The sequence below is a fragment of the Apium graveolens genome, chromosome 3 (genome assembly GCF_009905375.1).
Source record: "Apium graveolens cultivar Ventura chromosome 3, ASM990537v1, whole genome shotgun sequence".
NCBI classification, from domain to species: domain Eukaryota; kingdom Viridiplantae; phylum Streptophyta; class Magnoliopsida; order Apiales; family Apiaceae; genus Apium; species Apium graveolens.
The window spans coordinates 50224433-50296521 of NC_133649.1; the positions used below are offsets into that span (position 1 = coordinate 50224433).

Below are 72089 nucleotides of genomic sequence, written 5' to 3' on the forward strand. Positions count from 1 at the left end.
CTGCGAAGTGACCCCGAACCAACTTCCACGGGGACCATAGCTTCGTAGCCGTAAGTCAGCATAAATGGAGTTTCTCCCATTGTAGATCGTGGAGTAGTGTTGTAGGACCACATCACTTTCGGGAGTTCTTCAAGTCAATTCCCTTTACGCTCCTCCAGTTTGGTCTTAAGGGTGTGCTTTATTATTTTATTCATGGCCTCTGTCTGTCCATTATTTTGGGGATGATAGACCGCTGCAAACTCCTTCTTAATTTTCAGGTCCTCACACAATTGTCGTAATTCCTTGCTGTCGAACTGCTTCCCGTTGTCAGAGACAAGTTTGTAAGGAATACCAAACCTGCAAACAATGGAGTTGAAAATGAAATCTCTGATTTTATTTGCCGTGATGGTTGTCAACAACATAGCCTCTGCCCACTTAGTAAAGTAATCAACCGCGACCACCGCATATTTGACATCCCCTTTAGCCTTGGGCAACTCCCCAATAAGATCTATCCCCCACATGGAAAATGGCCATGAGCTTATCATAGACGTCAAGAGCGTTGCTGGCATAGATGAGTAGTTCGAAAAACGCTGGCAGCGATCACATGCCCTGACGAAATTTGCAGCATCCTCTTTCATTGTAGGCCAATAATATCCTTGGCGCAAAACTTTCATCGCCAACGAGCTACCCCCGAGTATTTACCACAGATTCCTTCATGCACTTCCCTTAAGATATAATTTCCTTCTTCTTCATCAACACATCTAAGCAGCGGCTGATTGAAGCCTCTCTTGTACAGAACTTCGTCGTACACCACATACCTTGCAGCCTGATAGCGGAGTCGACGAGCTTTGAACTTATCCCCGGGGAGCGTTTCCTTATGAATGTAAGCTAGAATGGGCGTCATCCATGTTTCCTTGGGAGCCTCATCCACTTGCATAATTTCTATCTCTGGGATACTAGGAATCTCCTAGATCTCAAGGGGTATGGATCCTAACAACACAGCCTCTTGTTGCGACCCCATTTTTGCTAGCGCATCCGCGTTACTGTTCTTCTCCCGTGACATACATTCCAACCTAACTTCTTTGAACATTCCAATCAGGCACTGTGTGCATCTCAAGTATAATTCTGTTTGTGGGCCTCGCGCTTGAAATCCCCCGTTCACCTGATTCACCACCAGCTCTGAGTCACTCATCGCAATTAGGTTTCGCACTCCCATTTCCAAAGCGATCTTTAGGCCATTAATCAACGCTTCATACTCCGCATCATTATTTGTTGCATAAAACTTGAAATGAATTGCGCTCATCAAATGATGTCCTTTTGGAGACACGAGTACTATACTCGCACCTGCTCCTCCATTATTAATTGCCCCATCCACATGCAAGATCCACCAGGGATGTGGAAATTCCTCCAAAGACTCCTCAACATGAGGTGGATGTAGCGTCACTAAAGCTTTGTCATCAACTTCAGAATCAAATTCCAACAAGAAATCAGCTAAGGCTTGCCCTTTAATCGCTGTCCGGGGCACATATTCCAAATCAAACTGTCCCAACTCCACAGCCCACTTCAGCATTCTTCCTGATGACTCTGGTTTTTGAAGGACTTGCCGTAGCGGGTATGCCGTACGGACTTCAATTCTATGGGCCTGGAAATATGGCCGTAATTTCCTTGATGCAAGGATCAGGGCATAAACCAGCTTTTCCATGCTTGTGTAGCGAGTTTTAACATCGTGCAACCGTTTGCTCACGTAGTACACTGGTGACTGCTGCCCATCTTCCTCTCTTACCAGAACTGCGCTGATTGAATACTCAGACACTGCAAGGTACAATACTAGAGCTTCTCCATCTAACGGTTTTGACAGCATGGGAGGGTTTCCCAGTTGCTCCTTGATCTTTCTGAAAGCCTCTTCACATTTTGGTGTCCATACAAAGTCTTTACCTGCCAACTTAATTGCCTTGAAGAATTCTTTGCATCTGTTAGAAGATTTGGAAACAAATCGATTCAGCGCGGCGATCCTCCTAGTTAAACTTTGCACTTGTTTCACATTGGTGGGCAATTTCATATCTAACAATGCCTTGATCTTTACGGGATTGGCCTCAATTCCCCTATGGTTGACGATGAACCCGAGAAACTTTCCCGACTCCACGCCGAACACACACTTTTGTGGGTTCAACTTCATGCAAAACCTCCTTAGAATGTTAAACATTTCCATCCGGTGTTTGATATAATCATTCCCCACCTTGGACTTTACCAGCATATCATCCACGTACACCTCCATGGTTCTCCCAATTTGGTTCTTGAACATCATGTTTACCAACCGCTGGTAGGTTGCGCCAGCGTTAATCAAACCAAATGACATTCCTATGTAACAGTATAACCCCCTGTTAGTGATGAAGGATGTATGCTCTTGATCAGGATCGTACATCAGAATTTGATTGTAACCAGAGTATGCATCCATAAAACTCAGCAGGGCATGCCCTGTTGTCGCGTCAACCAACTGATCAGTTCATGGGAACGGGAAGCTATCCTTTGGACATGCCTTATTGAGATCTGTGAAATTCACACACGTCCTCCACTTCCCGTTCGGTTTTTTCACAAGAACTGGATTTGCAAGCTATTCGGGGTAGAAGGATTCTTTGATTAGTTCCACCTCCAACAACCGGTCTACTTCTTCTTTTAATGCTATCGCTCTTTCCCCGCTCACCGGGCGGCATTTTTGACGTATGCCCGTACAATTCGAGAAGATATTCAACCGGTGACACATTACTCCTGGGTCAATTCCCACCATGTCTGAATGACTCCATGCGAAGACATCAAGATTTGCAATTAAGAAGCGGTTAAGACTTTCCCTCAATTCATCACCTAACTGGGATCCCACTTTCAAAACCTTGTTCGGGTCATCTTTGCCTACCAGAATAGATATTGTGTCTTCGGTCGGTCCCGTCTTTTCGGCGGGCATAGGGATCCTGGGATCCAAATCGAAATTAAAGTCTCGGGGTCCTCGACTTTATCTGAGGGCGTGTCCCCACAAGTGAGAGCATCTACCTCAGGACAAGGCATGATATTGTGCAACGCAGATGTGGAGGGCGCGTCCTCATTTGGAGGAGCATCAACCTCAATTTCATTTTTACTTTTCAAGGGCGCGTCCTCTTTTTCAGGAGCATCCACCTTGAGGTTATTTTTGAGACTTTGCAAAATCTCACTTCTTCCTTCCAATTTTTCCCCGTTAACCTCCTCCTACATGATCTCCTCTATATGGTTCACCACAACTTTTTCCATACTACGGATCCTCGAAACATTCCCCAACGTCAAAACAGAAGTCCCGGTGATACGGGTTTCCTCCTCCTCTGGGCCTTCCATGAAATAGTGGGCATGAACCTCTCCATTTGGTTTTGTATGAATGTCCTCCGTTCCTTCAAATGGAATGCCCTTCCCCTCATATCTTCTCCTGCGGAATTCCTTAACAGCCTTGTGATAGTAGTCGCGTGACTCGTATTGCGACCCTCTCAGACTGCCTACTCCGTTAGGTGTTGGGAACTTTATCATCAAGTGATGTATCGAGGTTATCACCCTGAACGCTCGTAACCAAGGTCTGCCGACCAACACGTTGTGCGCGGAATCCTGATCCAGCACTTTGAAATCTATCATTTGAGTGACCGACAAAGCTCCTTCTCCGAGTATGACGGGAAGCCTAACCGAACCCATAACTCTCACTACTTCTCCAGTAAAGCCATAGACGTGTGCATCTTCAAAATACATGTCGCTATCCGGGAAACCCAATTTTTTGTATGTGCTGTAATACAAGATGTTCGCAGAACTCCCGTTGTCCAAGAAGACTCGATGCACGTTCATTACTCCAATAAGCATAGTTATTACTAGTGCATCATTATGGGGATGATGTACCCATCTTGACTCTCTCTCCCTGAACGTAATATCAGCTGACTCTCCTTTGAATATTTTTGGAGGTCTATCTTCCAAACTATGAATGCTGGTGAACGGCGGATGTCGTGCCTCTCTCGCATTTCTTTCCAATGCTCGATTACTATCACCAACAAAAGGGTGTCCTCCAAAATTGCCCTGATACTGCCAGCCCTCTGAAACTTAACTTTCGCTATTTTTTCAACATCTTTCACCCGCATGGGCTGTCTTTCATCCTTACCATTGTCATCGCTTCCCCTGCGTCGTTTCACCTTGTCAATCCATTCTCCCAGGTATCCAGCCTTGATCAATTCCTCAATTTCATCTTTTAGGTGACGACACTCGTGGGTATCATGGCCGGTAGACTCATGGTAATCACAATACTTCTTCTTGTCTCTACTCTGCCATGAAGTTAGACGGTCTGGTTTCTTGAAGATTCCTCTATCCTTATTTACCTCGAAGATATGATCAATTGATGCTGCCAGTGGGGTATAATTGCTGACCCTTCTCTCGTAGTTTGATGGCGGGCTCCATTCTCTCCGCGTGTTCACGGTGTTCACCCTATTAGGGCTTCTGGCATTCCGCCGGTAATCTGGGCTCAAGGATCTATCTCTTCTCTTGGCTCGCCCCTTGGAGTTATGGGTGTTGTCATTCTTTTTTGTTTCTGCAAGCGACTACTCAATCGCTTTGAATGATTCCGCCTGCGCAAGCACATCTGCTATCGACACAGGGTCCTTCCCTTGCAGGTGCTTCCAGAAATCTGTTCCCACACGTATTCCATCTATAAGAAGTATTTTCAGCGTTTCATCAGTTGCGCCCCTTACCAAAATGGATTTTGTATTGAACCTTTTGAAGTATGAGGTCAAACTTTCTCCTTCCTTTTGTTTCACATTAGCCAGTGTGGTAACTGGTGGTGTGTACTTCACTGCAGCTTGAAATTCAGTCAAAAACAAAGTTTTCATCTGTTCCCAGGATGTGATCACACCTGGACCAAGTTTCTGGAACCACTACTGAGCGCCTTCTCTAAAAGTGGCCGCCAAGAGACGGCATCGAGCCAAATCAGGTACTTGATATACATCCATCTCAATGTTGAAATGCCCCAGAAATTCCACAGGGTCAGAGTTCCCATGAAAACACAAGTCATTGGTTGTGTTCCTGTATCCTGCAGACAATTGCGCCTCCCTCACGACAGCAACAAAAGGAGAAGGAGCTTGCGCAGTCGCCGTTACTCTTCCTCCTTCAAGATGGTTGAGCAACCTCTTGAGATCGTTCACATTAAACGTCCCTACTCCAGGAATGGTTTGAACATTAGGCTGTTGGGGTTGCTCCGTGACTTGTTGTGGTTCCCCTTGATTCCCTGATATCCCCGGTAGTGATTCCCGGGCCTTCCTCACTGAGGGGTACGCTCGTGCTCGCGGTGCCGCACTCTGTCATCCCTTTGGAATGTAGGGGGCACACGCGTTGTATCACGGGGCCTCACTTCTCCAGCGTTTCCTTCCTTTTGCCATTCTACCAGCAGCATCCTCAAATCGTCATCTTCCAACATTATGCCAAGCCTTCTTTTCAATGTTGAAAAATCTCTTCCTTCCTCATCTTGATTCTTAGTGTTCTCCGCACGATGACGCTCGTCTATCGTACACCTAGACCTATGTGGGTGTGGCACCACCTGGTTACCAAGGCGAGGCCTTTCCCTACAATCAGTATCGTCATCGACAAGCTCCACAATAGGTTCCACATCATCAGAATATTCCAAGTGCCGCGGAGTGATTCACGGGTTTTCTCCGCTGCCCTGGGTATCTCCTTCAACTACTGGCGCCTTCCCTACGGCGTGGCCGTGACGGGGAAAATGACGACCTCTCCTCGTTCTCCGATGCTCCACCGTATTCAGTCTTGAGTGAAAACTATTAAGAGTATCCCCCATGCGGTACAGCTGCTTCAAGATATCAGCGTTGCTGATGAGAACCGGAGGTGTCCCCCCACATCCGGAGCTCTCGGTGGAACTGCCATGTTTCTGGGAACATAGGGTTCATGGCGAGTGTAGCCTCCCCCGCCTTCTCCTTCAGATCTGCTATCACTTCCATCATAAGAACTTCCATCACGATTGTAAGACATCTTTTCCTCCTAAGATTACGATCTTAATTAGCACCCCTCCTTCTAGCACCAATTTGTTGACGGAGGAATCTGGTAACAACAAAGTTTGAGGTTTCTCGCTGGAATTAAGATCTATGACGGTGGTTCCTCGCCGGAAAATCAAGCGGTGTGTGGTGGCTGTATGTTAATTGATGGCTGAGATTGATTAGGGAAAGTGGTGGCTCCTTTTCAGCTCTCAACTTCTTACCCTCTCAATGTGCCTACGTACGCTTTTTATAGGTATCAAGCCTGACGTAGTTCTTGTGGAACAAGAAATCTAATGGGCTTAGACTTCTTATTCCTAGGTCCGGTAGAAACCCATCCCAAAGTCCGTCTTTCGCTAGCTTTAGGAATGTCCAACTATGAGGCCCAACCGCGAAGGCCCAAGACTCGTCCGTAATCGCAAGACTTCACAAATAGTGCTTCTCCCTGCGCAAGAATAACACCCCGCTACAGCTATCTCCCTTGATTTACGGACGCAGGTATAGCCACGGTTCACCCCAAGTGCCGGACGCATCCCTGTCCCCCGAATGAGGATAACCCACCAGATAACAGGACAGGTGATCCCAAGCTCTTGGGTGCAAAGTGCAGGATGACTCCAAAGTTCTCCAACGAGGACACCCGTTGAATACAAGAACAGAGTTCCCAAAGCACACACCAATGTTAACCCCGCATCCCCAACGAGGACACCCGTTGAATACAGGAGGAGGCCTTCAATCATCAGGCATACCCCTGGAGGCCTTCAAGCTTTTCACGGACATCCCCCTCCTTGACCGTCTCAAGGAGGGAATTCTTCAAAGAGTACCTGCAACAAATACGTTAGTAAAAACAATCTCCATTGTTCCTCTCCATGCAAACTTTGTCCTGAAGTGACCATTGAGAATACTTAGACCAAGCCCATGACGCGTCCTAAGGCCCTGGGCGCATCCTCACCTTTATGAAACTTGTATTGTCTCCTCAGAAACCATCGCACAAAGCATTCCATTACTCAGGGCGCGCCCTAAGCAATGCAGGCGCGTCTCCCAGCCTTAACTTGCCACAAGACTACATTTACCAAGTCCCTTCACCATGGTTGACGCGTCCACATCTACTGGGCTAGTAATGCACTCCCATGTTTCACCATCACCTGTCCGTAAAACATGTTCTAACATGTAGGCGCGTCCTCCTTGCCTGGACGCGCCCTTACCTTCCATAATGTAATACCGGTCTTGACTGTGCTAAATCCGCATTTGACCCGAGTCACTCCAATGCCAAATTTTGGGTATAACAAAATCAATAATAATGAACATCATTCACAAAAATATTTACCAATAAAATTTTTATAACTCATTTCTTCTTAGTATATGCTCATGCTAAACAAACCCTTAAAACAATTGTCGAGGAAACTTCAAACTACTCCCTCAGTCCCTTCCAATTGTTTATATTTCCGAGGACGTGTCCGACACGCATTTTAAGGTACATACAAAATATAGTTATGTAACTTATTTTTACAATTTTCTTTTTCTGAATAAAAATTAGATGTTTTAATTTTTATTCAGAAAAATAAAATTGTAAATTACAGAACTATACGTAATATGCACTTTAAAATGCGTGTCGGACACTCTCTAAAAAATGTAAACAATTGAAATTGAAAGGGACGGAGGGAGTACTTGGCTGAAAAGCATACTTAACATGTTTTTATATTATTTTCTCCTTTATTTTAAATCCGGTAAAAAAATATTTATCTTCTTACATTCTCTTCTGCTCTTTTTCTTTCATGTAAAACTATATACGGTGTCAGGAGTAAAAATGCTCCGATTTGCATCCGACGGTTTGAGTCGTTGGGAAGAACAGAACGGCACACTTGGTACTATACATTTGATATCTTTGGTCAGTCATGTACGCTTTACCAATCATGAACAAGTCTAATTTATATTATCCTACTAATCCTTGTAAGTTAAAACTCCAATTTTTTTACCTAACAAAACAGGCTGCTTGTTAAGTTTCAGATGTTTCGTTTTTTGTTTATAATAATAAAGCTACAAACTCATTTGTTATGACTTTATTATTCTGCTTTTATTTTATAATGGATGTGACTAAGCTTCCTCATGTTCTTATATAATCTTAATCTAATATCATCAACATAAGTTAATGTCAGTTCTAGCTATGGGCCTTTTATGTCTCCCTTCTATCGGTCAAGGGAGATCGATAAATAGGATTTTATAAAAAGATTCATGATTTTAGTTATTTAAAGAGTAATATTAGAGATATTTAAAAAAGTATACAAAATTAGACATTATGAAATAATTTAATTGTTATAAACGAGATGAGTCCATTTTCATTTAATAAATAAAAGTAGGTTGATATTTTGTAACTATTTCAAAAATAAGTTTGTACCCCCAAAAACTTTTTATTATGCAAAATACAGATATACTAACCATAATGCTGTACTTGTCATGTTTGAGTGCTTTATTTGTCGTGATTTGATTTGTCATGTGTATTTTTTTTAAAAAAAATCTTTAGATATGTAAAATCTTTGTTATAGCATTTTTATATGAAACAGCTTAAAATATAAGATACATTTGCAACAATATATAGTCGCACGAGCATCGAATCAAATCTACGTCTCTATCTCTCTCTGTGTTTTGCAGTTTCAACTTACAACAGAGGCCTTCAAATATTAACAAATACACACAAACATTTAAAACCAAAGTAACTCCATCTCGTTACTTTAATTTATTGTTGTCACAAATGAGTGGTTCAACATTTGGCCGGAAAAAAGACTAAAGTTGCTGGAATCTAAAGAACTAAAAATGAGTCAACATGGAGTCACCGGAGATTCATGTTCAGACAGGACGGTGGTGGTGGGAATGAAGATGGACTCAAAGAGCAGAGAATTATTAACATGGGCACTTTTTAACGTTGCACAAACTGGTGATCGTGTCATTGCTCTTCATGTTCTTGGTGATCACGGTATGTTTGTAAATTTCAAAGAAGCTTAATCTTGTTCTATCTTATTGATTTGGTGAGTTTGGTTTGATGGTTCCTTGTAGCTTGCAACTTGTTTCTTGATTTCATTTTCTTTTTAATTATTTTCGGTAGAATTGAACATGATCATATTAATTACCTAGTGTGTGTTAGGCAGTGATTGTGTTTGTTATAAATTTTACTGATATTTGACACAAACTAATGTAAAATTTCTAAACAATAATATTTAATCATCTTCATAAACAAATCATTTCGGTGTTTTTCGATTTTGGGTCGTGTCTAATGTTGTCATCCTAATTTATTGAATGTTTGTTTGTGCGTGTAGAAATAGTGGATCAAGATGGGAAGTCATCTCTGCTGACAATAGTGAAGGCTTTTGATTCTGTTCTTGCTGTATACGAAGGCTTCTGCAACTTAAAACAGGTTCTTCTACATTTATCCTTTTTATAAAGAGAATTACCTCTTTTATCTTCTTTTTGTTTAATATTCTGTTTTAATTTGAAGAAAGCAAAGGGGGAAGAGAAAAACTTATAATTTTGAATAGCATGTTTTTTGTCTTGTTAGCTTGTAAATATGAAATGTTTATTATAAAGTAGATGTAGTTATTTATGATTTTTCCTAGAACATTAAATATTGAGTAAGATGAAACTTTTGGTTCTATGTGTTTCCTCAGTGGTTTCTTTAACCTAACAAACAAGTTAGAATTTAGTCAAGACCTGAGAGTTAGATGTTGTCGGTAGATCTTAACAGTAGGCAATGCATTTTGTTTGGTTATCTGAGTCAATTATTCCTTTAAATAAGTTTGTATATGTTGTCTTTTTCTCCTTTTAAAGCTGGATTATATTGAGATTGAAGTGGATTCACTAGTTGAGCCTTTAAGACTTTTGTGGTTATGTTTTGTCAGGTCGATCTCAAGTTAAAGATCTGCAGAGGGTCATCCATCCGTAAAATCCTAGTTCGTGAGGCGAAATCTTACTTTGCTACTGAAATTATTGTGGGAACAGCTCAAAATCATTATTCACTTCGGTCATCTGTCTCCGTTGCAAAATACTGTGCTAAGAAACTATCAAGAAATTGTTCTGTACTTGCTGTTAATAATGGAAACATCGCCTTTCATAAGGATACTTCTTCAAAATCTAATCTTGGCGCGGCTAAAGGTTTTATTCTCTCCCCCCCCCTGTGTTTTTCCAGATATTACAACAAAACAAACTTTATTGCAGAGATGTTCTGAGATATGTATTTTCTGCAGGAGTCGAAGAGAATCACAGGAATAATATACTTTCTGCACTTCAATGCTCATCAAGTAAGGAATGCAATGTATTACCGGATGCCAATCTCGCACATCCCGTGCTGAAATGTGAAGATATTATTTGTGCGAATTTGGGTCAGACACAGTTGAAACATGGCTATGATCATATGGAGAGGGTCAGAAACTGCTCTTTCTGTTTACCTGATTGTCATTCTGTCAAAAATGCATGTGCCCCGTCAATGGATGACTCTTCTGCTAATATTGATGAATACAACTCAATGGCTATAGTGCCTGTCGGGAAGCCAGACGATTCATTCAAGTCACAATCTCTGTCGAAGAATGACTCATCTGAACTGAAAGCTGGATGGCCACTTCTTTTCCGAGCTGTTTCAACACATTGGGATACTGGAAGATCTTCTTCGCCTTCTGGGAGTCAGATATCTGTTGTTCAATGGGCCATGCGGTTGCCTAGTAGGAGTTGTGCTTCAAGCTTTGATTCTAGTGAAAGGCAAGGCTATTTTCATTGTGATGAAGGCCAATTCTCTGAACTAAATGGCGAGAATGGTGCAATTGTTCCTGTTGGTAATGGGATACAGATTGCTCCATCTTCTCCAAGTACTGCTACTAGAAGCCTACCTGAAGAACTGGACGGTCTGCATGAAAAGTACTCAGCAACTTGCAGATTATTTCAATACAATGAGCTTCTCTCTGCAACGTCACAATTTGTTCCTGGTTTGCTTCTACCACTGTATCATCCTATTACTTAAATATTTCTTGTTCTTACATATATGTGCACTGTCTTACTGCAAAATCATGTTTTGATACTCCAGAGAATCTGATTGGAAAAGGAGGCAATAGTCATGTTTATAGAGGTTGCCTTTCTGATGGAAAAGCACTTGCTGTGAAGATACTCAAGAAATCTGATGACGTACTGAAAGAGTTTGTTTTGGAGATTGAAATTATCACTGCTTTATGTCACAAAAACATCATCTCTCTTTTTGGATTCTGTTTCGAGGACAGCAATCTCCTCTTAGTTTATGATCTACAATCAAGAGGAAGTCTTGAGGATAACCTTCATGGTAGTTATCTTTTTTTTATGAAGTGGAGGAGTTGTCATTTATTTTGTTTCCCATCACTGAGTCCGTAAATTGGATACTCGCTAAAAGCAGGTAACAAGAAAGATTTGCTTGCATTTGGATGGAGCGAGAGGTATAAGGTGGCTGTGGGCATAGCTGAGGCGCTGGAATATATACACAACAAAAGTTCTAAACCTGTAATCCACAGGGATGTGAAATCCTCAAATATCCTCCTTTCTGATGATTTTGAGCCACAGGTTTTGTTCTTATGCGATTTCATTTTTGTAACTTAAGCTGGTATAAGTATTGATAAGCATGATTTTTCGGTTAATTTTCACAGCTCTCTGATTTTGGACTTGCTAAATGGGCATCAACCACATCCTCATACTTGACTTGCACTGACGTAGCAGGAACATTTGGGTCCGTAACATTCTCAACCATCAAACATTATCTGGATTTTTGCTCTTCTTCTAATCATAGAAACACTTCATCAGTACTTGCATTAAACTCTTTTTTCAAAAACAAATGCAGTTACTTAGCTCCAGAATACTTCATGCACGGCAAAGTCAATGACAAGATAGATGTATTTGCATTTGGGGTTGTGCTCCTGGAACTTCTCTCAGGGCGAAAGCCTATAAGCAGTGGACATCCTAAAGGGGAAGAGAGCTTGGTCATGTGGGTATGTTCTTTTTACCTCTCAATTTACTAATTTTATTTTGGATTTAGAGATCTGTTTTGGTTTCACTGAGCACACAAGATTCTTTTTTTTTTTTTCAAAAGGCAAGACCGGTTTTGAATGGAGGAAAGTTTGTGCAAATTTTTGACCCAAGCTTGGACACCAACTATGACCATGAACTCATGGAGAGGATGGCACTAGCTGCTACCCTTTGTATTAGACGATCGCCTAGAGCTAGGCCCCATATTAGCCCAGTAAGTACTGTGCAGCTTTTTTTCTTAGAGTCCCTCACATTTTTCCTGATCATTCAGAGCTGCACTGAGAAATTGACATATGAGCATAGCCTAAGAGTATAGATGATGGTTGGTTGTGAATGCAGGTCCTAAAGCTCCTCCAAGGCGATGTTGAGATAATCAAATGGGCAAGACTCCAAGTAAATACTTCAGAAGGATCTGATGCAATGTTACAAGTTAATACTACAGAAGAAACCGACACTTATGATGATGAAGGATTATCAAACTTAACTCTTAACAACCACCTAAGCCTCGCATTACATGATATCAACGAGTCGTCTCTTTCCACAAGCAGCATTGAACAAGGTATATCACCGGAAGACTATCTGCGAGACAGATGGAGCCACTCATCAAGCTTCGACTAATCACATGTAATCCGTCGTTATAGATCAGAAATTCTTTTGTATATTCCCTTGTCCCCTTTAGTTTTAGCCTTGAAACTTACGGATGCTTTTTTGTGGGTGATAGATGAGAGGTTGTTTATTTGTTAGCATGTTTGTTACCCTCCTCCTCGGGTCCTTTTTTTTGCTAGTTATCTTTATCATAGTGAGTTGAAATGTTATTTTTGGCTGTCCACAACTGGAAGCATGATTTATGAAAATTTATTTGTCATTCAAGTGCCATATCAATCTTTCAGAGAAACCCTTAATTTGGATGAGGATTTATGATAATCAAAAAGATGAATGAGAAAGTCAAGACTATTAGAATTTCCCATCCATCTATTGATCAATAATTCCAATATTGATAATTCTCAAAACCATCATATACATAAAAAAAGGTATATGGTATACACTTGTACTTGACAATCTCGTGGGTATGGAACCTTTCGCACGGTAACAATCTTTGATTTTTTAATCTTTGAGTACTAAAAGTGGTTCAATAAAAGATATGGCTCATGCTTTAACAAGAAATGGCATTCTCATTTCCAGATTATCCAATTTTTACTAAACAACCAAGCATATACTTAAAATTTCCCCCAAATTTCAAGAATCGGGAATTTGCCTTACTACGTTCAAGGGTCTAACACAACTAAAGACACGTGGTATTTGCCATTTGGGAGAGTTCCACTGGATGGAACTAATGCAGTGGAAATATAATTAAATTTAAGCTACTTTTCTGGACACGAGCACCTAAAAAAATCCCTTCATTCATTGTATTCCATTATTTCCATCAATCTAAATTCTAAACTAACATTCATTCCTTCCAATTCTAAAATCAAATGATCATTCCTTCCCACTCATGAAAATCATTATACATCACTTACCTTGAGATAGAAAACTGCGACTCTTGTTAACAATACACAGAGTTTTGAGTTAGGCATAGTTTTCTTCACATTTTGTCATTCTATGCCCCCTTCTTACATACCATTCAACCAAATACAGGTGTTAGATAGTAGCCTAGAATTGAAGTATAGAACAACAAAATCTACATAATCTACATATTCATTGTAATTTCCAAATAAGCCCGATTTCCGTAATTGTAATTTACTGACCTCACTACATAAACAGGGTAACTGGAAAGCAGGAGGCCCAATGCGTCACCGACAGCATATGCACTTCATCTAGACTGCTCTGACACACAGCATGGACATACATTACCTGCTTTACACTGGATATATAATATTCTAAGCATTGGGTGTTGAAATGGCAGCCCAAACTTCTAGAGGGGGTTTGGAGTGACTGCCGCACATGATTTATCTAACCATGGCTTGAATGCTCCAATTTGGCAAGCTCTCTGTCATGCAACAAAATGTTCATAAATAGAGGCTTATAGGTTAGACTAGTTTTTGAATGAAAAACAATCAGGATGAATATGCAGAAAAGTAGCCTACAAATTCCTAAACAGACACATGAAACACATATAGTTCATGGACATACATGACTTGGGTAAATTTATGTACTTTCCTGTAGTTTGTGGTGGTATTTTCCATATATTACTAAAATATTTTATACAATTACAGACACAAAGACACACCACTTAGTCCAATAGGACAGTTACTACCTGCAACTCCCTCTTTAAACATACCAACACACCACATAGTCCAATATGATAGTTACTGCCTGCAACTCCCTCTTTAAACATACCACAAAGGATTAGCTGTTGCTAACAGTCATCAGTAAATAATTATTTTTCTGAAACGTCAAAAGAATTATATATTTGCAGCCAGTTGCCTAATCTATCAAAATTAAGGGCTCAAGAGCTGGCACCAACTGCTTCAGCACCACCGCTGATTCACCTAAGAGATACGAGAATTAAAGTGGAGTAAATATATTGCTCCATTTTACAATGTAATTACATTAATTTCTCACCCATATCATCTATTTCATGACCCTATTATAGCTGCCTCTCAAGAAAATGCACCAGTAAAATTATATAAAATTTGTTTACATTAAGTCATTAATTACTCTAAATCTGCATCTTAATATTCTAGAGAACTCTAAATATTTATTCAATACCAATTCAGATTGAGATTGCTCCGGTAACAACTTGATTCCAACTAAGAAAATATTTCTCTGGAAGTATAAAAAACCCAAACTAACCAATATGGAAAAGTAAAAAGAGAAATAATTCTAGATACCAAAGATTTGAATTGAAACCGTGGTCTATGTTTTTTCACAAAGAGGAAAAGGAACTTACCCCGTACCAATAGATAAAACCTCGTAAAATATTCAAACGTCTGGATATTCTTCGGCATTGACGAAGTCTTTTTTGAACATCTGCACACATAAATTTCAGAAGATAATGATTTGACTGCAATTCATAACTGAAAGAGAAAAATTGGGATAAACTTTATGAAACAATAATATTCACACAATTTGTTTTCAAAGAGTGATCTTAAAACTATACTATGGAAACCTAGAACATTTGAATCTGTCAAGAAAACAATTTAAAACTAAAAAGAAGCTGAAGCTACTGAGCAACACGAGGAACTTGCAAAAAATGACTTAAGTTTACTAATAAGAAAGACTCGAAAAAGGGATGCATCGAAATCTATCAAAGCCAAAAAGTCAAGCCTTTGCAAGTTGACCGGAGGGCCTAGGGCCGAGTCCAATCTACAAAAGCTCGATTTTAATATATTTCGTGTATGTATTCTTTTTGCAAATTATTTGGTGCATTTTAACCATATGAATCCATATGTCTATAGGAATTATTCACGGTCTAGGGTTAAACATTAAATAAAATAAACACATAGCTGCCAACTTTGAAAGAAAAGTTAGATCCTTTTCAAAGTTGACACAAAACTAACATAAATGTAAGAAAATACCATCTACTTCATCATATCACATAATCATTCCTATTATTATAAATTCAACATATAAAATGAAAAACAGAGGACACACTTCTGCAAACAGATCATCACTAGGCTCTTTTGCTTATATACACTATAATACCAATTAAGTGAGATGATGACTATTCATAGAGTTTGGAAATTTTAATAGAACGATGTCAATGAATGTAATAGAATACTATCATTGCATAATACTCTGATGTGGCATTTTGGACAGAATACCATTGTAATAGATTAAATATTAAAATTATTACAGAAAGCTAAAATTAGAAGTATTTTCCATAAAAGAGGATAATTTCAAGGTAAGCACGAATCAATAAATAAGTTTCATAATCAGTTTCTTCAGTTGACTAACTAATGTTGTGACTTTGGACAAAATAATCTATAAACTCAAGGGTGCGCGTTAGCCCTCCTGCAAAAAGATGGTATCTCTAACGCTAACATTTGCACAAAATGGAGGGTGTGAGGTTGAGCTATCTTAATAATTAACCTACCAGGGTGGTAATCAAGAGGAGATTTGCCATATGTATTTGACACTTCTTTTCCTTTCAGTCCATCAGAGTATTCAGGGCCCCCCATTAGGTGCCGATATTTTGCTTGCTGCATCAAACTTTTATACTCTTCTAGATTAAATGGCCTTCTAAGAATATCCATGAGTTCTTCTCGAAATTCGGAATTCTCATAGTCACTTGGTCTTTCCATGCTTAGAGGGTAATCTTCTATCACCTAAAAGTTTAGAGAGCAATATCAATAGTTAATAGATGAATTAAAGGTATGCATGTATACAACTACAAAGCAAAGCGAACAATTTTGACTGGAAGGGAAACTTACTGAAGCATTAAACACTTTCATAACTTCAAACTTTTTTAAGTTTTGTTGATTGTCCGGGTCCAGTATTTCTAAATCAGAAGAATTTTCAGTGTCCTCTTCAACATAATTCAATCTATTAGATTTTAACTCTTTGACTTCAGCATACTTGCCAAACTTTTTATCATACTTATACCGTGGTCGCTTATTATTATCATTTCCGCTATCTCTTCCTTGAATGATTTGCCTCCTCTTGACCACAGCATTCCTGCTATCATCAAACTTTTCCTCTTTAACCACTACATCCATATTTCCTGTACCAGAAGAAAATCTTGAATTTTCAATATCCTCACCTTGCTGAACCATTAGATCCCTCCGCTCACTCCTTGGACTTGTTCTTCGATAATGACCTTTCGATTTCCCTGCAATATCCATCAGACCACTCACATGGTCAATCCTTGTCAAACATGGTCTTCTCTCCACTTTCTCATTCTTTTTCTTTGATTTCCTGAGATGATCTATATTATGTCCATCGTCCAAATTCAAAGGCCTTTGCCTTTTATTCCTAATAGTCTTACAACGTCTGTAATTGTTAGTGATTAGAACCTCTTCCATCTCAATGGGTTTTTCTATGCTAATAATTTCCATATTATCTCTTCTCTTGACCACTGAGCTCCTATTTGTCCCAGGAGATTTGTTTGAGTTCCCAGAAAATCCTTCTCTCCTCGGAACAACCTTCTCCCTCTTTTCTTTCCTTGCATTTTTTCTCAGAAAATTTGCAGTATCCCCCTTTTGTTTTTCTAGAACAAACTTGACATTATCACCCTTCAATTTCCTTTGGTATTCCTTATGAAACGCATCCTTTTCATACATTAAATATGATACAGACCCATCATTCTTCTTGACTTTTAAAGCAAATAATTGTCCATCTACCTTCATACACTCCAAAAATTTCTTGTAATCAGGATCTACATTATCATCTACTTTACAAACCAATTTTTTGCCACCTTCCCCTAAACCCTCCTCAAACATCTCCAAACCAGGACTTAAATTATTCCAAAGATATTTTTTATCTTGAACATTTTTGAGTTTCTTTAAACTAGAATCAAAGGAATCATAATCTTCAACACTACAAACCAAAGATTTCCCACCTTCCCTTAAACCCTCCTTGAAAATCTCCAAATCAGGATCTACATCATTACACAGAAACTTTTGCTCTTGAACATTTTCAAGTTTCTTTGAACTAACATCATCAGGCGCACTATCTTTGACTTTACAAACCAAAGGTTTCCCACCTTCCCATAAACCCTCCTTAGACATTTCCAATTCAGGAAATAAATCACTACACAGAAATATTCGATCTTGAACATTTTCATGTTTTTTTAAACAGACATCGTCAAAAGCACTATCGTCGACTACACAAACCAAAGACTTATTACCTTCCCTTAAACCCTCCTTAAACATATCCAATTGAGGATATAAATCATTACAAAGAAATTCTGGATTTTTAAAATTTTCGAGTTTCTTCAAACCAACATCATAAATGTTACCATCGACTTTAGATTTCCCACCTTCCCTTAAACCCTCCTCAAACATTTCCAAATCAGGACTTACATCATAAGAAAGAAATTGTTGATCTTCAACATTTTCGAGTTTCTTTAAACTAGAATCATTAGAAGTATTATCCTCAACTTGACAAACCAAAGGTTTTCCATCTTCCCTCAAACCCTCCTCAAACACCCCCAAATCAGGATCTGCATCATTACAAAGATATTTTTGATCTTGAACATTTTCGAGTTTCTTTAAACCAACATCAACAGAAGCATCATCATTGACATTACAAACCAAAGATTTCCCATCCCCCCCTAAACCCTCCTCACACACCCCCAAACCAGGATCTGCATCATTACAAATATATTTTCGATCTTCAACATTTTCGAGTTTCTTTAAATCAACATCATCAGAAGCATCATCATTGACTTTACAAACCAGAGATTTCCCATCCTCCCTCAAATCCTCCTCAAACACCCCCAAATCAGGACCTACATCATCACAAAGAAAATTTTCATCTTGAAAATTTTCGAGTTTCTTTAAACTAACATTACCGGAAACATTTTCTTGGACATAACAAACCAAAGATTTCCCACCTTCCCCTAAACCCTCCTCAAACACTCCCAAGTCAGGATCCACATCATTACAAAGAAATTTTCGATCTTGAACATCTTCGAGTTTCTTTAGACTAAAATCATCAGAAGCATTATCATAACAAACCAGAGATTTCCCACCTTCCCTTAAACACTCCTCAAAATTCTCCACATCAAGATCTTTATCATTTGTTTCACCACCAAAATCTACACTAATGGGTTTTTCATCACTACCAACATTAGGACATGCAACCACAAGTTCATTATTACTCTTAAAATTCTGATCTTTAACAGATTTAAGCTTTTTTAAACTAGCAGCAGCAGGAGAAACAGTAGTAACAGTAGAAGAGCTATCTGAAAAACGGTGTTTTCTGAGCAAACGCCTCTTGTATCTAACATCATTATCATGTATATGCAAATGTATATTATCCCAATCAATTCGATGTGCCATTGTGTGTCAACTCACCAGATTAGAAGCTTGCTGTTGGTATTGTCTGAATATCTTCAGGCAGGCATTGACAGAAGAGTAGTTGATGTTGCTCGAGTAGCTGGGTGACATCAATTGTCCTTCTTCATGTCTGAATTTGATTATTTAGTAATGGGTGTTATATCAGGTCACCAACTCACCCAAAATAGCTATCCAATTTTTACTGCAATTCATTTAAAACACTCTAATATTTTTAATTATCAATTGGTAAATTTATTTATTTTTTGAAAAATCTGATGGGAAAATATTACCAAGTTCAAAAAAATTCGGTTTGTAACGAAACTACTGACAAGACGTACACGTGTTTATTACCGTAACGGGTGACATGAAAAATAACAATAAATAGATGAAGACAAAAAATATTAATATTAAGAGGAAATGGCAAAATACATGCAATATATACAATTAAATGATCGTTATTCAACCATTTTTCTCTCAAAAAAATTAGGGTTTTGAGAGTCGACCCCCAAAACTAAAATTCTAGCCACCACTTCTCCATTCTTCAACCTTCATCCATCAATCGATCAAGCCCCCTTCGCTTTCCCATTTCCTCTTTATTTATTTATCATTTTCTCAATAAACCAAAATCTAATTCTTTTCGGGTGAGATTTTGTCGAGTACCTTGTTATCAAGGTTGTTAGTCGTGCCCATCTTTTTGAGATGTTAGTGTTTTATGTTATGATGTTATTTTATCTTTTGTTGCTGGTTTCAGCCGATCTGAAAAGGATTTATATGATATTTTTTGAGATCCGTAAGGCTTGTATCAGATTTGAGACGGTGGTGAATATCGCAAAAGCACACCTTTCACAACAAAAATGTGTTCGTATTTTAGGGGTTTTTGTTGCTATAATATCAATTGATATAATTGATAGTTCTGAACATTGGGTTACAGATGATACTTATGTGAAGGTCAATTGTGTTACTACTAATTTCGGAATTGATGTAGTTTGGATTACTCGAGATGTCATTGTAATACTTTTTAAATTAAAGAATTTGAATATTCTATGCGTTAAACAATCTGAAAACAAAACAGTTATTTGGTTAGCTCAATTTTTGTTTCACAATCAGGTTGTAGTTGACAGTTCGGGGGGTTGTCCCTGGGGTTCAATGTTTTAATGAATTCTTCATTTTGTTCGTAAAAAAAAACGATCGTTATTCAATTTCACACTCGGTTTGGTTTGGGGGGAAACCCTAATTCATCGATGCTGCGATTGAAGTATCTCGGGTTCGTGCGGTCCTGGGTTTTTAATACAGGATTCATCTATTTTAGCGAATTGTGCGGGTTTGAACCGGCCCGGTTCGGGCCGGATATTTTTCGGTTTTCGTACGAGTCGTGTCCGAACGAGCGGTTCGAACCTGCACATGTGGTCGGCTCTATCCCAAGTCATATGTTCACGTGATCTTTCGTTACTTCGAACCTTTTTTCGACTTTTTACTTCAATTACTGTAGCTTGTATTAGGGTTTTGATTTTGTATTGACTTCGCGTTTCATGCTATTTCATGATCGTTTCGTGATAATTTTCTTAATTATAACTTGTTTTATTTAGGTTTTTTTGTGTCGAACGTTGAGGGAGTTTTGTTGTTGCTATTAGTTCACACTTATTTTCGAGATATTTGTCATGTACTTTATTACGTTTGAATTGTTTAGAGTTTTATTGTATGTAATAGTATGTCAACTTTCATAAGTATAGATTTGACCAATTATGGTGATTTTGCTCCCCAATTTAAATGTTATTTTTGGTGAAAAGTGTGATGTAGTCGAAAATGTTGATATCAGTATATTTTTGTTTCCGAGATTTTAAGGATTGGGCTGCAATATTTGATTACAATCTTGAATACTTAATTTATTTTAAGAGCAATGGTCATGATTTTTCAGATGGAGTAAGAATGTTCCGTGATAATAAATTTGTAAGACAAATGATGGAGTTGTATAAGCCATATGGAAAGATAGAGATATATGTTAATAGTCTCATTATTGATAAGACAATTGAGGCTGATAAGATTGATAATGTAGATGATGTCATGCTAGTGAGGATGATTATGAGTTTTGGTTTGAAGAAAGTGGAGATAGCGAGAACTCTGCATATGAATCTGAAGATAGTGAGGACCCTGCAAGGTGTCTCTACCAGCACAAGAAGTGACTCTATCTCCATCAAAAAGTAAGGAAACCAAAGCCAGTTCCAATAACCGAAGGAGAAACAACACTAGACTCAAAAATGTCACTGAGAGCAAGGACCAACACTTCACCATAGATTGGTTATAGCAATTCTCACTTGAAAATTTGTTCTTAAATCGTTACTATTTGTTAAGTAGTTTTGAAAAATGTATAGCTATTGTAATATTTTTAAAAATTGTTAAAAAAAATACAATTTTGACAAAAAATTCAAAAATTTGCAATGAATTTGCAAAAACATTACAAAAAATTCAAAAGTTTTGGTCTAACATATTGATGGACTGTTGTATAAGACATGCATGTACTTTAACAAGACTAAGACATTTTATCAACCCTAAGTAAGTTGTATTATTATCTTATTTTGTATTTTGTACTTATAACACTTAAAGTCTGTAAAAATGTCAAAGGAGCAGACTGGAGCATTTTTCTATAAACAGTGTCAAGCCTAAGAATTCTATCTGGAAGAAGATCAAGAATATCATGCCTTAGAAGAATTGTGAAGAAGTTTGGAGTTGAATAAATCTGTTTTAGGAAAAATACTCTAAGTCAAGATCTCTACAAGTCACATATTTAATGTTATAGAGAAGTCATTCGAGAACTCCAGAATAGCTTATAGAGAATTCAGAAAGCTTATAGAGAACTCAGAGATATCGACAAGCCAAATTGAAGACATAAAGATTGGAGATATCGACAAGTCATTTATTCACTAGAGAACTCAGAGTTATCGACAAGTCAACATTCATTGGAGAACTCTTCGATAACTCTGAGTTATCGATAAGTCAAGTTCCACTAGAGAACTCTGAGATATCGGCAAGTTAAATTTGACTAGAGAACTCTGAGATATCGACTAGTCAAGAAGCCACTGGAGAACTAAGAGTTATCGATAAGTCAAAGTGAAGATGTGAAGATTAGAGATCTCGACAAGCCTAAATTCTCTTATAGAGAACTGAAGACCTCTACAAGCTAAATTAAATATAGAGTACTTGAGATCTCGATAAGCCCATATACTTATCAAGATGTCAAGTTCTCTATAGACCTAAACTGGAGATCTCGAGGTAAAATCTCAAAGTACAAAATTGCAGATCAGTTCAATATCCAAGATTAACAATCAACAAACAATCCAAACAGCTGAATTGACAAGTCTACAAAAAGCAGCTTGAAGAATGTGCAAGATTAATGGTTAAGATTAACTGACAAAGGAAGATCAAAGTGAACACGGGGTGCCAAGATATGCTAAGCCAGAAATGGAAGATCTATTTTTCTATAAATAGAAATGACAAGTGACAATTTAGAAAAGCTAATAACATATCTTATTGTACACTGTGTAAACCAGCAGTTAACTAAGTTATAAAGTTAACACTGATCATTTAGTCAGGAGTAACAATTAAGATATTATCTTGTAACACTCTCAAGAAAGAAGCTAAGCTCTTTATCAACAAAGAGCCTAGAAATTTTGTAGCAAAACATTCTTAATTTTAATATAAAATTAAGTGAGTTTTGAAAAGATATGTGTTCCTTATTCTTGCATGTTTTAATTTCTGCAGTAACACATTTCATTACAAGATTCAATTTACTTTGTTCAACCAAGCAGAAAGGATTCAAGAAAAGCTTAAAAACAGTAAAACACATTCACCCCCCCTGTGTGTTATTCATTTCGTAACAAGTGGTATCAGAGCAAAATCTGAAAGTAAACAGATTCAAGATCTTGGAAGAATGAATACACAGAAAATCAGTAGCATCAAAATTCCTACCTATGACAAAGCTAACTACACTCTTTGAAAAAGAAAATATTGATGTTTATCAGGATGGCCAATCCACCCTACATTCAGATCCTCGAGAATGGGCCCTTCACTCCTATGGTTAGAGTTGAGGAATCTACAGATGGAGATATGGTTATTCCAACTCATTATGTTCCCAAGGACCCTGCAGAATACTCTGAGCCTGAGAAAGAGAAAGTCTCCCTGGATAGAGGCTTGTAGTTAATCTGAATTGAGTCACTTGACAATGTAATGCATAACAACATTGTCAACAGTGACACTGCAAAACAGATCTGGGAAAAAATAGAGATATTGTGTGAGAGAACTGAAGAAGTTAGGTCAAACCAAAGAAGAATATTGATTTCACAATATGAGGGTTTTATGGCAAAGCCAAAGAAAAGCATTACTGATGTGTTTGAAAGATTCAATAAGCTGATAAATGACTTGTAACTTTATGACAAATATTATGAAGCTGAAGAAGTGAACCTAAAGTTCTTGCTTACTCTCCCTGATCATTTAGAACAGAAAATCTCAGCAATCAGGGAAGGGAGAGACTTGAGCAGAATAACACTGGAAGTTCTATATGGAATTCTCAAAACATATGAACTATAAATGATTCAAAGGAAATCATTGAGATCTGGCCAAGGGCATGTTGTAGATGGCTCAAGTGCTTTAATTGTAAATGAAAGCCAAACATCTAATGATGAACCAATATCTCAAACTCCAGTTGCCTCAACAAGTGAGCAAAGAACAAATGATTCACAGAAACAAGTCATTCTGGAATTGGAAGAAGATGAGTTCTACACTTTTGATGAATTGGATGAGCTAGATCAGTCAATGGCTTATTCGGCTAGAAAATTCTTTAACATTAGAGTAAAGAAGCCAAGATTTTTCAAGGGCAAAGGACAATCTTTCAACAAGGACAACAGCTGGAAAGGAAAACGGAAGTATAATCCTGAGAGCAAGAATGGTTACAAAACTGGATTTATTGACATATCTAAGATAAGGTTCTACAACTGTGATGAGTTGGGCTATTTTGCTACAGAATGCAGGAAACCCAAGAAGGAAAAGAAAGATAAATCTTATCTTGAACTTAAAGCAAAGTATGAAGTTCTTCTGAAGACACAACAAAGCAAATCTTATATTACAGAGGGTAAAAGTTGGGATGACTCTGAGAATGAAGAAGATGAAGAATTTGGAAATTATGCACTCATGGCCTTGGAGCAAGGAGAATCATCCTCATCTAAATCACAGGTACCTACTCTTACCACAATTGATTTAACTGTGAATCAATATAAGGAAACTGTTGAGAAGATGAGCATATAAATGTTTCACATCCATACAAGCATGGTTGCTACTAATGAAGAAGTTAGCAGATTAACAAAGTTGAATGAGAAGCTTGAAAGTGAGAAGCAAGAAACTGAATTGTTGATGTGGAGCTTGAAACTTTAAAACAAGAAAATGCATATCTAAAGAACAAGCTCAAGTGTGCAAGTGAAATTGAGGCAGTGCTAAGGGAGAAGCTGGAAAAGAATGAAGTGAAGCTGAAATCTTTCACAAAATGCATCTGAACTGGTTGGACAGTACCATGAGAAAATAAGCTGTAATAACCCCAATTTTTGGAAATTTTTGAAACCCTTATGAATAGTGTTTTTGCTGAATGAGAAAACTTTTCATGCCACACTATGTAGGGGTTCTGATATGGATATTCTGAGATTTTATTAGTACTTTATATGGGATATAAGTGTATGTAAAGATCGTCAGAATCCAAATCCGAACACTTTGATTTTTCCCGGAAATCCAATAGATACGGAAAGAATTGAGTATAAGGTAACAGGATAAAAGGATTTAAATTAAAGGATTATAATAGAGGATCATAAAAAGGAATATAATGTATTGAGAAAGGTTAAGGGAACCTAAGTAATAAGATCTCGGGTATGATCCCTCAAACAATAAACGAAAACGAAAGTTAAGCGAACAGTATAACAGATCAGCGGTCATTAGGCAAACAATTAGGAAGTTAATCAAAGGGATTAGAGAGGATGATGTCACCCAACCAATGAGAAGAGGAAAAGGAGGGGAGGATGACATCATGAGGATGACACAAGCATGACATGGGAAGGAAGGAGATGTGGTGGCTTTTTAACCACACAAAATCAAGGGCAACTAGGTAATTTACTAAAACAAACACAAAAATCAAACCAACCAAGCCAAGCAAATCATTTTTCATCAAAATCAAAAAGAAACCAAGGCATTGTTCTTCATGCTCTCGGCCAAAACAGAACCAGAACACTAAAACTGCTGTATCTCCTTCATTTCTCACTCAAATATTGTGTTCTATAGCTCATTGGAAAGGTATTGAGATGGAATACAACTCTTGTTCACAAGTCTCGTCCAAATAATCATGGTAAGACCCTCATTTTTACAGTTCTTTAAATCGGACTTTTAGAAACTTCAAAGCCTAACTTTGTGTTCTTGATTTCTTTGGAAAGATCAAGCTTGTAGGAGGCTCCCTAAGGCTTCCTAGCAACTTAACACCTCCCAAGGAAGGTATAAACTTCAAACCCTAGCCTTTACTTTATTTGTTAGTAAGTTTAATGGTTGGTGTTGTGAAATGAGAAGCATGGATTGTGATTATTAGTACTTTGGTTTGATTTGGAAGTGTTTTGGTAATTGAAGCTTGATTATAGTTCATAGGTCTTGATTGTGGTTGTTTGAGTTGAAAACCTTGGAGATTATGGACTGATGTGGTATGGTTTAGGTGAAGTTTTGTTGTATTGATGGTTATGAGTTGGTTTGTGGTTAATTGGAGTAGTTTAATCATTGGTAATCGCGTAAACATAGCCGTCGTAACGTCCGATTTTCTGTAGACTGTTTTTGTGCATAACATTAGGACCCGAGAACCCCCTGCTAGATTATGACCACTGCCATGTTTAGATAGCTCATGTGACGAGCTTCGTTTTGATATGTAGTTCGTTCGATTCCGATGCACGGTTTAGGAGAAACGACCGTTTCAAGTAACGGCGTTTCGCGAACGAAACTTTTCCCCTCGCCTTACTTTGAAAAATAGGTTAAAGACCGAAAAGGGTTAATTAATGTATGAAACATTTATGGTAAGTGTGTTAGGCAGTTGGTAAGACACTCGCGAAGGAATCGCCTTAAAACTCGTAAAGGTTAAATTATTAAAAATGGTGGAGCCGAGGGTACCCGGGTGACTTAAGCAAATCAGTAAGCGCAAAACGAGCGTTAGAGTCTGAGTTGGTTAGAGTATAGATTTACAAGTGACTTTGGTTTAATTCCAACTTACTTGTTGCTTATAGGTTACCAGACTCGTCCCGAGCCATTCGTAACCCCCAGTCGCTCAGGCAAGTTTTCTACCTGTTATAACTGTTGTTGTGATGTAAATATATGTATATGCATTATCTTGTGATAAGTGCATGATTGTTATTAGCAAATTTTGCAATATATTGGAGCATGCTGATATGGTATATATGCATGTCTGTTTCGTAATCTGGTTATCTATCTGTTGATTTCGATGCTTATAGTTGCATAATACCTATGCTAGAGATAAGCAGTAGTTGCGTGTACCCTTAGTATAGGGACCCAAAGGTGAAAACATTTTCTAAAACCGGGAGTCGAGGATCCCGAGTAGATTTTATATATATATATATATATTTATATATATATATATGGTTATAGTTTTCAAAACTATTAATCGAATAAGGTTTATTCGATAACTTTATTTTATTAATGAATATTATCTTGAATATTCATTCGAGGACTTATGACTCCTTTATATTATTTATTGAATATTATCTTGAATATTCATTCGAGGACTTATGACTCCTTTATATTATTTATTGAATATTACTTGGATATTCATTTGAGGATGTATGACTCCTTTATTTTATTTAATGAATATTATTTATAATATTCATTCGAGGTATTATGACTCCGCTTATTACTGAAATATATTCTTTATTTTATTAAAGAATAAGGTGTCAATAATCAAACTTATTTTTGATTATTCAAATAAAGATATTACTTTCGTATAAGTATATCCTTGATTAATTGCTATTCATTCAAGTATAAGTTTTCCAACTTCTACCTCAATTATTCTTTATGGGAATATTATTTAAATAATAATATTCAGATATTTCTTTCATATTGGGACTGATTTATTTTATTAAATCAGCATTACTCCAAACATTCTTAAAAATGTTTTCGAGTCTTCAAAATGAATTTAAAAGGTAGAGAGGATCCCAAAACTTGTTTCCAAATTCAAGATCTTCCATTTTAAGGGGACTTGAATACTCGCTCAAAAATCTAAGGGATCCGGCTCTGTGGTGTATTTTATATTCGCAACAAGGTTGCTGTTTTGATGAATGAATTGATTACTTGCCCAATGTTCGGGAAGTAAGCCCATCTAATTGAGTCGGCATAAGCGACAGGCCGGGGTACGGTCTATCAAAGTGTAAGTGGCTGGGTGGCAGTCCATCAACGCGTGAGTGGCCGGGTAACGGTCTAGCGCGAGGTCCTAATACGGCCAGGGTGATGACCGGTGAGGAATTCATCCATCTACAGTAGAAAAGGTTACTTATTGGTATCTTTGCCTGATCAGCAAGATATCTGGTTTATGCCAAAATTCTTTTCCTTCCAAATTCATTGGATATTGCAACTCTGTTCATACTTTACATGACAGAGGTTTTCAGGAAATGTATGGGAGATATATATGAATATATTTATATATCGGGACTTAATGAAGTATCTCGTAACTTCATTATTTATAATGATATTCAAAGATTGAATCTATTCAAATCTTGTCTTGTAGTCTCATCTATGTGATGAACCTTTGAAACTGATTATAACTTGAACGGGGGTAGTTCAAGTAGTATTTGGGAAAGATATAAGTATTTTGGGGTATCTTGTAACTTCATCTTTTAAACTTATATCTAGTTAATGATTGTCTTATGAATGACAAAGATTTTCGGAAAAACGTTGAGACAAGGTTAGATATATGAGATCACCTTGCAACGATATTTTTTATATATACAGTTATAAACTGGAACTCTGTGTGTATTATGCATGGAAGAGGACTTCCCATATTTTGAAAAGTATATATGTATATATATATATACTGAATATTTTGCGACTTCATCGCATTAAGATATCAACTTGGTTCATTTCTTTTGACCAAGACTTTCATGAGTGCTATGAGAAGGCTCATATATTGTTAATCATTATACATATTATTTTGGTGGGCTTGCTGCTCACCCTTGCTTTATTTCTTCATCACACAACAACAGTTAGGAAAGATGGCCAGACTCCAGCAGACCCAGCGCAAGCGCGTGGGAAGCGTCCCGCGTCTTCCCGTTGATGTTGTAGCTGCTATAGCAGCAGAGGTAGATCTATTGTAGATCAGACCATCTACTTTTGAGAATCAATTATGTATAATTATAACTTGTGGCAGATAATGGCAATTAACTGTAAATTTATCAAGTAATCATTTTGGGTTGTAATAACTTTTAAATTGTGGATTCAAAGACTTGTACTTATTTAAATTTCATCTCTGAGACTATAACGGGTTGTGGTGTGTGTTAGTGTGGGGTCACAGCATAAGGTTATTATTATTAATTAAGTGAAGTGATATTGTGGAAAGAAAGACCGTGATGACCCGGATCCCCGACCCCGGATCTGGGGGTGTTACAGAAATGGTATCAGAGCTAAGCGTTATAAACCTCAGAGATGATGGGACGTTAAGATAATAAGTTCACTAAGATAATAAGAACTCTTGCCAAGTTCATAGTCGGACTACCTAACGTAGTACTGACAGTTAAAACCCTTATGGGAACCCTTATAAATGTAGCGATAGAAGCGTAGTTCGTTATCGTATATGGTAGCGGGACTCCGAACCCTGAAGTTGAGGAACAACATCGCGATGATATTTTATTACTAATTGGAGATCGGATTGTGGATCCGATAGAGTGTCCTAATGCAGGACCGGATGATGTTGATATTGAGGATGTAGCGGTTGAGGATGTTGTCCTAGAAGGGATAGTTGTTGAGGAGGATCCCATGGAGGATCCTGACAGGATTGGATAAAGGACCACTGATGAATTGATGACCATGGTTTGGTCGACTACCAGAGGTAGGATTGGCCGGTCACTACCGGAGGTTCGTTCAAGTTGTAAAGATAGTAGCCCCTTTAACGCGGCTTACTCGTAAGACTGAGAAGTTCGAATGGACAAAGAAATGCGAGAACAGCTTTCAAGAACTGAAGCAGAGGTTGGTGATGGCCCCTATGCTGGCGTTGCCGAATGGAAAAGGAGATTTTGTGAAGTGTAGTGACGCTTCACACAAGGGCTTAGGGTGCGTGCTTATGCAGCACGGTAAGGTAATCGCGTACATGTCAAGACAATTAAGGTAATATGAAATTCGATATCCCCGCTCATGAGCTTAGGCTCGTGGCAATAGTTTTACCCTAAAGATTGGAGGCACTACTTGTATGGAGAGAAGTGCGAGAATTACCTAAGCCATAAGTGCTCTAGTATATTTTCGCGTAGAAAGAGCTCAACATATGCCAGAGGAGGCAGTTAGAGCTAATCAAGAATAATGATTGGGAGATTCTTTATCATTCGAGGAAAGCCAATATGGTGGCTGATGCCCTTAGTAAAAAGGAGAGACTCAAGATGATAATGTCTTTTGGAGAGTTTATAAGAGATTTTGAGAAAATGGAAATAGAAGTGAAGGTAACCGGAGCCGGTACCGAAAAGCTGTTCGAGATTGCAATACAGCCCGAATTATTGGAAAAGAGCATATTGTGCCAGAAAAAGTTATGAAGAAAGGCAGAGAGCCAACAATTAGATAAAAGATTAATATCGAGAAAGATGATAAGGGAATAATGAGGTATTCCTATAGAATTTGGGTTCCGAAAGTTCAAGAGCGTAAGGATGAGAACTTAAATGAGAGCCATAGTTTGAGGAATAAGATTTAGAGCAAACCCTGAACGTGATAGTCAGGGAGGTCGCCATCAAGATAGAAGGAACCCATGACATAATGGAGTGGAAAATGAGGATTTTAAATTAAAAGATGACCCCAATTATGGGGAGTAGGATGAAACATTTCATACTAAGGAAACAGAAAGTCGAGTAAGGAAAGGAGACCCGAGACGGTACTCCTATACGGCAATTCATGGACCTGTCTAAAAAGAACTTAGACTATTATCCCCAACCACCACCCTGAGGAGACAGTGCGGTGAGAAATTCTTTCAGGACCTTTAAGTCGCTAAGCTCTCAGAGTTCCATGGAACAAGCTGACCCAGCCGAGGCAAGAGCCTGGCTAAAGGAAATATAGGAATCATTTGAGATTCTAAATGATTGACGAATCTCAAAAGGACTGTTTTTGTCACTTACCCTCCTAAGAGAGAGACCACCCGCTGGTGAAAGACCAAGAAAGGCACGGAGCAAGAGATTATAATAAACTGATTTAAGTCCAGTCAATTGTTTTCGGGAAAGTAATTCCCAAAGATAAGGAGATAGTGTAAAAGCTTTAGAGCCAGAACAAAGGCAGACGAGTATGATAAATTATGAATCTAAGTTGTAAAAGTTGTCAAGATTCGTTCTGAGGACACGAATCCAGAATGACGGGATGTTTGAAATCAATGCTTATGTTGTGTTGGTTCATGAAATAACGATAAGAGAAAGGAAAATAAAAAGAAACTGAAGTGGAAAGGAATATAAAGGCAATAGAGTTTGAGGAATGATAAAGGAATTGGGTATGAGGAAACCCTAAAGACTCGTAGCAATAGAAATAGAAAAGTATGTAATCGTCAGGATGAGGGTGATTCACCATGAGTTAAAATTGCTGGGTGAAGGCATAAGAGATACATATATTTTATCCCCTGTAAGTTGGGAGGATTTGAGGAAAACTTGAGATAGTTTGAAGGTTAAATATGAGACGCGGATAGACTGAGGAGACAAGGAAGTAAGAAATTAGGAAAATTGGATGAAGGAAGTGACCTTCAAGAATGTGAAGTGTAAGACCGGTGGCTTGATACCCAGAAAGGGAGACGCCAGGTATGAGAGATATCCCAACATTGAGGTGACTTTTGAGAAACAACAAAAGTAAATAAGGAATTATTAAGAAGAAGTTCACGTTGAACATGACCAATATCTTCCAGAACCTCCATGTTATCATTACCAAATCAGGAAAGAAAAGCGGATGACCATTGTTATCTTTTGGAGGCCATATGGATTGACCTCAATTTGAATAAGGATGCTATTATGAAGTTAGGTATAGACTATCGAGGTGGGAATGATTGAATAAGATACCCCTATCAGGGATATATGACTTTATTTATCCATGGAAGGATGCTTGTACCTTTTTAAAGGTGGAATTAAGGATATAACATCAGTAACTTAAAACGAATCCTAGGGGAATGCATAAAGGTTGGCATTTCACCCTTAATAGGGATAGTATGAGTTTTGACAGTATGAATTGGAAAGGATTAAGGTAATAATAACCTTTAAGGATCAGTGGAGAAATTTTTCAAAAGTATATAGACAATGGTTCTAGTATTAGTAAATGGTATTTTGATATGCCCTGTATATAGGGAATACAGGAGGAACGATTGAACGATAACCTTAGAGGTTTTACAAGGAGAAAGGAAATATTCGAAATTCTCAAGAATAAAAATGTTGATAAAGGAAATATGACATAATTATAATGATGCCAAGTGGGGCACGTGTTAAACCACGAGAAAGTATGGATCGAACCAGTAAAGGTCGAAATTGTTCAGGGCAATTAGGACCTAAGATAAAAGATGTTCTAAGTATGATTAAGAGTCAGTCGTGACAGTGATTAACCTCTAAAGATTGAGGCAATAACTTATGGAAAAATGGTGATATTTTTTTTTTCTTATCAGATTTTAAGGAAAACATCTTCACATAAGCTGTGATTGAAATGAGGTAGAAAATTTAGTTGAAGGTGGTTAAAAGACATTGACTGTAAGGAACTATTACTATCAGGAAAGGCCAAAGAGGTGGCCGACACTTTAACGGTAAAAGGAAAATTGTAGGCGCTTGTGCCAAAGGAATACAGTGATGATGGTTAAAGCTGTGATGGTTGTATTTTGGGTTGGAAGATTGTCATTCCTTCTGATGACTGTGCAATACCCAACCGTAATAGTAGTTAGTAAAGGTTTAATTCGTGTAATCGCCATGAGCGGGCTATCTATCTTAGAAGGTACTATCTTGAGAATGAGCCTGGACCATGTTTCAAAAGGACTAAACGAACCTTTGAGTAAGTCTTCTATTTAAGGCATATGATTAAGAATGGTATTAACCTGCTATCGTTGCTTTGATTGAAACTCTTCTGCAATTTTATCTGCTTCATGTCATGTATGTATGTCAGAATCAGGAGTGTACTCCATGAATCATGAATGGTGATTATGTTACCTCCTTAGAAGGATTTGATACGACATGTATGGACTCCGTATGGTTAGCTATTAAGACTTCATGGAAAATGAATGACTACAGTGGGTCAGTGGTGGACCATAGTAAGGCAGCAATGATTCTGTGAGTAGTGAGCTGATTACAACCATGAGAGTTGTATTGGAATGGGTGTTGAGATTGAGTACCCCTAATGGGGTCGTGGTAGTGTATAAGTTATCATTGATAGACTAATTAAGTAGAGTATCTACCTAGTGAATAATTATTCTTTCTTATCAATAGAGAGTCGTATTATTATACGAGGAAGGTTGCGGTGCGAGCATAGAATCCTAGTAACGGTGATATATAGAATGAGATCCCAAATTCGATTTTCGATGTCGAGGGAGTTTCAGAGGTGATTGTGTATAAGCTCGAGGAAGAGCATGGGTCCATAGAATGATGGACGGGATAGCGAAAATATTTAGGCACGTGAAATGCGATGCTATAATACTTGATGTTGATATAAATACATATATGTTTTGTTCTTCTATGACAAACCTCTATAGTTCAGAGGTAGATTCCAAGCCAGATATTTTATGGCAATAAATTTTTTTTATGAATATACAATTCTCTTCAGTTCGTTCTTTTCTCTTCTTTTCATTTCATGTAAGCTGAGAAGAACAACCCTTCCAGAAGGGGAGGTATTGCCGAATGACTATCTATCTGTGTGATAGAAGCCGAGTAGGATACCAGCTATTGTTTAATTGCTTGTCAAGTACTAAAGGCTGGCCACCTTCTGTACTAACTATGCGATATAACAAGTGTTCATGATCATAGTGATCTCTCAACAAATTCCTTTACTTCTATTTGATTGATCAAATTTTGGAAAATAGAAACAACTGAAAAAGGAGTAATAAAGTGGTGGTAGTATGCGGAATGGGAACACATTCGTGATACTAAGGTTGACGTGGTTATTAAAAGGTTATAGAACGCTAACGAGCAAAAGTATAACCAGTATAATATTAGGAACGGAAGGTAGTAGCGATTACGAACTGGAAAAGAATGGGTATTGAGAAGCAAAAGCTCTAATGCTAAAAGCTATAATGAGAGTCTGTGCAATAGACTTGAAAGAAATTGGAATGATCACTTAACACGAATTGAGTTTTCTTACGACAATAGATCATATGCCAGTATTGAGATATCGCCTTATGAGATCCTTGAGGGAAGACAATATCGATCTCCCTTATGTTAGGATGAAGTTGTAGAGCGCAAGATGCTCGGACCAGCAGTGGTCTAAAGGACCAAGGATATGATAGATCTAATCAGAGGACGGCTGGTAGTAGCCCAAGATGGACATGATAAGTATGTTGATTTGACACAAAAGGATAAAGAGTACGAAATAGGGGACCTAGTAATGTTATAGGTATCCCTTGGAAAGGATTGATGAGATTCGGAAAGAAAGGAAAGCTAAGTCCACCAATTGTTGGACCCTTGGATATATTAAGGAGTATTGGGAAGTTAGCATATGAGCTAGCCTTACCCCAGAACATGTAGCAAGTCATAGCGTGTTTCACGTATCAATGTTAAGAAAGTGTAATTCGGATGCTAGACAAATAGGGGCATATGAGCGCATAGACATGCAACCCGACGTAACCTATATGGAGCAACCAGGAAGGGTTATAGAGTGAAAAGGAACAAGTGCTTAGGGGAAGGATTATCAAACTAGGCAGAGTTTGGTGGCAGGACCACAATATGGGAAAATTTACTCGAGAGTTAGAAAGTATAATGCTAAGAAAGTATCCCCATTTGTTTTCTATTTGATTCCGGGACGGAATCCTTTTAAGGAGGGGAGACTGTAATAACCCCAATTTTTGGAAATTTTTGAAACCCTTATGAATAGTGTTTTTGCTGAATGAGAAAACTTTTCATGCCACACTATGTAGGGGTTCTGATATGGATATTCTGAGATTTTATTAGTACTTTATATGGGATATAAGTGTATGTAAAGATCGTCAGAATCCAAATCCGAACACTTTGATTTTTCCCGGAAATCCAATAGATACGGAAAGAATTGAGTATAAGGTAACAGGATAAAAGGATTTAAATTAAATGATTATAATAGAGGATCATAAAAAGGAATATAATGTATTGAGAAAGGTTAAGGGAACCTAAGTAATAAGATCTCGGGTATGATCCCTCAAACAATAAACGAAAACGAAAGTTAAGCGAACAGTATAACAGATCAGCGGTCATTAGGCAAACAATTAGGAAGTTAATCAAAGGGATTAGAGAGGATGATGTCACCCAACCAATGAGAAGAGGACAAGGAGGGGAGGATGACATCATGAGGATGACACAAGCATGACATGGGAAGGAAGGAGATGTGGTGGCTTTTTAACCACACAAAATCAAGGGCAACTAGGTAATTTACTAAAACAAACATAAAAATCAAACCAACCAAGCCAAGCAAATCATTTTTCATCAAAATCAAAAAGAAACCAAGGCATTGTTCTTCATGCTCTCGGCCAAAACAGAACCAGAACACTAAAACTGCTGTATCTCCTTCATTTCTCACTCAAATATTGTGTTCTATAGCTCATTGGAAAGGTATTGAGATGGAATACAACTCTTGTTCACAAGTCTCGTCCAAATAATCATGGTAAGACCCTCATTTTTACAGTTCTTTAAATCGGACTTTTAGAAACTTCAAAGCCTAACTTTGTGTTCTTGATTTCTTTGGAAAGATCAAGCTTGTAGGAGGCTCCCTAAGGCTTCCTAGCAACTTAACACCTCCCAAGGAAGGTATAAACTTCAAACCCTAGCCTTTACTTTATTTGTTAGTAAGTTTAATGGTTGGTGTTGTGAAATGAGAAGCATGGATTGTGATTATTAGTACTTTGGTTTGATTTGGAAGTGTTTTGGTAATTGAAGCTTGATTATAGTTCATAGGTCTTGATTGTGGTTGTTTGAGTTGAAAACCTTGGAGATTATGGACTGATGTGGTATGGTTTAGGTGAAGTTTTGTTGTATTGATGGTTATGAGTTGGTTGGTGGTTAATTGGAGTAGTTTAATCATTGGTAATCGCGTAAACATAGCCGTCGTAACGTCCGATTTTCTGTAGACTGTTTTTATGCATAACATTAGGACCCGAGAACCCCCTGCTAGATTATGACCACTGCCATGTTTAGATAGCTCATGTGACGAGCTTCGTTTTGATATGTAGTTCGTTCGATTCCGATGCACGGTTTAGGAGAAACGACCGTTTCAAGTAACGGCATTTCACGAACGAAACTTTTCCCCTCGCCTTACTTTGAAACATAGGTTAAAGACCGAAAAGGGTTAATTAATGTATGAAACATTTATGGTAAGTGTGTTAGGCAGTTGGTAAGACACTCGCGAAGGAATCGCCTTAAAACTCGTAAAGGTTAAATTATTAAAAATGGTGGAGCCGAGGGTACCCGGGTGACTTAAGCAAATCAGTAAGCGCAAAACGAGCGTTAGAGTCTGAGTTGGTTAGAGTATAGATTTACAAGTGACTTTGGTTTAATTCCAACTTACTTGTTGCTTATAGGTTACCAGACTCGTCCCGAGCCATTCGTAACCCCCAGTCGCTCAGGCAAGTTTTCTACCCGTTATAACTGTTGTTGTGATGTAAATATATGTATATGCATTATCTTGTGATAAGTGCATGATTGTTATTAGCAAATTTTGCAATATATTGGAGCATGCTGATATGGTATATATGCATGTCTGTTTCGTAATCTGGTTATCTATCTGTTGATTTCGATGCTTATAGTTGCATAATACCTATGCTAGAGATAAGCAGTAGTTGCGTGTACCCTTAGTATAGGGACCCAAAGGTGAAAACATTTTCTAAAACCGGGAGTCGAGGATCCCGAGTAGATTTTATATATATATATATATATATATATATTTATATATATATATATATATGGTTATAGTTTTCAAAACTATTAATCGAATAAGGTTTATTCGATAACTTTATTATCTTGAATATTCATTCGAGGACTTATGACTCCTTTATATTATTTATTGAATATTATCTTGAATATTCATTCGAGGACTTATGACTCCTTTATATTATTTATTGAATATTACTTGGATATTCATTTGAGGATGTATGACTCCTTTATTTTATTTAATGAATATTATTTATAATATTCATTCGAGGTATTATGACTCCGCTTATTACTGAAATATATTCTTTATTTTATTAAAGAATAAGGTGTCAATAATCAAACTTATTTTTGATTATTCAAATAAAGATATTACTTTCGTATAAGTATATCCTTGATTAATTGCTATTCATTCAAGTATAAGTTTTCCAACTTCTACCTCAATTATTCTTTATGGGAATATTATTTAAATAATAATATTCAGATATTTCTTTCATATTGGGACTGATTTATTTTATTAAATCAGCATTACTCCAAACATTCTTAAAAATGTTTTCGAGTCTTCAAAATGAATTTAAAAGGTAGAGAGGATCCCAAAACTTGTTTCCAAATTCAAGATCTTCCATTTTAAGGGGACTTGAATACTCGCTCAAAAATCTAAGGGATCCGGCTCTGTGGTGTATTTTATATTCGCAACAAGGTTGCTGTTTTGATGAATGAATTGATTACTTGCCCAATATTCGGGAAGTAAGCCCATCTAATTGAGTCGGCATAAGCGACAGGCCGGGGTACGGTCTATCAAAGTGTAAGTGGCTGGGTGGCAGTCCATCAACGCGTGAGTGGCCGGGTAACGGTCTAGCGCGAGGTCCTAATGCGGCCAGGGTGATGACCGGTGAGGAATTCATCCATCTACAGTAGAAAAGGTTACTTATTGGTATCTTTGCCTGATCAGCAAGATATCTGGTTTATGCCAAAATTCTTTTTCTTCCAAATTCATTGGATATTGCAACTCTGTTCATACTTTACATGACAGAGGTTTTCAGGAAATGTATGGGAGATATATATGAATATATTTATATATCGGGACTTAATGAAGTATCTCGTAACTTCATTATTTATAATGATATTCAAAGATTGAATCTATTCAAATCTTGTCTTGTAGTCTCATCTATGTGATGAACCTTTGAAACTGATTATAACTTGAACGGGGGTAGTTCAAGTAGTATTTGGGAAAGATATAAGTATTTTGGGGTATCTTGTAACTTCATCTTTTAAACTTATATCTAGTTAATGATTGTCTTATGAATGACAAAGATTTTCGGAAAAACGTTGAGACAAGGTTAGATATATGAGATCACCTTGCAACGATATTTTTTATATATACAGTTATAAGCTGGAACTCTGTGTGTATTATGCATGGAAGAGGACTTCCCATATTTTGAAAAGTATATATGTATATATATATACTGAATATTTTGCGACTTCATCGCATTAAGATATCAACTTGGTTCATTTCTTTTGACCAAGACTTTCATGAGTGCTATGAGAAGGCTCATATATTGTTAATCATTATACATATTATTTTGGTGGGCTTGCTGCTCACCCTTGCTTTATTTCTTCATCACACAACAACAGTTAGGAAAGATGGCCAGACTCCAGCAGACCCAGCGCAAGCGCGTGGGAAGCGTCCCGCGTCTTCCCGTTGATGTTGTAGCTGCTATAGCAGCAGAGGTAGATCTATTGTAGATCAGACCATCTACTTTTGAGAATCAATTATGTATAATTATAACTTGTGGCAGATAATGGCAATTAACTGTAAATTTATCAAGTAATCATTTTGGGTTGTAATAACTTTTAAATTGTGGATTCAAAGACTTGTACTTATTTAAATTTCATCTCTGAGACTATAACGGGTTGTGGTGTGTGTTAGTGTGGGGTCACAGCATAAGGTTATTATTATTAATTAAGTGAAGTGATATTGTGGAAAGAAAGACCGTGATGACCCGGATCCCCGACCCCGGATCTGGGGGTGTTACATAAGCCATGTGCAAACATTGCTATTGGCCTTGACTATGATGCTTTGAATGACAAAAAGAAGACTATAGGTGACAAAGGTAAAATAAAGAAAACTGAAAATTCTCCAACCTTTTTGAAAGTGGTTAATGCACCTATATTCAAAGCATGTGAAGTCAACTTCAGTGAAGAAAAATTGATTATCAAGCAAGAAATTGCTGATGAGGATGAAGAGAAGAAAACTGCAGAATCAACTCAGTCTTCCAATACTGAAGAGAAGCTCATGGACAAATAAAGTCCCAAGACACCTGTCAAATAAATCAAAAGTGAAGATGCAAGAAAGAAAAAGGAAAATAGAAATGGGAAAATAGGGATAAACAAAAGCAACAATTTTGCTTGTTGCAGATGCTCCAAGAAAGAAATATGAAAAATGTGACTCTGTGAATCACCTAACTCACCTTTGTAAAAAGACAGTTAGCAAGCCAACGGAGGGAGCCTGCAAATACAATGAAGCAAATGCAAATAATCCCTATTCATTCTGTGACAAGTTTGACTGCATTCCATGCAACTTGAAAGTAATGAAGAGTTGCCACAAACTGAGAGTAGACCTTAAAGAAATAAGAATTAAGTCTGCATCAGATGGAAAACATGCACAACAGTCATTGAACTCTATTTTTCTAAAACAACTTATTCTACTTCTGCTGAACAAGTTAACAAGAAGAAAGTACCCAACACTATTTGGGTTGCTAAACACACTTAAAACTCATTATGTGCAGGGTAAAGTAAAAAAAGTCATCTGGATCATAGACATTGGATTTTCCAGGCACATGACTGGTGATAAAGCCCTGCTATCACGATTTGAGGAGAAGGCTGACCCTTTGATGACCTTTGGAGACAACAACAAAGGATTCACAATGGGATATGGCAAGATTGTTTCTGAAAATATTGTCATTGATGATGTAGCACTGGCAGCTGGTCTTGAAGTGAATCTTCTCAGTGTTAGCCAATTTGCAGAAAAAGGCTTTGAAGTTTTATTCAACAAAGAATAATGTACTTTTATTAGCAAGAAAACTGGTGAAGTTGCTCTGAAAGGAGCAAGGAAAGGAAGCTTGTTTGTTACAGATTTTGACTCAACAAATAAGGATGGTGTTTGTTGCTTCTACACCAAGGCATCAGAAGAAAAAAGCAAGCTCTGGCATAAAAAACTGTCTCACTTGAATTTTAAGGCAATTAACACCTTGGTCAAAAATGAGTTGGTAAGAGACATGCCTAAACTGGAGTTTGCTCAAGTTGAAGTTTGTGAAGCTTGTCTAAAAGGAAAAATGAAGAGATCAAGTCACAAGTCAAAAACTGTGAATTCTATAAGTACTCATTTGCAACTAATTCATATGGACTTGTTTGGGCCAGTAAATGTCTTATCAATTTCAAGGAACAAATATGCACTTGTGATGGTGGATGATTTCTCAAGATACACTTGGGTAAAGTTTATGCACTCTAAAGATGAAACTCCACATAACATAATTGAGAACATCAAGAAGATAAAAAACAGGCTAAAAATTACAATTGTGTGAAAAGATTGAGAAGTGACAATGAAACAAAATTCAGAAATGCTACATTGAGTGAATTCTGCAAAGGTAAAGGCATTATTCAAGAATTCTCAGCTGCTAGAACACCTCAACAAAACGGAGTAGTTAAGAGAAAGAACAGAACATTAGTTGAAGCTGCCAGGACAATGCTGCAAGATGCCAAGTTGCCAACAAGTTTCTGAAAAGAGGCTGTTAACACTACATGTTACACTCAGAACAGATATCTCATTAACAAGGCACATGGAAAGTCACCTTACTCAATCATGTCTAAAAGAAAGCCTACTGTAAAGCATCTTCATGTGTTTGGAAGCAAGTGTTACATTTTGAAAGACAACTATGAATATGTGGGAAAATTTGACTCAAAGGTTTTTGAAGCAATTTTTCTGGGATATTCACTGGAGAGAACAACCTACAAAGTTTATGTGATTGATCAAAAGAAGATTATGGAGAGCACATATGTGACTTTTGATGATGACAAGTGTCCAGACTTAGAATGCCTTGATGATAATAAAGTTGAAGCCCTTGTATTTGAAAACCTCAACATTGATAGTGATTCTGATGAGGAAGATGAAGTTAATGCACAACAGATAATGAATGAAGAGACTACTCAACAGGAAAATTATAAAAATGGAAGCTCATCTCAAACACCTGAATTTGATAGCACAAACTCAGGGGGAGAATGAGAAGAAGAATCTAGCAGTCATACCAACAAGGAAGAAAATGATGAAGGCACAAGTCAACAAACTCATACAAGGTAGTTAGATAGAAGTCACACTAGAGAAGCAATTATTGATGATCCTACTGCTGGAGTGAGGACTAGAAGTACAACCATTAATGAGTGTCTACATGCAAGTTTTCTGTCTCAAATAGAGCCAAAGAAAATTGATGAAGCTTTAATGGATCCTGATTGGATATCTGCCATGCAAGAAGAGCTGAATCAGATTGAAATAAGCAAAGTTTGGAAGTTAGTTCCTGCACCAAAGAATAGAAGTATTATTGGAACAAAATGGGTGTTCAGGAATAAAATGGATGAAAATGGTATAGTTGCCAGAAACAAAGCAAAGTTGGTTGCAAAAGGATACTCACAAGAAGAAGGAATTAATTATGATGAAACTTTTGCTCCAATTGCAAGACTTGAAGCAATAAGAATTTTTCTAGCATTTGTTGCACATTCAAATTTCAAAGTATATCAAATGGATGTCAAAAGTGCCTTTCTGAATGGTGAGCTAGAAGAAGAAGTATATGTGCAACAGCCACCTGGCTTTGAAGATCCAGAATTTCCAAATTTTGTGTACAAGTTACTCAAGGCTCTATATAGGCTAAAACATGCACCTAGAGCTTGGTATGACACACTGTCAGATTTTCTGCTGAAACATGGTTTTACTAGAGGCACCATATATAAGACTCTCTTCTACAAGAAACATGGTGATGATATGATCCTAGTTCAGATTTATGTGGATGATATCATCTTTGGTTCTACTAATGAAAAGCTTTGCCAAAGATTCTCCAAGCTTATGCAAAGTGAATATGAAATGAGTATGATGGGGGAACTAAGTTACTTCCTTGGACTCCAAGTCAGTCAAATAAGTGATGGTATCTTCATCAGACAAACTAAGTATGTCAAAGATTTATTGAAGAAGTTTGGTATGGTTGATTGTTCACCTGCATCTACACCTATGACTACTGAAATAAAGTTGGATGAAGATAAAAATGGAAAAAGTGTAGATATCTCAAGCTATAGAGGGATGATTGGATCATTGCTTTACTTAAAAACAAGTAGACCAGACATCATGTTTGCTACATGTCTATGTGCAAGATTCAAGCCAATCCAAAAGAATCACATTTGATGGCTCTAAAGACGATTTTCAGATATTTGAAGGGAACTCCAAACTTAGGAGGTATCCTAAGGGAACTGGTTTTGAAGCTGTTGGTTACACAGATGCAGATTTTGCTGGATGCAGGGTTGACATAAAGAGTACTAGTGCAAGCTGTCAATTTCTTGGGCAAAGACTTGTATCTTGGTATAGCAAGAAACAACAATTTGTATCAACTTCTACAGCTGAGGCTGAATACATAGCTGCAGGAAGTTGTTGTGCTCAAGTGCTTTGGATTAAAAATCAGCTAATGGATTATGGCCTAGTGTTACACAAAATTCCTATTATGTGTGACAATACTAGTGCTATATTTATAGTGGCTAATCCGATTAATCATTCTAGAACAAAGCACATTGATGTAAGGTATAATTTTATTAGAGAAAATGCTACAATTTGTACCATTAAGATCATTTTTGTTCCAACAGAAAAACAATTAGCTGACATTTTTACTAAACCTTTGGATGAAGCAACTTTCATTAGACTTGTAGGTGAAATTGGAATGCTTAATTCTTCATCCTAAGGCAAAAACTCAGCTAATGTTTTGCAGCAGATTAATCTCCAGTAAATCAAAATTAATTTGATTTAATTGGAAATTAACCGAAATATGAATTATAAATATTTCAGAAATTTCTGCATATTTATTTTTCAAATTCAAATTTAACTTGGAATTTTTCAAATTCTAAGTAACTGCTCAGTTATTAATTTACATTCCTAATATGTAAAGTTAGCACAAGGCAGAATTACAAAAATCAAAAGTATATAGAGAACCGAGTTCTCGATAAGTCTAATTGACTTCTCGACAAGTCATTTTAGGACATCTCGAGTGAGTTCTCGACAAGTCAATTTACTGACTTCTCGATAGGCTTAAAAATGACTTATTGATAATTCCTTGTAGAGTTCTCTAATAGTGTTATTTCACAGAGTTCTGTACAAGTACAATTTTTTACTTATCAATAACTCAGAACTGAAATAATTTAATTTAATAAATTATTTTGGTAAAATACTTTTGAAAAATTTATTCTAATTTTATATTAAATTTATTCAAATAAAAGTTGGAATTAATTCAGTCCATTTTTGGACAAATTGGATATTTATTTGACATCTCGATAAGTCAATTTTTAGTTCTTTATAAGAGTAATTTAAAATGACTTCTCGATATTTATTTCAATTCTTAAAAATGACTTCTCGATAAGCAAACTCCAGACGTCTATTTTTGAGTTCTCGACAAGTCATCTACTTTTACTATAAATACCCAAACTTCTCGATACATATTTTAACTTGGAATTTTTCAAAATTCTAAGTAAACTATATATTTATTAATTCATATCTCAAATATATGAAGTTAATAACTAACAGTTCACAAGAAGCAAAAAGTATGAAAAACTGGAATAATTTAATTCATAAATTATGTTCAGCGAAATACTTTTGACATAAAATCTTTTCTAATTTTATATTGATTAAAATTCATAACTTATCAGTCCTTTTGGACAAACTGAGTATTTATGAGACATTTCGATAAGCTTATTTTACTTCTCCAATCAAGAACTTAAAATAACTTCTCGAATATGCTATCAATGTTCAAAATGACTTCTCGAATAAATCCCAATGCGTATTTCAGATTTTTCATTAAGTCATTTGTCTTTTCTATAAATACTCAGACTCATTGACACATTTACGTGCTTACGTGCATATTTTTGATCAAATGTGGAATATGTTAGTCTAATGTAAGTAGACTAGTATATTATATGTGATGTTTTGAGAATACTGATAATAGTTGATTTTATTTGACTATGTGCTAATTATGTGTTTTGAATATATTCAAAATAAATCTTTCTCAGTACAGAATATTTGATTTAATTAGTGAGCTAGTGGAATATATTTTGCTGATAGGAAGGGTTACTTTTTGTGTAAGTGTTCTTGAGTACTTTCATGGGGAATAGTTAATTTAAAAAGGCAAGTTACTTTTACCTGCTTAGGTACGCATAAAGTGTGTTTGTGTGATTATAACACTTATTAACTGTGCAACTCAAGTGTCTCTTGGTTTCTTTTCTCCTTCTATAAATTCAAATCCTTCTCTCTTCAATATTCATCACTACTTTTTCTCTCAACAAGCATCCAAACTCCAAACCCTCATCTTGTTCAAATCTCTTAAATGGCTGCTCCTGTATTCTTCAAGCTTAACAATGGTGTTTATCAACCAGACCTTCATTTGGCTGATAACAGGGTCTACTATGACCCTGTTGGGCTTCGTGTCCATATCAGAGGGATAGTCTGCAGTCCTTTTTATGTTCCCATTGAAGTTTTTGAAGAATTTTCTTGGGATGATCAAATAAATTTTCTATTTTCCGAGGGTGAAGTCTCGTTCGAATAGGAGAGAAGTTCTTTGGAGGCTGACAGGAATGCCTTGCTGCTCTGGAGCTGCAAAAGAGAATCATTTCTCTTTCACACTCCATGTCTGGAGCGTACCAACGCAGGGCGAGGAGGATTGAAGCAGAAACTAGAGTAGTTAGGATTAGGGTTTAATTGTTGGAATCTAAATCATCATGTACTCTGTTTCTATATTAATGAAAATCTTTCATATTCTCTATTTTAAAGTTGTTTATGTCTTGTTTGCTATATGTTTATAATTTAACTGATTATCATCTTTCCTGTAATACTGCATGCAACTAAAAATTTTACACTACATATGTCAAACTAAACATCATAAAGTTGTATATGTTCAATGCAATACAGGTTAAACACAATCTCTTCAAGACAACAACAGGAAACTCAAATAAATCACTCGAAGCAGAGATAACACATTTGGTTTCAACTGATGTATCAGACATATAAACGGATAAGTTAAGTAGAATGGTACATAAAATTATTCTTGATTTTGGTTTAAATTCCTTAACTTTTATATCAAAACATCTTTGAAAATCAAATTTTTGCAAAATTCTCTGAATTTGCCTATAATTGCAAGAAACTTGTTAATTACAAGATTTCTGAGATCTATGGATCACTCAACAGGCATTTGTGCTAAGCTGCAAATAACACATCTTTCACAACCAAACTGCAGTTCACCCAAGCATAGCAACACAAACACAAACTCAAACACAAACCCACTCAGGTGACTCTCGAAAGGAACCTGTTTTACAAAAGGATAGAAACCTCACAAAATGTTCTTCCTTTGTTTTGTTGTTTGAGAAATGAAGGATATAATAAGCCAAGATCCTCATGTTTATCTAAAACCTATAGAATTCATGAATGGGATACTTGTGCTTACTAAATCAGAACCACTACATGACTAAAACAACCCTTCCTGTCCAAGATGCTTACAAAGGCTATTCTGATTCATCTCCAAGGAAAGTACCAGAACTTCATCTAATACTGGTCTTCGCAGAAGCTCATCAACCCTGTTATGTTAGACTTAAGGAAGATTTGCTAAGGAATACTGTCATAAGTTCCTACAACAGCAAAGCTAACAGAGAGTAAATGAGATTACTCTTGGACATATAGATGAGACTATCAAAGGATTTTCACTTCCTGGATCATGCACACAAGAACCTATGTCTTAATGGGGCATAACATCACCATCATTTCCTGATCCATGTTCCACAAGAACCTATACTTCACATAGTATAGCAGACAAGAAAGAATCCCTTGATAAACATGACACAACTGTAAATCAATTAGTGTTAACAGAAGCTCAGAATTCAAACAGTGGAGTAGAGTACACAAGAACCTGGATGTTAAAGTCATACAACAACTCTTGAATCTCCAGCCACACAAGAACCATTACCTCAAAATGGTGATGAAGGCAGAATCACTGAGAACACTGTGAGAACAGTTGAAACTGATGAAAGATGCAGCTGCATAATAATGTTAAATCAATCAACTGATTTTTCAGAATCCCACAAGGTATGAAATGCATACTCACTCTTCTGATGAAATGAGTATTATTAGACCTATATGGATCACCCCTAATCATATGATCACATACAGTACAACTCTTTTCAGCCACCTCTTAATTCTGTAGGTCAAACAATATTTGATCCTTTCATGTGAGGATGAGAGAAAAGATTGAGAGAAAAACAGAAAATAAGAGAGGCATGATCCTTCCTGGAAAAAGGAGAGGTAAATGAGTGTCTGGATTTAGTAATCCTTGTGAGGAAACTCTGACTCTTAAAAGTCATGAGACTGGTACAGTGAGAAGTAGTGAGACTACTTTAAAAGTATAGAGAGTTTAGGACTTTTGTTATTGAAAGACTTTTTCTGAAGGTCTAAGTAAAGTCTCCTATCCTACTTTTTGAACTCATCACTACAGAAATCACTGAAGCTTGAAGCTGCATATATTGTTCTAAATGGACAATGACAAAAGCTTGAACAACGTGCATCTAGCTGAATCTTTCCACCTAGAGATAATGTCAAAAAGGGGGAGAGTAAATCTAAATGCAAGAACAGCTATTGGATGTTTCCAGACAATAATACTCTCTTCTTGATAGGGGGAGAGAAGAGTAAATCTAAATGCACTGGTGGTACAAACTTTACAAGGGTAAATCGAGTAAATCTCCATGCAATGTTGATGCAGACAATATTGAAGACATGTATAGAAGTAAAGTTTGTTAAACTCACAGAAGAAGACAAAATGGGGAGATTGACTTCTGCATTTAGGTAGAGTTTTGACATCATCAATCAGAACTTGTGCATAATTTCATAATGAACAAGTTGGGGGAGATTGTAATATATAAGTGATGATGTCAAAGATTACTGAAGATGACAATATCATTAGTGTTCCTGATCAAAGTGTGAAGCAAAGCTAAATGGACATCTGATTTAAGGAGAATAATGAACTGTTACATTTCATAATCATTTTAAACTTGGGGTTAGCCTTGTTAACATGCATGAATTTATGTTAATCAATCTTATCACAAATTGGGGGAGATTGTTGTATAAGACATGTCTGTACTTTAACAAGACTAAAATATTTTGTCAACCCTAAGTAAGTTGTATTATTATCTTAATTTGTATTTTGTACTTATAACACTTAAAGTCTGTAAAAATGTCAAAGGAGCAGACTGGAGCCTTTTTCTATAAACAGTGTCAAGCCTAAGAATTCTATCTGGAAGAAGATCAAGAAGATCATTGTAATAACCCCAATTTTTGGGAAATTTTTGAAACCCTTATGAATAGTGTTTTTGCTGAATGAGAAAACTTTTCATGCCACACTATGTAGGGGTTCTGATATGGATATTCTGAGATTTTATTAGTACTTTATATGGGATATAAGTGTATGTAAAGATCGTCAGAATCCAAATCCGAACACTTTGATTTTTCCCGGAAATACACTAGATACGGAAAGATTTGAGAAAAAGGTAACAGGATAAAAATGATTTAAATTAAAGGATTATAGGAGAGGATCATAAAAGGAATATAATATATTGAGAAAGGTTAAGGGAACCTAAGTAATAAGATCCCGGGTATGATCCTTCAAACGATAAACGAAAACGAAAGTTAAGCGAACCGTATAACAGATCAGCGGTCATTAGGCAAACAATTAGGAAGTTAATCAAAGGGATTAGAGAGGATGATGTCACCCAACCAATGAGAAGAGGACAAGGAGGGGAGGATGACATCATGAGGATGACACAAGCATGACATGGGAAGTAAGGAGATGTGGTGGCTTTTTAACCACACAAAATCAAGGGCAACTAGGTAATTTACTAAAACAAACACAAAAATCAAACCAACCAAGCCAAGCAAATCATTTTTCATCAAAATCAAAAAGAAACCAAGGCATTGTTCTTCATGCTCTCGGCCAAAACAGAACCAGAACACTAAAACTGCTGTATCTCCTTCATTTCTCACTCAAATATTGTGTTCTATAGCTCATTGGAAAGGTATTGAGATGGCCTACAACTCTTGTTCACAAGTCTCGTCCAAATAATCAAGGTAAGACCCTCATTTTTATAGTTATTTAAATCGGACTTTTAGAAACTTCAAAGCCTAACTTTGTGTTCTTGATTTCTTTGGAAAGATCAAGCTTGTAGGAGGTTCCCTAAGGCTTCCTAGCAACTTAACACCTCCCAAGGAAGGTATAAACTTCAAACCTTAGCCTTTACTTTATTTGTTAGTAAATTTAATGGTTGGTGTTGTGAAATGAGAAGCATGGATTGTGATTATTAGTAGTTTGGTTTGATTTGGAAGTGTTTTTGGTAATTGAAGCTTGATTATAGTTCATAGGTCTTGATTGTGGTTGTTTGAGTTGAAAACCTTGGAGATTATGGACTGATGTGATATGGTTTAGGTGAAGTTTTGTTGTATTGATGGTTATGAGTTGGTTGGTGGTTAATTGGAGTAGTTTAAACATTGGTAATCGCGTAAACATAGCCGTCGTAACGTCCGATTTTCTTTGGACTGTTTTTGTGCATAACATTAGGACCCGAGAACCCCCTGCTAGATTATGACCACTGCCATGTTTAGATAGCTCATGTTACGAGCTTCGTTTTGATATGTAGTTCGTTCGATTCCGATGCACGGTTTAGGAGAAACGACCGTTTCAAGTAACGGCGTTTCGCGAACGAAACTTTTCCCCTCGCCTTACTTTGAAATATAGGTTAAAGACCAAAAAGGGTTAATTAATGTATGAAACAATTATGGTAATAGTGTTAGGCAGTTGGTAAGACACTCGCGAAGGAATCGCCTTAAAACTCGTAAAGGTTAAATTATTAAAAATGGTGGAGCCGAGGGTACTCGAGTGACTTAAGAGAATCAGTAAGCGCAAAACGAGCGTTAGAGTCTGAGTTGGTTAGAGTATAGATTTATAAGTGACTTTGGTTTAATTCCAACTTACTTGTTGTTTATAGGTCACCAGACTCGTCCCGAGCCATTCGTAACCCCCAGTCGCTCAGGCAAGTTTTCTACCCGATATACTGTTGTTGTGATGTAAATATATGTATATGCATTATCTTGTGATAGTGCATGATTGTTATTAGCAAATTTTGCGATATATTGGAGCATGCTGATATGGTATATATGCATGTCTGTTTCGTAATCTGGTTATCTATCTGTTGATTTCAATGCTTATAGTTGCATAATACCTATGCTAGAAATAAGCAAGTAGTTGCGTATACCCTTAGTATAGGGGATAAAAGGTGAACATATTTCTAAACCGGGAGTCGATGTTCCCGAGTATATTATATATATATATATATTTATATATATATGGATATAGTTTTTAAAACTATGGATCGAATAAGGTTTATTCGATACCTTTATTTTACTTAATTGAATATTACTTGAATATTCATTCGAGGGCTTATGACTCAGTTTATTTTATTATTTGAATATTATTTGAATATTCATTCGAGGGCTTATGACTCAGTTTATATTATTATTGAATATTACTTGGATATTCATTTGAGGATGTATGACTCCTTTATTTTATGAATATTATTTATAGTATTCATTCGAGGTATTATGACTCCGCTTATTACTTAATAATATTCTTTATTGTATTAAAGAATAAGGTGTCGATAATCAAACTTACTTTTGATTATTCAAATAAAGATATTACTTTCGTATAAGTATATCTTTGATTATTTGCTATTCATTTCAAGTATAAGTTTTAATACTTCTACTTCAATTATTTTATAAAGATTATTCTTTATGGGAATATTATTTAAATAATAATATTCAGACATTTTCTAAATATTCTGGGGACTGATTTACTTCATTAAATCAGCTTCACTCCAAACATTCTTAAAAATGTTTTGCGAGTCTTCAAAATGATTTTTTTAAAAGTTAGAGCGGATCCCAAAACTCATTTTTTTTAAGATCCTCCTTTCGAAGGGGATTTAAATACTCGCTCAAAACTTGAGGGATCCGGCTCTGTGGTGTGTTTTATATTCGCAACAAGGTTGCTGTTTTGATAAATGAATTGATTACTTACCCAACACTCGGGAAGTAAAATTCTTGGAACAAGTTAATCCATTAACAGGCATCGCCTGGGAAATATCGGTGAGTTCTCCTTTCCAAATAGATACGACTTCTTGGTGGAGCCGTATCAACAAGTTTCTACTTGGGGAAAGTGGGGACAAGCTTTACGTTTCAGAGTCATGGATTTCATCTGAACTAGGAGTGGCGTAAGTGGCCGAGTAGCGCCGGCCCAGCCTTATTATATTGGCCCAAATGGCCTGGAAGTTCCGCTAAGGCGGTCCATTCCTTAGGAGTTCAGTGTTCGGTTGACAAGTAAATCCGACAGGTTCTCCTCTACATGTAGAAAATGGTGGGGTTGTACTACTACGACTGATCATCGTAAGTGGTCTTCCTGGCGCGGCAAACTCCCGTAATGAGTTCATCATCCAATTGGATAATTTCTGCAACACTACCCAGAGCACTTCGATAGAAAGGCTACGGTTGGGCGATTGTTGAGTGTTGGCAGGGTCAAGTTTTCAAAATGATGTTTACATCAAATGAAGTATCTCGTAAATTCATTTTATTTTGATAATATTTTAAAGATTTAATCTATTCAAATCTTGCCTTATAGTCTCATCTATGTGATGAACTTTTGAAGCTAATTATAACTTGAACGGTGGTAGTTCAAGTAGTATTTGGGAAAGATATAAGTATATTGGGGTATCTTGTAACTTCATCTTTTAAACTTATATCTAATTAATAATTGTCTTATGAATGACAAAGATTTTCAGAAAAACGTTGAGACAAGGTTAGATATATGAGATCACCTTGCAACGATATTTTTTTTATACAGTTATACACTGGAACTCTGTGTGTATTATGCATGGAAGAGGACTTCCAATATTTTGAAAAGTATATATGTATATATATATATACTGAATATTTTGCGACTTCATCGCATTAAGATATCAACTTGGTTCATTTCTTTTGACCAAGACTTTCATGAGTACTATGAGAAGGCTCATATATTGTTAATCATTATACATATTATTTTGGTGGGCTTGCTGCTCACCCTTGCTTTCTTCTTTTATCACACAACATCAGATAGACAAGATGAACCGGACCAAGCTCCCGATTCACAAGAGGTTAGGAGAAGTTCCGCAGTTTTCTAGAAGCACTGATGCCGCCATAGCTGAGGTAGGAACTACCAATAGGCTAGGCTTTCAACTTTTGATGTATCAGATTATGTATATTTATGAATTGTAATAATGGCAAAGAAATGTAAATTTATTCAGAAACCTGTTTAAGGTGTATTGGCATATAATTGTGGAATAAAATGACTTGTGATTATTTTTTTGGATATTCATCTCTGAGACTATAACTTGTGGTGCGTGTGTTTATTGTGGGGTCACAGTACAGAGTAGTTGATTATTTATTAAGACTGGGTGTTGTTAAGGGAAATGGAACTCGTGACAACCCGGATCCCCGACCCCGGATTTGGGGGTGTTACAGAAATGGTATCAGAGTTAAGCGTTATAAACCTCAGAGATGATGGGACGTTAAGATAATAAGTTCACTAAGATAATAAGAACTCTTGCCAAGTTCATAGTCGGACTACCTAACGTAGTACTGACAGTTAAAACCCTTATGGGAACCCTTATAAATGTAGCGATAGAAGCGTAGTTCGTTATCGTATAGAGTAGCGGGACTCCGAACCCTGAGGTTGAGGAGCAACGGCGCGATGATGTTTTATTACTAATTGGAGATCGGATTGTGGATCCGATAGAGTGTCCTAATGCAGGACCGGATGATGTTGATATTGAGGATGTAGCGGTTGAGGATGTTGTCCTAGATGGGATTGTTGCTGAGGAGGATCTCGTGGAGGATCCTGACAAGAATGAATAAAGGACCACTGATGAATTGATGACCATGGTTAGGGCAACTCCCAGAGGTAGGATTGGCCGGTCACTACCGGAGGTTCGTTTAAGTTTGTAAAGATAGTAGCCCCTTTAACGCGGCTTACTCGTAAGACTGAGAAGTTCGAATGGACAGAGAAATGCGAGAACAACTTTTAAGAACCGAAGCAAAGGTTGGTGACGTTCCCTATGTTGGCGTTGCCGGATGGAAAATGAGATTTTGTGAAGTGTAGTGACGCTTCGCATAAGGAATTAGGGTGCTTCTCATACAGTACAGCAAGGTTATCGCGTACGCGTCAAGACAATTAAGGCAATATGAAATTCGATATCCCCGCCCATGAGCTTAGGCTCGTGGCAATAGTTTTACCCTAAAGATTGGAGGCACTACTTGTATGGAGAGAAGTGCGAGAATTACCTAAGCCATAAGTGCTCTAGTACATTTTCACGTAGAAAGAGCTCAACATATGCCAGAGGAGGCAGTTAGAGCTAATCAAGAATAATGATTGGGAGATTCTTTATCATTCGGGGAAAGCCAATGTGGTGGCTGATGCCCTTAGTAAAAAGGAGAGACTCAAGATGATAATGTCTTTGGGAGAGTTTATAAGAGATTTTGGAAATAGTAGTGAAGGTAACCGGAGCCGGTACCGAAAAGCTGTTTGAGATTGCAATAGAGACCGAATTATTGGAAAAGAGCATACGGTGCCAGAGAAAGGTGATGAATGAAGGCAGAGAGCCAAAAAATAAATATGAGATTAATACCGAGAAAGATGATAAGGGAATAATGAGGTATTCCTATAGAATTTGGGTTCCGAAAGTTCAAGAGCGTAAGGATGAGAACTTAGATGAGAGCCATAGTTTGAGGAATAAGATTTAGAGCAAACCCTAAACGTGATAGTCAGGGAGGTCGCCATCAAGATAGAAGGAACCCATGACATAATGGAGTGGAAAATGAGGATTTTAAATTAAAAGATGACCCCAATTATGGGGAGTAGGATGAAACATTTCATACTAAGGAAACAGAAAGTCGAGTAAGGAAAGGAGACCCGAGACGGTACTCCTATACGACAATTCATGGACCTGTCTAGACAGAACTTAGACTATTATCCCCAACCACCACCTTGAGGAAACAATGCGATAGGAAATTCTTTCAGGACCTGTAAGTCTCTAAGCTCTCAGAGTTCCAAGGAACTGGTTGACCCAGTCGAGGCAAGAGCCTGGCTAAAGGAAATAGAGGAATCATTTGAGATTCTGAATGATTGACGAATCACAAAAGACTGTTTTGTCACTTACCCTCCTAAGAGAGAGACCACCCGCTGGTGAAAGGCCAAGGAAGGCACGGAGCAAGAGATTATAATAAACTGATTTAAGTTCAGTCAATTGTTTTCAGGAAAGTACTTCCCAAGGTTATGGAGATAGTGTAAAAGCTTAAGAGCCAGAACAAAGGCAGACGAGTATGATGAATTATGAATCTAAGTTGTAAAAGTTATCAAGATTCGTTCTGAAGACACGAATCCAGAATGACGGGATGTTTGAAATCAATGTTTATGTTGTGTTGGTTCATGAAATAACGATAAGAGAAAGGAATATAAAGGCAAGAGAGTTTGAGGAATGATAAGGGAGTTGGGTATGAGGAAACCCTAAAGACTCGTAGAAATAGAAATAGAAAAGTATGTAATCGTCCGGATGAGAGTGATTCACCATGAGTTAAATTGATGGTTGAAGGTATAAGAGATACATATATTTTATCCCCTGTAAGTTGGGAAGATTCGAGGAAACCTTGAGATAATTCGAAGGATAAATAATGAGACACGGATAGACTGAGGAGACAAGAAAGTAAGAAATTAAGAAAATTGGATGAAGGAAGTGACCTTCAAGAAGGTAAAGTGTAAGACCGGTGGCATGATACCCAGAAAGGGAGATGCCAGATATGAAAGATATCCCAACATTGAGATGACTGTTGAGATAAACAACAAAAGTAAATAAGGAATTATTAAGAAGAAGTTCACGTTGAACATGACCAATATCTTCCAGAACATCCATGTTATCATTACCAAATCAGGAAAGAAAAGCGGATGACCATTGTTATCTTTTGGAGGCCATATGGATTGACCTCAATTTGAATAAGGATGCTATTATGAAGTTAGGTATAGCTATCGAGGTGGGAATGATTAAATAAGACACCCTTATCAGGGATATATGACTTGATTTATCCATGGAAGGATGCAGGTACCTTTTAAAGGTGAAATTAAGGATAGAACATCGGTAACTTAAAATGAATCCTAGGGGAATGCATAAAGGTTGGAATTTCACCCTTAATAGGGACAGTATGAGTTTTGACAGTATGATTTGGAAAGGGTTAATGTAACAACAACCTTTAAGAATCAGTGGAGAAATTTTTCAGAAGTATATAGACAATGGTTCTAGTAATAGTAAATGGTATTTTAATATGCCCTGTATCTAGGGAATACAGGAGGAACGATTGAAGGATAACCTTAGAGGTTTTACAAGGAGAAAGGTAATATTCAAAATTTTCAAGAATAGAAATGTTGATAAAGGAAATATGACGTAATTATAATGTTTCCAAGTGGGGCACGTGTTAAACCATGAGAAAGTATGGATCGAACCAGTAATGGTCGAAATTATTCAGGGCAATTAGGACTTAAGATAAAAGATGTTCTAATTATGATTGAGAGTCAGTCATGACAGTGATTAACCTCTAAAGACTGAGGCAATAACTTATGGAAAAATGGTGATTTTTTTTTTTACTCATCAGATTTTAAGGAAAGCATTTTCACATAAGCTGTGATTGAAATAAGGTAGAAAATTTATTTGGAGATGGTTAAAGTGACATTGACTGTAAGGGAATTTTACTATCAGGAAAGGCCAAAGAGGTGGCCGACACTTTAAAGGTAAGAGGATAATTATAGGCGCTTGTGCCAAAAGAATACAGTGATGATGGTTAAAACTGTGAAGGTTGTATTATGGTTTGGAAGATTGACATTCCTTCTGATGACTGTGCAATACCCAACCGTAATAGTAGTTGGTAAAGGTTTAATTCGTGTAATCGCCATGAACGGGCTATCTATCTTAGAAGGTCCTATCTTGAGATAAGCCAGGACCATGTTTCAAAAAGGACTAGACGAACCTTTGAGTAAGTCTTCTATTTAAGGCATATGATTTAGAATGGTATTAACCTCCTATCGTTGCTTTGATTGAAACTCTTCTGCAATTTTATCTGCTTCATGTCATGTATGTATGTCAGGATCAGGAGTGTTCTTCATGAATCATGAATGGTGATTATGTTACCTCCTTAGAAGAATTCGATACGATATGTATGGACTCCGTATAGTTAGCTATTAAGACTTCAAGGAAAATGAATGACTACAGTAGGTCAGTGGTGGACCATAGTAAGGCAGCAATGATTCTGCGAGTAATGAGCTGTTTACAACCGTGAGAGTTGTATTGGAATGGTTGTTGAGATTGAGTACCACTAATCGGGTCGTGGTAGTGTATAAGTTATCATTGATAGACTAATTAAGTAGAGTGTCTACCTATTGAATATTTATTCTTTCTTATCAATAGAGAGTCGTATTACTATATGAGGAAGGTTGCGGTACAAGCATAGAATTTTAGTAACGGTGATGTCTGGAATGAAAACCCAGGTTCGATTTTCGATATCGAAGGAGTTTCAAAGGTGATTGTGTACAAGCTCGATGAAGAGCATGGGTCCATAGAATGATGGACGGAATAGAAATATTTAGGCATGGGAAATACGATGCTATAATACTTGATGTTGATATAAATACATATGTTTTGTTCTCCTATGACAAACCTCTATAGTTCAGAGGTAGGTTCCAAGCCAGATATTTTGTGGCAGTATATTTTTCATATATACAATTCTCTTCCATTCGTTCTTTTCTCTTCTTTTCATTTCATGTAAGCTGAGAAGAACAACCCTTCCAGAAGGGGAGGTATTGCCGAATGACTATCTATCTGTGTGATAGAAGCCGAGTAGGATACCAGCTATTGTTTAATTGCTTGTCAAGTACTAAAGGCTGGCCACCTTCTGTACTAACTATGCGATATAACAAGTGTTCATGATCATAGTGATCTCTCAACAAATTCCTTTACTTCTATTTGATTGATCAAATTTTGGAAAATAGAAACAACTGATAAAGGAGTAATAAAATTATGATAGTATTCGGAATGGAAACACATTTGTGATACTAAGGTTGACGTGGTTATTAAAAGGTCATAGAACGCTAACGAGCAAAAGTATAACCAGTATAATATTAGGAACGGAAGGTAGTAGCGATTACGAACTGGAAAAGAATGGGTATTGAGAAGCAAAAGCTCTAATGCTAAAAGCTATAATGAGAGTCTGTGCAATAGACTTGAAAGAAATTGGAATGATCACTTAACACGGATTGAGTTTTCTTACGACAATAGATCATATGTCAGTATTGAGATATCGCCTTATGAGATCCTTGAGGGAAGACAATGTCGATCTCTCTTATGTTAGGATGAAGTTGTAGAGCGCAAGATGCTCGGACCAGCAGTGGTCCAAAGGGCCAAGGATATGATAGATCTAATCAGAGGACGGCTGGTAGTAGCCCAAGATGGACATGATAAGTATGTTGATTTGACACGAAAGGAAAAAGAGTATGAAATAGGGGACCTAGTGTTATTATAGGTATTTCCTTGGAAAGGAAGGATGAGGTTCGGAAAGAAATAAAAGCTAAGTCCACAAGGTGTCGGACCCTTGGATATGTTAAGAAGTATTGGGAGGTTAGCATATGAGCTAGCCTTACCCCCCCCCCCCCCCCGAACGTGTAGCCAGTCGTAACGTGTTTCACTTATCAATGTTAAGGAAGTGTAATTCAGATGCCAGATAAATAGGGGCATATGAGCGCATAGACATGCAACCAGACGTAACCTATATGGAGCAACCAGGAAGGGTTATAGAGTGAAAAGGAACAAGTGCTTAGGAGAAGGATTATCAAACTAGGCAGAGTTTGGTGGTAGAACCACAATGTGGGAAAATTACTTGAGAGTTAGAAAGTGCAATGCTAAGAGAGTATCCCTATTCATTTTCTATCTGATTCCGGGACGGAATCCTTTTAAGGAGGGGAGACTGTAATAACCCCAATTTTTGGGAAATTTTTGAAACCCTTATGAATAGTGTTTTTGCTGAATGAGAAAACTTTTCATGCCACACTATGTAGGGGTTCTGATATGGATATTCTGAGATTTTATTAGTACTTTATATGGGATATAAGTGTATGTAAAGATCGTCAGAATCCAAATCCGAACACTTTGATTTTTCCCGGAAATACACTAGATACGGAAAGATTTGAGAAAAAGGTAACAGGATAAAAATGATTTAAATTAAAGGATTATAGGAGAGGATCATAAAAGGAATATAATATATTGAGAAAGGTTAAGGGAACCTAAGTAATAAGATCCCGGGTATGATCCTTCAAACGATAAACGAAAACGAAAGTTAAGCGAACCGTATAACAGATCAGCGGTCATTAGGCAAACAATTAGGAAGTTAATCAAAGGGATTAGAGAGGATGATGTCACCCAACCAATGAGAAGAGGACAAGGAGGGGAGGATGACATCATGAGGATGACACAAGCATGACATGGGAAGTAAGGAGATGTGGTGGCTTTTTAACCACACAAAATCAAGGGCAACTAGGTAATTTACTAAAACAAACACAAAAATCAAACCAACCAAGCCAAGCAAATCATTTTTCATCAAAATCAAAAAGAAACCAAGGCATTGTTCTTCATGCTCTCGGCCAAAACAGAACCAGAACACTAAAACTGCTGTATCTCCTTCATTTCTCACTCAAATATTGTGTTCTATAGCTCATTGGAAAGGTATTGAGATGGCCTACAACTCTTGTTCACAAGTCTCGTCCAAATAATCAAGGTAAGACCCTCATTTTTATAGTTATTTAAATCGGACTTTTAGAAACTTCAAAGCCTAACTTTGTGTTCTTGATTTCTTTGGAAAGATCAAGCTTGTAGGAGGTTCCCTAAGGCTTCCTAGCAACTTAACACCTCCCAAGGAAGGTATAAACTTCAAACCTTAGCCTTTACTTTATTTGTTAGTAAATTTAATGGTTGGTGTTGTGAAATGAGAAGCATGGATTGTGATTATTAGTAGTTTGGTTTGATTTGGAAGTGTTTTTGGTAATTGAAGCTTGATTATAGTTCATAGGTCTTGATTGTGGTTGTTTGAGTTGAAAACCTTGGAGATTATGGACTGATGTGATATGGTTTAGGTGAAGTTTTGTTGTATTGATGGTTATGAGTTGGTTGGTGGTTAATTGGAGTAGTTTAAACATTGGTAATCGCGTAAACATAGCCGTCGTAACGTCCGATTTTCTTTGGACTGTTTTTGTGCATAACATTAGGACCCGAGAACCCCCTGCTAGATTATGACCACTGCCATGTTTAGATAGCTCATGTTACGAGCTTCGTTTTGATATGTAGTTCGTTCGATTCCGATGCACGGTTTAGGAGAAACGACCGTTTCAAGTAACGGCGTTTCGCGAACGAAACTTTTCCCCTCGCCTTACTTTGAAATATAGGTTAAAGACCAAAAAGGGTTAATTAATGTATGAAACAATTATGGTAATAGTGTTAGGCAGTTGGTAAGACACTCGCGAAGGAATCGCCTTAAAACTCGTAAAGGTTAAATTATTAAAAATGGTGGAGCCGAGGGTACTCGAGTGACTTAAGAGAATCAGTAAGCGCAAAACGAGCGTTAGAGTCTGAGTTGGTTAGAGTATAGATTTATAAGTGACTTTGGTTTAATTCCAACTTACTTGTTGTTTATAGGTCACCAGACTCGTCCCGAGCCATTCGTAACCCCCAGTCGCTCAGGCAAGTTTTCTACCCGATATACTGTTGTTGTGATGTAAATATATGTATATGCATTATCTTGTGATAGTGCATGATTGTTATTAGCAAATTTTGCGATATATTGGAGCATGCTGATATGGTATATATGCATGTCTGTTTCGTAATCTGGTTATCTATCTGTTGATTTCAATGCTTATAGTTGCATAATACCTATGCTAGAAATAAGCAAGTAGTTGCGTATACCCTTAGTATAGGGGATAAAAGGTGAACATATTTCTAAACCGGGAGTCGATGTTCCCGAATATATTATATATATATATATTTATATATATATGGATATAGTTTTTAAAACTATGGATCGAATAAGGTTTATTCGATACCTTTATTTTACTTAATTGAATATTACTTGAATATTCATTCGAGGGCTTATGACTCAGTTTATTTTATTATTTGAATATTATTTGAATATTCATTCGAGGGCTTATGACTCAGTTTATATTATTATTGAATATTACTTGGATATTCATTTGAGGATGTATGACTCCTTTATTTTATGAATATTATTTATAGTATTCATTCGAGGTATTATGACTCCGCTTATTACTTAATAATATTCTTTATTGTATTAAAGAATAAGGTGTCGATAATCAAACTTACTTTTGATTATTCAAATAAAGATATTACTTTCGTATAAGTATATCTTTGATTATTTGCTATTCATTTCAAGTATAAGTTTTAATACTTCTACTTCAATTATTTTATAAAGATTATTCTTTATGGGAATATTATTTAAATAATAATATTCAGACATTTTCTAAATATTCTGGGGACTGATTTACTTCATTAAATCAGCTTCACTCCAAACATTCTTAAAAATGTTTTGCGAGTCTTCAAAATGATTTTTTTAAAAGTTAGAGCGGATCCCAAAACTCATTTTTTTTAAGATCCTCCTTTCGAAGGGGATTTAAATACTCGCTCAAAACTTGAGGGATCCGGCTCTGTGGTGTGTTTTATATTCGCAACAAGGTTGCTGTTTTGATAAATGAATTGATTACTTACCCAACACTCGGGAAGTAAAATTCTTGGAACAAGTTAATCCATTAACAGGCATCGCCTGGGAAATATCGGTGAGTTCTCCTTTCCAAATAGATACGACTTCTTGGTGGAGCCGTATCAACAAGTTTCTACTTGGGGAAAGTGGGGACAAGCTTTACGTTTCAGAGTCATGGATTTCATCTGAACTAGGAGTGGCGTAAGTGGCCGAGTAGCGCCGGCCCAGCCTTATTATATTGGCCCAAATGGCCTGGAAGTTCCGCTAAGGCGGTCCATTCCTTAGGAGTTCAGTGTTCGGTTGACAAGTAAATCCGACAGGTTCTCCTCTACATGTAGAAAATGGTGGGGTTGTACTACTACGACTGATCATCGTAAGTGGTCTTCCTGGCGCGGCAAACTCCCGTAATGAGTTCATCATCCAATTGGATAATTTCTGCAACACTACCCAGAGCACTTCGATAGAAAGGCTACGGTTGGGCGATTGTTGAGTGTTGGCAGGGTCAAGTTTTCAAAATGATGTTTACATCAAATGAAGTATCTCGTAAATTCATTTTATTTTGATAATATTTTAAAGATTTAATCTATTCAAATCTTGCCTTATAGTCTCATCTATGTGATGAACTTTTGAAGCTAATTATAACTTGAACGGTGGTAGTTCAAGTAGTATTTGGGAAAGATATAAGTATATTGGGGTATCTTGTAACTTCATCTTTTAAACTTATATCTAATTAATAATTGTCTTATGAATGACAAAGATTTTCAGAAAAACGTTGAGACAAGGTTAGATATATGAGATCACCTTGCAACGATATTTTTTTTATACAGTTATACACTGGAACTCTGTGTGTATTATGCATGGAAGAGGACTTCCAATATTTTGAAAAGTATATATGTATATATATATACTGAATATTTTGCGACTTCATCGCATTAAGATATCAACTTGGTTCATTTCTTTTGACCAAGACTTTCATGAGTACTATGAGAAGGCTCATATATTGTTAATCATTATACATATTATTTTGGTGGGCTTGCTGCTCACCCTTGCTTTCTTCTTTTATCACACAACATCAGATAGACAAGATGAACCGGACCAAGCTCCCGATTCACAAGAGGTTAGGAGAAGTTCCGCAGTTTTCTAGAAGCACTGATGCCGCCATAGCTGAGGTAGGAACTACCAATAGGCTAGGCTTTCAACTTTTGATGTATCAGATTATGTATATTTATGAATTGTAATAATGGCAAAGAAATGTAAATTTATTCAGAAACCTGTTTAAGGTGTATTGGCATATAATTGTGGAATAAAATGACTTGTGATTATTTTTTTGGATATTCATCTCTGAGACTATAACTTGTGGTGCGTGTGTTTATTGTGGGGTCACAGTACAGAGTAGTTGATTATTTATTAAGACTGGGTGTTGTTAAGGGAAATGGAACTCGTGACAACCCGGATCCCCGACCCCGGATTTGGGGGTGTTACAATCATGCCTCAGAAGAATTATGAAGAAGCTTGGAGTTGAATAAATCTGTTTTAGGAAAAATACTCTAAGTCAAGATCTCTACAAGTCACATATTTAATGTTATAGAGAAGTCATCCGAGAACTCCAGAATAGCTTATAGAGAACTCAGAAAGCTTATAGAGAACTCAGAGATATCGACAAGCCAAATTAAAGATATGAAGATTGGAGATATCGACAAGTCATTTATTCACTAGAGAACTCAGAGTTATCGACAAGTCAACATTCATTAGAGAACTCTTAGTTATCGATAAGTCAAGTTCCACTAGAGAACTCTGAGATATCGACAAGTTAAATTTGACTAGAGAACTCTGAGATATCGGCAAGTCAAGAAGCCACTAGAGAACAAAAAGTTATCGATAAGTCAAAGTAAATATGTGAAGACTAGAGATCTCGACAAGCCTAAATTCTCTTATAGAGAACTGAAGACCTCTACAAGCTAAATTAAATATAGAGTACTAGAGATCTCAATAAGCCAATATACTTATCGAGATGTCAAGTTCTCTATAGACCTAAACTAGAGATCTCGAGGTAAAATCTCAAAGTACAAAATTGCAGATCAGTTCAATATCCAAGATTAACAATCAATAAACAATCCAAACAGCTGGATTGACAAGTCTACAAAAAGCAGCTTGAAGAATGTGCAAGATCAATGGTGAAGATTAACTGAAAAAGGAAGATCAAAGTGAACACAGGGTGCCAAGATATGCTAAGCCAGAAATGGAAGATCTACTTTTCTATAAATAGAAATGACAAGTGACAGTTTAGAAAAGCTAATAGTATGTCTTATTGTACACTGTGTAAACCAGCAGTTAACTAAGTTATAAAGTTAACACTGATCCTTTAGTCAGGAGTAACAATTTAGATAGTATCGTGTAGCACTCTCAAGAAAGAAGCTAAGCTCTTTATCAACAAAGAGCCTAGAAATTTTGTAGCAAAACATTCTTAATTTTAATATAAAATTAAGTGAGTTTTGAAAATATATGTGTTCCTTATTCTTGCATATTTTAATTTTTGCAGTAACACATTTCATTACAAGATTCAATTTACTTTGTTCAACCAAGCCAAAAGGATTCAAGAAAAGCTTAAAAATAGTAAAACACATTCACCCCCTTTGTGTGTTATTCATTTCCTAACACGGACTGCAAGAGAAGCGGGCTTTTAAATTTTTTTGCCCGACTAGAAACAAGAGCCTAAGTAAAGAAAGAAGTAAAGGACTATCATTTGACCCATATCTAAATACACCACACACTCTTGCAGACGAGAGACACTTGGAGAAACCCAAATTCAAGCTCAAATCAAATTAATCCGGAAGATTCAAGGTCAGATTATTCCAACCTCTAACAAAACTCAAGCTGAAGAAAGTATTTTCTTTCTCCAAATTGATTATACTCGTTAATGTATCCATTTGGATTTCTACATTAATTTGAGATTCTATTTTTGATAGGGGTAAAATAAACCCTGATTGCGTAATTAATATCACATTAATTATACCAGAACCAGGCTGACAGTTAAGCCCATTAGAAAGGTCCGAAGACCCTGGGATAAATCAGCTGATGATAAAGTCTAAATAAGGACACAACTCCTTGGAGATTGGTCTCCCAGAGATCTTATAGGATAATGAATCAGTCTCCTACTTTCTAGGACTCCAAAGTCCATTCTAATTCATATACTTGTCCACCAAGTCTCCCAACTCTAGTCCAATTCAAGGACTCCCAACACCTATATAAGGGGTCTCACCCCCACCAAATCAGAATTACATTTTTTGACTTGATCATTGGCAATCAGCAAGGTACGTAGGCATCTTGTTAAGGCAAATCGAGTCACGAGACACAAGAGCAGTCAAATCGAGCCTCGAAGCTCATGAACCCTAGTAATATGTAAAACAATTAATATACCTTAGTTTTCAATCGATAACATTTGATGCCGTTTGTTGGAAAACATAATAACAACTATGGCGAGAACACGGAGTGGAAATATTGCTCCCGAAGGAACTCTAGATGCAACAACTCAAGCAATTTCATCAACGGTGGAGATACCCCGCACTCGTCCTATGCCTCTGCCCAAGGGGGAAACCCGATAGGAGCAACCGAGCCTCAACCATAAGGGACGAATCCTGCAGCCCTACAAAGGATGAATCCCCCGGTTCCTCAAGGGACGAATTCTCAATTTCAGCAGCTACTTGCACTTATTGATCTTCGACCCGTTGGGTATGAGTACTCTACTATTGTGACCACTAACCCCCCATATGGGATGCCCCTATACCCTGAGGTTGGAGGAAGTGGACATGCTAATCGGAATGAAGCACAATGGCAGACGCCCTAATATATACGTGGTTTAGCTCCTATCCTGGAGGATCAAGAATTCTCTGGCCCTTATACTGAGAGAGACTCCGAATCTTTGGATGATGATGTAGCCCCAAGAAGGAGGCGTGCTGGCAAAGACCCGATGCCTGATGGTAACAAGCATCCTAGGAGCACTCAAGGGACGAATCCCCAAGAAGTGCAAGAGAGAATCAGGGCTCACGAGGCTGAGATTCAAAGGCTGAAGCGTGACCTGGAGGCGCACCTGACCCCCAGACCCCCACTACCACCGAGGAGGAGAAATCCTCCTCCAATCATAGACCTGGATGGTCCACAACAAAGAAGGGATGTTGTCCTAAGGACTGATCCAAGTGATCTTCTGCCCCTAGGAGATCCTGACGACCCCACTCCACCATTTACTGAAGAGATAATGAATGCCCATATATCAAGGAAGTTTAAGATGCCCACCATCAAAGCTTATGATGGCACTGGAGACCCCGCTAATCATGTCAGGACATTCTCTAATACACTATTGTTGCAGCCCGTGAATGACGATATTAAGTGTCAGGCCTTTCCTCAAACCCTGCGGGAATGGCTCAAAGATGGTATAGTTGTTTGCCTCCGAATTCTATTGGGTCCTTCATAGAGCTAAGTCAAGCTTTTATTAAGCAATTCATTAGTGGGAAAGTGCATGAGAAAAGTTCAGCATCCCTCATGAGCATTGTGCAGGGAGCAAAAGAGTCCTTGAGAGACTATCTGAATCGTTTCACCAAGGAAGCTTTAAAGGTCCTAGACCTTGATGACAAGGTAGCTATGATAGCACTACAACAGGGAACTAGGGACGAATTCTTTAAGATGTCATTAGCCAAGCGCCCCCTGAAAGCATGTTGCAGCTCCAAGACAGGGTTGGGAAGTACATCAAAGTAGAGGAGAGCATAAGGAAGACGGTAGTGAATAACGAGCCCGCTGGTGGCAAGAAGCAAAAAACTGATCTGGAATATATTGCTAAGGATAAGTATCCTAGAACTGAGCAAAGCAATGATTCAACCCCGAAAAAGGGAGGACCAGGACAGAAGTTCACTGAATATGATAAGTTGAATGCTCCTAGAAATCAGATCTTGATGGAAATTGAGAAGGACAGAGATGTTCGTTGGCCTAAGCCTCTGAAGGCTGATCCTACCAAGCTAGATAAGAACAAATATTATAGATTTCACAAGGATGCTGGCCATGACACCGATGAGTGTAGACAATTGAAGGATGAAATATAGTTCCTCATTCGAAAAGAAAGGTTGAACAAGTACACTAGAGATGGAGGAGATAAGAATAACAACGGAAGAAAGAATTTTGATGATCGTAGGAGGGACCAAGACGATCAGGGGAGAAATCCCCAACCTAGGGGACCGGTGATAAATACAATCTTTGGAGGACCACGACCCCGAGGGCCTGTGATAAATACAATTTTCGGAGGACCAACTGTTGCTGGTTCATCCAAAAACTCAAGGAAAACATATACTAGAGAAGTTATGCATATCGTTGGGGAAGCCCCGAAGAGGGCTAAGACAGGAGTGACAATGGCATTTGATGATTCTGACTTGGAGGGTGTGAAATTTCCTCATGATGATCCGCTGGTCATAACATCGATAATAGGGAACAACCTGGTGAAGAGGGTCCTTGTAGATAATGGTGCCTCGGTGGACATTTTGCTCTATGATACCTTTTTAAGGATGAGTTACAATGATTCTCAATTAACCCCGACCGATATGCCGATATATGGATTCGCAGGAGTGGAGTGCCCCGTGGAAGGGATAATTAAGTTGCCAATGACCATAGGTCAGGAACTAAGACAAGCAACACAGATATTGGACTTTATAGTGGTAAAGGCTAGATCGACCTACAATGCAATCATGGGAAGAACGGGAATACATGCTTTCAATGCGGTCCATTCTTCCTACCATTCAGTGATGAAGTTTCCCACCCAGAATGGGATTGGAAAAGAGAGAGGAGATCAAAAGATGGCAAGGAGTTGTTATGTGGCCTCTCTTAGGGCTGATGGAGTTGGGGGGGGCAGATTCTACCTATTGAAGATCTGGATATTCGTGAAAATGATGAGAAAAAAGGGAAGCCAACAGAAGACTTGGTTCTGATTCCTTTGGCTCCCGAGGATCCTGAGAAAGTAACTTTCATTGGAGCATCACTAGAGGAGCCCCTTAGAGGGAAGTTGGTAAAGTTTTTACAAGAGAATAGTGATGTATTTGCATGGTCGGCAGCTGATATGCCATGCATAGACCCGGAACTGATCACTCACAAGCTGAACGTGGATCCAAATCGAAAGACTGTGAAGCAAAAGAAAAGAAGCTTTGCTCCAAAGAGGCAAGAAGCTATTAAGTAAGAAGTAGAAAAGCTCTTAGAGGCTGGTTTCATTGAAGATATACAATTTCTGGAATGGTTAACAAACCCTGTAATGGTGAAGAAGGCTAATGGAAAGTGGAGAATGTGCGTGAACTTCACTGATCTAAATAATGCATGCCCAAAGGATTGTTTTCCGTTGCCGAGGATAGATACATTGATAGATGCTACTGCTGGTCATGAGATGTTGAGCTTTATGGATGGATTTAGTGGATACAATCAGATCAAGATGCATAAGGATGGCATCCCTAAGGTATCATTCATCACTAACTTTGGTGTATTTTGTTATCTTGTTATGGCATTTGGTCTCAAAAATGTAGGAGCTACCTATCAAAGGTTGGAAAATAAGATTTTCAAGGATCTTATTGGCAAAACTATGGAAGTTTATGTTGATGACATGTTAGTCAAGAGTTTGATAAAGACTGATCACATAACCCATTTGAGGGAAGCGTTTGAGGTGCTGAGATATCACAAAATGATGCTAAATCCTGAAAAGTGTGCTTTCAGAGTAAGATCTAGAAAGTTTTTAGGTATGATGGTCCCCAAGAGGGGAATCATGGGCAATCCTGATAAAATAAAGGCTATCCTGGATATGGAACCACCACGTTCCATAAAGAGCGTTCATAAACTCACTGGAAGAGTTGCAGCTCAAGGACGTTTCATCTCCAAATCCGGAGACAAGTGCTTGCCATTTTTTAAATCCCTGAGGAAGGTTAAAGATTTTGTATGGACTGAGGAAAGCCAGGAGGCATTTGAAGGATTAAAGAAATATATGGTTTAGGCCCCGTTGTTGGCCAAGCCAGCTCTGAATGAAACTTTGTACTTATACTTGGCCGTTTCAGAAAATGCCTTGAGTGCTGTATTGGTTAAGGAGGAACTTAAAGTTCAGAAACCCGTATACTATGTTAGTAAAATTCTGCATGGAGCTGAGTTGAATAATTCAACTATTGAGAAGTTTACTTTAGCCTTGGTGATGGGTTCAAGGAAGTTGCCTCCTTACTTTCAGGCTCATAAAATTGAAGTGCTACCAAATCAGCCATTGTGAAACATCATTCATAGTCCCAAAGCTAGTGGGAGGCTGATTAAATGGGCAATAGAATTGGGAGAATTCGACATCAAGTACAATCCATGAATGGCAATAAAAGCCCAGACATTGGCTGACTTCATGGTGGAATGTACCATACCCAACCAAGAAGCCGGGGGGCAGGAAGATACTATATCTCAAGACAGAGAAGATGATAAAGGAGACAAAGGAAAGGGAATTAAGGAGAAGAAATATTGGGTTCTCTATTTTGATGGAGCATCAAAAATAAATTCAAGCGGAGCAGGGCTAGTTTTACAAAGCCCGGATGGGTTCTTGATTGAATACGCTATGAAGCTAGACTTCCCAACTACAAATAATGAGGAAGAATATAAAGCTCTGATAGATGGCCTCGGCCTAGCAGGAACTTTGAGGGTCAAGAACTTAAAGGTCTGTGGGGACTCGAAGTTGTTCATATTCCAGGTCAAGGGAGAGTTTGAGGCAAGAGATGATACAATGGCTAAGTATGTCCGCTTAGTAAGGGATGTGATGACTCAGTTTGATGAATGCCATATTAAGCACATTCCAAGGGAGGAAAATGCTAAGGCGGATGCGTTGTATAAGTTCGCTTCATCAGAGATAGAGAAAAGTTCAAGAAGTGTGTATTTCCGTATTTTGAAAACACGGAGCATCGATGTTAAGCTTTTAGCCACTATAGGGCTGGGGATATCATGGATAGATCCCATTAAGGCCCATATTCAAACTGTTTGGCTACCAAATGATGTGTCTGAAGCACGAAAATTGGTTGTTCGAGCACCGAGATATTTCTTGATCGATGGGATCTTATACAAAAGATCTTATGTGGTTCCTTACTTAAGATGTCTCAGACCTGATGAGGCACGTTTGGCTCTTGAAGAAGTACACGAATGTATCTATGGGCAACACTTGGGGGGCAGAGCACTGGCTCATAAGATAACCCGTTTAGGCTTTTATTGGCCAGAAATGATGGCTGATGCCAAGGACTATGTGAAGAAGTGTGAACATTGTCAGAAGCATGCACCAGTTGTTCGACAACCACCTGAGATGCTAACTTTTATCAATTCTCCCATCCCTTTCGCTATGTGGGGAATGGATATACTTGGGCATTTTCCCATGGCCACGACTCAAAGGAAGTTCCTGATTGTAGCCATAGATTATTTCACTAAGTGGATTGAAGCCAAGCCTTTGGCCAATATCACAACTAAGCAGGTTGCATAATTCCTGTGGGAAAATATAATGTGCAGGTATGGAATTCCCCGTATCCTAGTTATCGATAATAGAACACAGTTCAATAATGAAGAGTTTAGGAAGTATTGTGAGGAGAATAAGATTGAGTTGCGGTTTACCTCCGTAGGTCATCCGCAAGCCAATGGGCAAGCGGAAGTGGCGAATCGTATAATTCTAGATGGTCTGAAGAAGAGGATCGAAAAATCCAGGAATAATTGGGGGTTGAAATACTCCCAATACTTTGGGCTTATCGGACTACTTGTAGAGTCACTACTGAAGCAACTCCTTTTATGTTAGCATATGGGGAAGAAGCGGTTGTTCCTATAAAAATATCACACTCGTCTCCCAGGATCCAAGCATACAACGCTGAAGAAAATGAGGAAGGACAAAGGCTAGCCCTGGATCTAATTGATGAGGTACGGGATGAGGCACATGCCAAGATAGTGGAATATCAGAAAAAGGCTTCTTTTTACTACAACTTAAGGGTAAAAGAAAGGTTTTTCAAGCAAGGAGATTTAGTTCTGAGGAAGGTGGAAACTTTCAGCATTGGACAGAAGGGAAAACTCGCCCCAAATTGGGAAGGGCCGCACAAGATCAAAAGTGTTCAAGGAAGAGGATCCTACAAGCTGGAGACTATGGATGGTTTTGAAGTCCCCATAACCTGGCACACATAGAACCTGAAAATTTACTATGTGTAAGATGGATGAGCACGATTCTCACTTGTCAAAATGACAAGTAGGTTGAAAAGCACCTTGAAGCTTTGCTTGCTTAGGATTTTATGTTTTAGTTTTATAAGACTACTCTTTCAAGTTTGAGGTTTATTAAGACTGGTGTAAGGGATGAGTCCCAAAAGTTTATGAAATTTATAATGTAATAACTCGAATTTTTGAGACTTTGTAAAACATTTAATGAATAGTAATCCTGATAGACGGGGAAAACTTTTTAGCCCACACTATGTTGTGCATGAGAAAATGAGTTTCGAAGTTGATATTATGATTATACGTACCAAATGAGTGTATGTAAACGCTATTAGTTTTCGAAGAAAATGAACTTTGAAAAAATGACCATATTTACGAATCATCGAGGATTTCGGGAATCACAATATAATTAAAAATTTAAAACCCTACGGATTTATATCCAAGTACGATAATTCAAAACATAAGGAATAAATACAAAAGGATTTACGTTGTGAACCATTTACAAGAAAGTATTACGAAAATGTTTAAACGACTGAACGAATGCGTAAACGATTAAATAAACGTAACACACTAACTAACCATGATAGAAAATTAACCATGGTTACTTTATCAAATAGTAAGCTAAGAGAGTAGGATGATTATCTAAGGACTAGAGAATAGTAAAGCTAACGGCTAAGCTAATTAGCTTAGCTTGTAAACTAGAAAGGCTAGCTAGTTTTGTCCAAAGATTTGCCAACAAAAATCAATCCTAGGACATAAAATAGAGAATAAACAATCTAGTACAAGATATCACAAGCATTATTTCCAAAAAGCAACCAAGGAAGCAACACATTTTCTCTCCCTCTCTCCCAAATAACTCCATTCGGCCCCTTCCCTAAAAAACCAAGAAATCAAAATCAAAACTCCAAGCTCTAGCCATGGAAAAATTCCCCCATTAATTCTCAAGCTTCATACCTCCTAAAATAAGGTAAGATAAATCTTTGAACTCTTTTTATCAATGTTTGATGGGTGAGATAAATTCAAGAAAGATGATAGTGAATAGTATGAATAGTAACTTTTATTTGGTTTCTTGATTTTAATGGTTGTTTTAGGTTCCAAAAACCCTACCAAGCACTCCCAATACTTCACCATCATCAAGAACACATCTCACGCTCTCAATAATGGTATAAATCTATGACCCATCCTTACTTAAGATTTAAGTTCAAGATTCTTTTAGAACATAGTTTTAAACCTAGTTTTGGTGGAAGTATTGTTGTAATCTTGATGTTTAGCTAAGTAGATTTAAGATTGATTGTTGTTTCCTCAAGAACATGATGTTATTGAGAGTAGTTATTGTGGTGATGATGATATGTTAATTGTTGGTGGTAGTAAAAAGATTTAAGACATAAACGAAACTCGGATCGTAACCGTAATCTTGCTAAAACGAACAAAACATAACTTTAAGTTTCTGCAGAAAGTCCCGAAGATGTAAACTGAAGTTTCTTGAAAAATAACACTTTATTATGATAGAAAATATTATAAGGATCGTTTAGGCACTTGAAACACGTGATTCCGATTTACGGATCAAAAGTTATGGCCGTTTTACTAAAAGTGATTTACGCGACAAAAAATTGCTACGAATTACGAACTTTGAAAATAAAAAGGATCGACTTAAAAATGTTCATAAATCATGAAATTTTTAAAGAGAGTATTAAATTGAGTTTCTTAACTTTCATAAAAATTTCAAGTTAAAATAATGATTTTTCAATTTTATAAGAATATCGGAGCCGAGACCGCGCGATTAGAAAACCGTAGAATCCATAAGCGGAGCCGACGATGAAAATGAAAACGAACTTAAGACACTTCGAAAAATGAAAAGGCCATAATGCGAATAAGGACTTAAAAAAATGATAAGGGTAATATAAGTTGAGAGGGTGCATAATAAGTAGCATATGAGTGCGAGTCGCCGTAAATTAAGAACGGGACCTAACAAAACGAATTATGTTTATGATTATAGATTTCCAAGCGGAACCTGGAGCATCCTCCACCTCGAGATACCCAGGAAAGTTTAGGAATCCAACTCCATTTACTGTTGTGTTGTGAAAGGATTGTTTATTATCATTGCATAAATACTATGATTTCCATGATACTTAGTAATTGAGTTTTCGCATAATGTAGCGATGTTGTACGATAAGCATATGTCGTAAAATGTTTAACTCCGCTATAAGCGTGACGTATAATTATAAGACCGAGAGTCGGTCGGGATTTCAAAATAAAAACCCGGGAATTATTCCGATGATAGTATAGGGCGATTAAAAGTCCATAGTAATACGTTTTAAGGGACTCAACATCCATTTACGAAATGTTATATACCTCGAACTTTTATTAAAGCAATTTCCAAAGATCGTATTCCCTCAACTATACTTTATTGCTCGAATAATAAATATTTATTAACTATTCATTTATTATGGATGAAGTATTTTCCAATGAATATTTATTTCAAACTCGATTAAATATTAAAGATTATTATATTACTCAAACATAAATAAGTTGAGGAATACTATTTCAATATTCTTTTAAAAGTATAACTATTCGAGTTTTAATTATTTAATAATTAATATTTAATTATTAATTATGTATTAAAGGATTTATTTATGATTTAAAAATCATAAAAACCTGCTCTAAAATACTTTCTGATTTTCGGAAAATCATTCGAATAATTTCAAATCGTCGGAGAATATTATCTCGACTTATTTTAAATACTTTGAATATAGTTTCGAAAGAAACTCCCCTTATTTACTTATCTGTTGACAACGGTCAACTCACATCCTTAGTACTTCCTCCGAAAATTTTCGGAAGTACATATATATATATGAGGTAAACCTGTGCCTATCAACAAGCAAAACGCTTGTGGAACTTCGATATAGTTTGATGATTCCAAGTATATGATAGGATTATTAAGAGGACAAGGGGGTAGAGATCCAGTACTTCGTGGACTTGGGAGACTACCATATTTATTTTCCGTATGAGAAGGTACCATGTGTACTGAAGGATATACAAAGTATGCAAAATATACCCGGGCTGAATGGTGAAGCATATAAAGCCCGAATGCGGCAAGGGTGATAACCGGGATACGAAGGTGTCGTCATTCTACTAGTAGAAAAGGTTACTATTTCTGTAGTACGACTGATCATCATATGCGGTGGCTCCAATGAATGTCTTATTCTTCCAATTGGAATTGTGATGCAATACCGTAACCCAAGCCTAAGTGCTGGGTTTACCATTAAGGTATTCGCAGGATAATAACCCATTAAAGAATTGTTTTCATAAGAAGGTGTGTATCACCAAGGAAAACTATTTTTTAATAAAACATAATTATCATATATGACGTTTT

At 37.2% G+C, this 72089-nt stretch overlaps 2 protein-coding genes across 3 annotated transcripts; one reads left to right on the plus strand and one right to left on the minus strand.

Moving 5' to 3' along the window:
• The first annotated feature begins 8596 nt into the window (after nucleotides 1-8596).
• LOC141712266 (protein kinase STUNTED-like) lies at nucleotides 8597-12903 on the plus strand. Of its 2 annotated transcripts, none has more exons than XM_074515137.1 (10): nucleotides 8597-8976; nucleotides 9317-9414; nucleotides 9896-10148; nucleotides 10241-10972; nucleotides 11071-11319; nucleotides 11407-11573; nucleotides 11657-11736; nucleotides 11848-11995; nucleotides 12097-12246; nucleotides 12372-12903. In XM_074515137.1, the coding sequence occupies exons 1-10, from the start codon at nucleotides 8817-8819 to the stop codon at nucleotides 12648-12650; spliced, it is 2316 nt and encodes a 771-aa protein (XP_074371238.1). In that variant the 5' UTR covers nucleotides 8597-8816; the 3' UTR covers nucleotides 12651-12903. The 2 variants fall into 2 exon arrangements, with proteins under 2 accessions (XP_074371238.1, XP_074371239.1); XM_074515138.1 differs by having other exon boundaries at nucleotides 11410-11573.
• A 513-nt stretch (nucleotides 12904-13416) lies between these two features.
• LOC141712267 (uncharacterized) lies at nucleotides 13417-19142 on the minus strand. The gene is made up of 4 exons (XM_074515139.1): nucleotides 16406-19142; nucleotides 16069-16300; nucleotides 14923-15002; nucleotides 13417-14019 (listed from the first exon to the last, which is right to left on the minus strand). Exons 1-4 carry the CDS (start codon nucleotides 18974-18976, stop codon nucleotides 13945-13947), a joined length of 2958 nt encoding a protein of 985 aa, XP_074371240.1. The 5' UTR covers nucleotides 18977-19142; the 3' UTR covers nucleotides 13417-13944.
• Between the last annotated feature and the right edge of the window lie 52947 nt (nucleotides 19143-72089).

Excerpts from the sequence above, each read along its gene's own strand:
- LOC141712266 (XM_074515137.1), top strand. The coding sequence starts at position 8,817 with ATGAGTCAACATGGAGTCACCGGAGATTCATGTTCAGACAGGACGGTG. Across the intron at positions 11,574-11,656 it reads CTGATGATTTTGAGCCACAG|CTCTCTGATTTTGGACTTGC; the intron begins GTTTTGTTCTTA and ends TAATTTTCACAG. Across the intron at positions 12,247-12,371 it reads CTAGGCCCCATATTAGCCCA|GTCCTAAAGCTCCTCCAAGG; the intron begins GTAAGTACTGTG and ends TTGTGAATGCAG.
- LOC141712267 (XM_074515139.1), bottom strand. The coding sequence starts at position 18,976 with ATGGCACATCGAATTGATTGGGATAATATACATTTGCATATACATGAT. Across the intron at positions 15,003-16,068 it reads TCCTCTTGATTACCACCCTG|ATGTTCAAAAAAGACTTCGT; the intron begins GTAGGTTAATTA and ends TTATGTGTGCAG. Across the intron at positions 14,020-14,922 it reads GTTTTATCTATTGGTACGGG|AGAGCTTGCCAAATTGGAGC; the intron begins GTAAGTTCCTTT and ends GTTGCATGACAG.